Consider the following 72,089-nt stretch of genomic DNA (forward strand, 5'->3'; position numbering starts at 1 on the left):
GTTCTTTTATTAGCTCTTGCCTACCCTCTTCCTAGCTCCTTTCCACCAGCTTCCGTTCTTGGGAATCCTAATGAATAATATAGTACTTTTCTACACTATGGATGTTGTCCCTCAAGTCATTAAAGAACCTTTTTAATGACTGCATCCATTGCTTTTCTGTTGCTGTGATTAAACACCACAATCACGAAAACCTAAGGATGAAAGAGTTTATTTTGGCTTACAGTTCCAAAGGGCTAGAGTCCATAATGATGGGGACAAGTTAATGGCAGCCTACAGGCCTGCTGGGTGGAGCAGGAAGATGAAAGCTGAGAGCCCACATATTGAACTGCAAACAGGACTCAGAGAAAACGAGCTGGAAGTAGCTCAAAGCTTTAAACTATCAACACCCCAACCTACACCACACACACAAACCCATCCAGTGATGAACTTGTCCCAGCAAGGCTGTGTGACCTTAGCCCTCCCAGCTACCCCACCAACTGGGGACCAAGTGCTCAAATATCTGAGACTGTGGGGGGGGGTGCATTTCTCACTCTGAGCAAATGGGCACATTCAAGTTAGGGTAAATTCAGACAACCCCGCAGCCTCTGTCACAGACCGGGCTAAGCCCCAGTGAATTAGCCTAGGGTTGTCAACTTCCTCTCCTGACAATGGATACAGAAGTCAGTGCACACAGCTACCCAGTCTTCGTAATGAGACAACACCTTGTGCTATTTGCTTTATTCTACTTCCATTTATTTTCTCGTGCTTAAAAATTGCATATTTTACAGTATTAAAAACTTGACCTAAGAAAGTAAAACATTTTAAAATGCTGACAGCCCATTTCTGAGGAAGGAATGGACACCCGGGCAGAACACGTACAAGTCTGCTAACCTCACTCCAGCGAATAAACAATATAGTCATCACTGCGCCATTAACATCGTGTTTGCCGAACAACCCTTTCTGTGGCAATTCCATATTCTGATATCTTTAAAAGACATACTTATTGTTATTTGATGTGCATTGGTGTTTTGCTTGTGTGCAGGTCTGTGTATTACCTCCATGCCTGGTGCCTAACAGAGGCTAAAAACGGGCATCAGACCCCCCTGGGATTGGAGCTATAGTTTGTTGTGAGCTGCCATGTCGGGGCTGAGAACTGGGTCCTCTGCAGGAGCAGAGTGCTCTTCCCGCTGCTCCTACAGTAATACTTAAAGTTTTCTCATCTCTCTGCTTTGGGATATTCTACTTTTCACGTGAGGCAGTGCAGTGTGGGCTGCAGAACACTAAAATAATGAAGTTGCATGCGGTATGCCACAGGTCTATTGATTAAATGTCCTCTCTATCAGGAGGCTATTCTTGTCATTAAGACAATCGTAAGGGAGAATCGCGTCTAGCCCAGAGGCAGAAGATAGCCAAGGATGTGCACCGTGGCATTGGAATGCGGCCTCCTCACCTTCATCTCTAGGGCTGAAAGAAAAGCAGATGGAGTTTATGCCAGTTCATCGTTTCTCATCAATCTAGAAGCAGGACAAAGACAAATGTACTCACAGGCATGACAGTTTTCTAACCCTGGATGCCTACTATGTCCAGGATTAATTAATCATTAGAATGCAGGAATGTCCATCAAACATGGGCTGAGTATCCCATGGGTACTCCATGGAGAGGTAGCGTTCTAAAGATCACTCATACCAAGCACATATTTGTCACCTCAGCATCTCAGGAAACAGTGCTACCTAATCCAATAGTGCCATGAGAAAATATCCAGTGGAAAATACCACAGAGAAAAGAACACATTGTGGAACTCTACACCCCAAAGTCCTGTGACTGAAGGGGGTATGTTGATGGATACAAAGTATACCCTCCCCAAGTAAATTAGGCTGAGCATGCCACCTTAATCTCTTTGCTGTCATTAAACCCTAGTTGATCACATTGCTTAAAGCTACTTGTGACAGGGTCCAAGATTGCCTTTGGCAAACAGTCCCACCAATCAGAAGCCACTCTAGCCACTCTATTCTGCAGAATCTTTCATCAGTAGAAGATTCCCATCATGCACCCATCACCTGTCCCTAGAGCACATCCGCACGGATTCCCTCAGCCCCTTCTGGCAATGCTGACTCTGCTCTTTTGTAAAGCCTAATGCTGCTGTACCCTATTTCCTTAACTTTAGGGCCATTAATCCTTCCCACTTGACAGCCTAACTAATTAACTTTGAAGTGATTTTCTCAATGCAACCAATAAAGGGAGACTGGGGTGGAGCTCAGGAAAAAAAAAAATCCTGAGAAGCTTTTCAAATTGCTGGTGGGCAGCAGGAGGAAGGAATGCAGTTCTCTGAATGCAAAGGCAATGTTCTCTTGAGAGTTCCTGAGCGTTGCTGATAATTGCAGCCATGAGGAATAGGTGACCTCAAGGCATGCACACATGGCAAACCCTGCCTGGGCTCTGTCTTAAGGAGGTCATTTTGAATGACCTGCTAGAAGGAGGGCTTCCAGGGAGCCTCAGGTAAACACCCATGTTTCCTTCTGTCTAGTACTTTGCCACAGATGCTTTTTTGATACTCTATGCAAATCCTCATGGTAGTGATCCTTTTGTGTTTACCAGCCCAATTTTTCACCTATGAGCAGGTTGGGTCAGGTGATGGCCTGAGGGCTTTTCCCATATTCTTATTAGGTATGGGACCAGGAGGTTGTGCCTACCCCTGGGTAGGTGAGTTCATGTTCCTGCTTGCAACCCTAGGTAACAGACAGTGGGACCTGACAGCCAGATATGCTATCCTGAGCCCTAGGTAAGGTAGCTTTGGGGTCCCAGTGTCCACTGGTAACTTGACCAACAACATTCTTGCTGTTGGTTGTTCTCGAGTTATCTGTCTCGTGCAGTATGCACGAGAAAACCCTGGCAGGGTTCCCACCTCAAACACAAACCAGCGGCTGCCTCTGCCCCTATTACATCTTGGTGTTAGTCTCTCCATCTCTCTCCAAGTCTGCCATGGATGGTGAAAAGTATCCTCATGTTGGCACACTCCTGGGAGACACTGGACCTTGTGGATATCCAGCCATGGAATGGAGATTCTCTAAAGGGTGTTCTCAGATCTGCCAGACACCCAGGCTTCTCATCACGCTCCTTCACTGGGGTCCAGTTTATTCTATGTGAGACCACCTTCATTCCCTCACACAAGAATCCCCCTCCCAGATCAAGTCTGCTTATGTCAAATCCTGTGTCCTGTCTGTTTTCTAATGAGAGGAGAGTGATATGTTGCATTCCTGTTTGCCCAGGGGAATTCTGACCAAGCTCCGTGGTTATATGCAATGTTACTCTATTTCCATAAAGAACCCTGGAATAAGGCATGTAGGGTGGAGCAAGCTAACAATCACAGGCTTAATTTAATCTTGCAAGTCTGTAACAATTGGAAATAAATAGAAGGGGCCACAGATAACACACAGTGCAGCACACTTATATGTCATATGGAAAATGAGAAGAGTTGGCCTATCTCTCAGTAAGGGCACAGGCAGCAATGGGTTACTTCAAATAAACACTGTGACCTTAAATGCTGTAGATTTATGACCTCCATTTGAAAAGAAGCCATTGCAAACAGCACAAAATAATTTGATTTTTTAATTCAAAGTAGTATTTTTTTTTAAGCCAGTAAATTGAAATTCCCAGGGTAGTAGACCTGTGGATGCCTATGCTCTTGGCATTGTGAGCCCTGAGTTGGGAGTGTCCATGATCTATTACTCTCATGTACACAACTATTTTCAATGTCCATTTATAATCTTCTAAAAACACCACAGATGAAGGAATTCGTATTTTTATCAGCCCAAACACACACACATATATGTATTTATGTATGTATGTATGTATGTATATATATATACATGAATGTCCACATGTATACATGTTTTTACTTTCTATGTTTTATCTCCAAATAAACTGTTAGTTTTCTTTATATTTATTTATATATTTATATATTTATTTATATTCTTTTGTATTATTTTCTTGACACTAGCAGAGATATAATATGAGAGGAAGAAACATAGCTAGCTTTACAATGTCCCCCCAAGGTCTCATAAGGTGGTCTCCCATTGATACAGTTATTTGTGTATGCTGGAAAATTTTTAGTTAGTGAGACTTGGCTTGAGGCAGTATGTCAACAAAAGATGTATCCTTGGGGGCCATATGCCCTGAGTCCTTCTTATCTCTTTTCTCTGCTTCAAGTCTGACCCACCACGCCAATCCTCCATGCTGTTCTGCATAATTAAGGCTATACAAAATGGACCAGTGACTGTGAACTTAAGCCCTGTCACCTTACACTAAAATAAGTCTTTCTTGTCAATTGTTTCTCAGGCATTTTCATGGTGATAAAATGTCTGACTGACACAAAGAATTGATACCAGGAGTGAGGATGTTGTGTCTTCCTGGATGAGTGATTGGCAGGCCTCTGAAACTGGTTTCTAGAAAGAATTTTAAAAAGTATGGAGAAGTAGGATAGAAAAAGCTTGGGACACTTTAAGTGGTGGTTAATGGGGGGATTCCAGTGAAAGCTCATAAGAGTAGAGTACCCCAGAGCTGATTATGCAAGTCCAATACCCCATGTTATTGTTTTTAAACTCTATTAAGCTTCATATAGCACAGTTTAGACTCTATTCTCTGGCACCTTGAGTCCCTGAAACCATGTTGGTAGAATTCAGCAAAGAGTTGCCACTTGTTTCCTCCATGACTTTTCCTCATTTCTGCTTTTCTAAGTTTCCAATATGCCAGTCAATGTAGTCTGCCAACCCCGTCGCCTTTCCTGGCCCAGACTCTCTGTTTCAGGCATTTTGCTTCTCAGTTTAGAACAGAGGCCACCATTCATTCTAATGCTCATCCACTGTGCCTTCAGATGCAATCTCAGTTCCTTTGAGACCTATATGTTCCAGTATAGACAGAGAGGCCTGTGGACTACAAGATTCTCATTCCCTAGGAGAGGAAGTTATTGATGGTCAAGACATACACACATATGACTCTTCAAATTTATGGCTGGCTCCATTTACAATGGAAGATCTGAATTACCTTAAAGTAGCAATACAGAAAGTTCTCTCTCTTTCTCCCTCTCTTTCATTCATATATGAAAGAATATAAAATGATTTCTAATAACTTAAATGAATTGCTACATTTTATAAATAAAATAATTAGTTCATTAAGAGATTTTTAAGATTTTCTTGATGTTAATGGAATTGCATGGACTCCAAATGATTGATTTCTGATGTGTTAGTGTGATAAGCAGTGTTAACAGTCAACTTGATGGAATCTAGAAGCACCTGGAGGACGACGCTTTGAACACATTTATGGAAGTTATCTTAATCATTAACTTAGATAGCAGAATATACCACTGTGGGCTGCACCATTTCCTGGCTGGGATCCTGAACTGTGAGAGTGGAGAAGGGAGCTCGAGCTGCCGACATTGGTGGCTCTCTGCTTTCTGAGTGTAGATGTAATAATGTAAGAATCAAGCTCTTGCTGCCTTGACTTTGTCACCATGATGTAATTAGATCTGAGCCAGGCCCTAAGTAGCTTTTGCCAGAATATTTAACCACAACAGAAAATGCAGAAAGTAAGATATTTTGGTAGAACCTTTATTTATTTGGCAAAAATCTAGAACGGTTCACTCTTGCCTTCTCTATAAAGAAGGTTTTGAGTAAGTGAACCAATATCACAAATAATATTCAACTACATAAGAGAAAAGATTGTTTCTGAATAATACATCTTATCAATTTAGATTTAATTAACATTTAAATGAGAATTTAGCAGCATCAATATTCATTCTTCATGTTGTATAAGCATCCTAGCACCCAGCTCCAGAACTTTGCAAACTCTAGCTTTCTAATTATTTTGACCTTTACTTATTTCAGTGCTCCAGGAAATGTATTAAACCACTGTTTGCAATGTTGCAAGGTTAGAAATATATTCACATTCACTATTTTTATGTCTTATTAAATTTATTTGACAATTGTATACATATTTATAATGAATTATTTTTTATTTTAATTATTTTTATTTTTATTAATCACAGTTTATTCACTTTGTATCTCCCCTGTACCTCCCTCTCTCCTCCCCTCCCAATCCCACCTTTCCTCTTCCCCACTCCTGTCCCTCTCCCAGTCCACTGATAAGGGAGGTCCTCCTCCCTTTCCCTCTGACCCCAGTCTATCAGGTCTCATCAAGAGTGGCTGCACTGTCTTCTTCTGTGGCCTGGTAAGGTTGCTCCCCCATCAGGGGGAGGTGCTCAAAGAGCAGGCCAATCAGTTCATGTCAGAGACAGTCCCTGTCCCCATTACTATGGAGGCCACTTGGATATTAAACTGCCATAGGCTACCTCTATGCAGGGGTTCCAGGCCATCTCCATGAGTGGTCCTTGGCTAGACTATCAGTTTCAGAAAAGACCCCTGTGCCCAGACTTTTATAATCTGTCGCTGTCCTTGTGGAGCTCCTGTCCTTTCCAGGTCTTACTATTTCCCACTTCCTTTATAAGATACCCTGTACTATGCCCAAAGTTTGGCTATGAGTCTCAGCATCTGCCTCAATACCCTGCAGGGTAGAGCCCTTCAGAGGCCCTCTGTGGTAAACTCCTGTCCTGTTCCCTGTTTTCTCCCTCCTTCAATATCCATCCTCTTTGCCTTTCTGAATGGAGTTTGAGCATCTTAACCAGAGTCCTCCTTCCTGATTAGCTTCCTTAGGTATACAGATTTTAGTATGTTTATTCTATATTATATGTCTAGTATCCACTTATGAGTGAATATATACCCTATGTGTCTTTCTGCTTCTGAAATACCTCACTCAGGATGATCTTTTCTAATTCCCACCATTTACCTGCAAATTTCATGATTTCCTGTTTTTTATCCCTGAGTAATATTCCATTGCCTTGATGTACCACAATTTCTGTATCCATTCCTCAACTGAGGGGCACCTGGGTTGTTTCCAGTTTCTGATTATTACAAATAAAGCAGCTACAAACATGGTTGAGCAGATGTCCTTGTTGTATACTTGAGAGTCTTTTGGATATATGCCTAAGAGTGGTATAGCTGGATCTTTAGGAAGCACTATTCCTAATTGTCTGAGAAAAGGCCAGATTGATTTCCAAAGTGGTTGTATAAGTTTACATTCCCACCAGCAGTGGAGGAGGGTTCCCCTTTCTCCATATCCTCTCCAGTATGTTTTGTCACTTGAGTTATTCATCTTAGACATTCTGATGGGTGTAAGGTGAAATCTCAGGGTCGTTTTGATTTACATTTCCCTGATGACTAAGGACGTTGAACATTTTTTTAAGTGTTTCTCTGCCATTTGATATTCCTCTATTGAGAATTCTCTCTTTAGCTCTGTACCCCATTTTTCAATTGGATTACTTGATTTGTTGCTGTTTAACTTCTTGAGTTCTTTATATATACTGGATATTAGCTCTCTGTCAGATAAAAGGGTTGGTGAAGATTCTTTGCCAATCTGTAGGCAGTCGTTTTGTTTTGATGACAGTGTCCTTTGCTTTACAGGAGCTTTTCAGTTTCATAAGGTCCCATTTGTTGATTGTTGCTCTTAGAGCCTGTGCTGTTAGTGTTCTGTTCAGGAAGTTGTCTCTGTGCCAATGAGTTCCAGGCTCTTCCCCACTTTTTCTTCTAACTGATTTAATGTATCTGGTTTTATATTGAAGTCTTTGATCCACTTGGACTTTACTTTTGTGCAGGGTGATAAGTATGAATCTATTTGCATTTTTCTACCTGTAGACATCCAGTTAGACCAGAACCATTTGTTGAAGATGCTATCTTTTTTCCATTGTATGGTTTTGGCATCTTTGTCAAAAATCAGGTTGTCCATAAGTGTGTGGGTTTATTTCTGTGTCTTCTGTTTGGCTCCATTGATCCACCATTCTGTTTCTATGCCAGTACCATGCAGTTTTTATTACTGTTGCTCTATAGTACAGCTTGAGATCAGGGATGGAGATACCTCCAGAAGATCTTTTATTGTAGAGGATTGTTTTAGCAATTCTAGATTTCTTGTTATTCCACATGAAGTTGAGAATTTTTCTTTCAAGGTCTGTAAAGAATTGTGTTGGTAATTTGATGGGAATTGCATTGAATCTGTAGATTGCTTTTGGTGACATAGCCATTTTTACTATGGTAATCCTGCTAAGCCATGAGCATGGGGGATCTTTCCATCTTCTGATATCTTCTTCTAATTCTTTCTTCAGAGACTTGAAATTTTTTTCATACAAGTCTTTGTCTTGCTTGGTTAGAGTCACACCAAGGCACTTTATGTGTTTTGTGGCTATTGTGAAGGGTGTTGTTTCCCTAATTTCTTTCTCAGCCCTTTTGTCTTTTGTATACAGGAAGGCTACTGATTTTTTTTTTTGAGTTAATTTTGTATCCGGCCACTTTGCTGAAGATGTTTATCAGCTGTAGGAGTTCCCTGGTAGAATTTTTGGGGTCACTCAGGTATACTATCATATCATCTGCAAATAGTGATACTTTAACTTCTTCCTTTCCAATTTCTATCCCTTTGATTTTCTTCAATTGTCTTATTGCTCTAGCAAGGACTTCCAGAACTATGTTTAAGAGATATGGAGAGAGTGGGCAGCCTTGCCTTGCCCCTAATTTCAGTGGGATTGCTTTAAGTTTCTCTCCATTAAGTTTGGTGTTGGCTATAGGCTTGCTGTATATTGCCTTTACTATGTTTAGATATGTGTCTTGTATCCCTGATCTCTCTAATACTTTAAACATGAATGGATGTTGGATTTTGTCAAATGCTTTTTCAGCATCTAAGGAGATTATCATGTGGTTGTTTTCTTTCAGTTTGTTAATATGGTGGATCACATTGATGGATTTCCATATATTGAACCACCCCTGCATACCTGGAATGAAGCCTACTTGGTCATAGTGGATGATATCTTTGATGTGTTCTTGTATTAAGTTTGCAAGTATTTTGTTGAGTATTTTTGCATCAATGTTCATAAGGGAGATTGGCCTGAAATTCTCTTTCTTTGTTGGGTCTTTGTGAGGTTTAGGTACCAAGGTGACTGTAGCTTCATAGAATGAGTTTGGTAGTGTTCCTTCTGTTTCTATTTTGTGGAATAGTTTGAAGAGATCTGGAATTAGCTCTTCTTTGAATTCTGGTAGAATTCTACGCTGAAACCATCTGGTCCTGGGCTTTTTTTGGATGGGAGACTTTCGATGACTGCTTCTATTTCCTTAGAGGATATAGGACTATTTAATTGATTTACCTGGTCCTGATTCAGCTTTGGTAAGTGGAATTGATCAAGAAAATTGTCCATTTCATTTAGATTTTCAAATTTTGTGGTATATAGACTTTTGAAGTAAGTCCTAATAATTGTTTGGATTTCCTCAGTGTCTGTAGTTATGTCTCCCTTTTCATTTCTGATTTTGTTGATTTGTATGGTGTCTCTCTGCCTTTTAGTTAGCTTGGCTAAGGGTTTGTCGATCTTGTTGATTTTCTCAAAGAACCAGCTCTTGGTTTCATTGATTCGTTGAAATGTTTTATTTGTTTCTAATTGATTGATTTCAGCCCTGAGTTTGATTATTTCCAGCTGTCTACTCCTTTTTGGTGTGTCTGGTTCTTTTTTTTCTAGGGCTTTTAGGTGAGCCATTAAGTTGCTTGAATGAGATGTCTCCAGTTTCTTCTTGAAGGCACTTAGTGCTATGAACTTTCCTCTTAGCACTGCTTTCATTGTGTCCCATAAGTTTGGGTATGTTGTGTCTTCATTTTCTTTGAATTCTAGGAATACTTTAATTTCTTTCTTTATTTCTTCCCTGACCCAGCTGTCATTTAGTAGGAAGTTCTTCAGTTTCTATGTGTGTGTAGGCTTTTTGCTATTTCTGTAGGTCTCTTGTATTCTTATAGGCCTCTCCTTTAAGTTAGGGAAAATTTCTTCAATGATTTTGTTGAAAATATTTTCTGACCTTTGGAGGAGAGAATCTTCTTTTTCCTCTATTCCTATTATTCTAAGGTTTTGTCTTTTCATTTTGTCTTGGATTTCTTGGATGGTCTGTGTCAGGAATTTTTTAGATTTAACATTTTCTTTGATGGCTACATTGATTTCTTCAATTGTATTTTCCACACCTGAGATTCTTTCTTCCATCTCTTGTATTCTATTGGTTATGCTTACCTCTGTACTTCCTGTTTTCTTCACTAAGTTCTTTCTCTCCACAATTTCCTCCATTTGTTTTTTCTTTAATTTTTCCAATTTTGTCTTCAGATCTTTAGCTGTTTTGTTGATTTTCTTTACCTGTCTGACTGTATTTTCCTGTTTTTCCTTTAATTCCCCAGGTGTTTGTTTGAACAAGCCTCTGTTTCTTTTATTTCTTTCAGTGATTTATGTATTTCTTCTCTAAAGGCCACAAACTGTTTGGCTGCAACTTCCTGTATTTCTTTACGGATGGGCATAATCTGTTTGTCTTTATCTTCCTCTGTTTCTTTATGGATGGCTGTAATCTGTTTGACTTTATCTTCCTCTAGTTCTTTACACATTTTATTTGTTTCCTCTATTATCTTCTTCATAAGCATAGATGTTAGGTCATCTTCTTGAATTTCAATTATGCTGGAGTGTCCAGGGCTGCTTGCCCCTGGATAACTGGGCTCTGGAGATGCCATATTGCTCTGACTTTTGTTGGTTGAGTTTTTATGCTGGCTTCTACCCATTGGGCTATCCTAGGTGTTGGATGTTAGTTTCTGGTGGTTCCTGGGATCCTGTGGTGGAGAGAATCCCCTTAGCAGGAAGATGATTTTCCCTGAAGGAGGCCTCAGCTTTTTGGGTATGGTCACTGAATGGCCAGTGTTTTTCAGGAATTGTCACAGCTCACCTCAGGAATATAGACCTGAGTGGTAACTGTGGTCCTTGTTGGTCAAGAGGGCTCTCCTCTCACCCGGAGAAGTCCTGGAGACAACTGCCCTGCTTCTGGGTTTCTTGCTGTAAATTTAGTGAGCTGCTGTAATTTAGTAACCTGGGTGCCCCGTGGTTTGGTCAGTTTAGTTAGGAATAACGGGTTGCCCCTTGGGGCAGTATTTGGAGGTTGATCTCGGGGATCCCAGGCTTCTGTAGGTCTGAGGTTGGGGCTCTGTGACCCAGTACCCAAGTGGTAGTCAGTGGCAGGTGAGCTCCGCTCTCGTGCGTGCAGCTGGAGGCTAGAGTCAGGATCCTGTGCATAGCTAGAAACTTTTCCGGAGCTAGGTGTCCTGAGGTAGGGCCAGATGTTTTCCCCATTGTGGAGTTTTCTCCCAACAGGAAGACCCAGTCTGTAGTGTTTGGGGTGGTGTGTAGAGTGTGCAGGTGCTGGCGGGTGGTGCCTCCAAGCTGGTGACTGGGCAGGAACCTGAGACCTTTTCTTGAGAACTTTCCTGTGTGTGCTGGTGGGAGTTAGGGGAGGACGGCTAAGTGCTCTAAGTTGTTTCCCTCCCTGTGGGGTTTTCTCCCAACAGGGAAGCCCAGTCTCTGGTGTCCTGGGGTGCACAGTTTTGTCTGGGATGGAATGTCAGGCACACAGCAGGTCTCTGTGCTGGCAGCTGGAGCCCTGCTCAGGGCTGGCGAAGTACACCCACCAGTCTGCGGGACCTTTTCCAGGGATAGACTGGGTGACTTGAGGTCAGTACCATTTCCTTCCTTCCCTATGGGTTTTTCTCATGACTGGGACTCCCAGTCTCTGGTGTTTTTGTGCCCACCGTTCAGCCTGGGAAGGTGATCACACACACAGGTGTGTGGCTCTGGTCCAGCGACCTAGTGCCTGTGCAACCCGGGATCTCTTCCGGGTTCTGGCTGGGTGACCTGAGAGTGGACCCGACTGATTCCCACACTGTGGAGTTTCCTCTCACCTGGGAAACATGATCACTGTAGTTTTAGGGCCCAGAGTTCAGTCTCTTAGTCGCTGTACAGACACTGCTGTCCTGTTCCTCAGACGAAGTGTCCTCCTGGCACCACCATCTTGGATCCCCCCCCCGACACCTCTTTCTATAATGAATTCTTATTACTGTTATCTTCACTCTCTCTTATCTCCCTCCCAGCCTGATTGAGCTTCTTTCTTTCCTAACAACTCCCTCGTACTCATGCCCTTTCTTCCTGGTCAATGACCCAGTGACTTTAACCAGGGCTGTCTGTGACCACGGGGATGTAGCTATCTATTGGAGTCTGGTGAGTTAGGCAATGGGTACGTAACTCAAGAAGATGACTGGCCCTCCTCCAGGATCCATAGGTATCCCATAGCTCAGCCGGGAGGAGTAGGGCCATATGGGTCTCTCCCAGATCTGTGAAGGGCTGTTGAGAAGCTGTGAAGAGATGAACGTGGATGTTGCAGACCTTCAGCATTAACTTGCAGGAGATAGCAGGATGCATGTTCATTGGGGCTGGGTGGAAGCTCCTTAGGGCAACAGTGGCTTTATTTTGATTTGAGACCTAAGAGGAATTTTTCCAGTGTCCCAGTTTGTCAGCCCTGTGAAAGTAACAGTATGAAGGAAGAACTCACAACCCATTTTGGTACATCAAGCAGTTTGATCTGTAGCAAACAGGTATGGAGAGAAAAAGGAGACTGAGCGCTTGACTGTGATGCTTCAACTTTTTGTCTTATGGGCAAGAGGCAGGAATGGGACTAGTAGCTGGTATTCCTTAGAAGAAAGAGAATGTGTCTTTTGGATTCTCTAGAACCAAGTTACTCCCCATCTGTACCTGCAGCTTCAGCACCATTTTGGTTTTGTTCTGAGAATTGAGATGTGAGCACTCAGGAGATTGCTGACAACTTAGTTCTGCCCAAGGTTTTTCAATATTAACCACCCAGTGAATTCCACAGCATTGTTTTAAATGATGCCCCCAGCCATGACCAGCTGGGGAAAGCCAGGCACACAACTGTGAGAGATGAGGCATTATGAACAGAGAAGGGCATGGTTAACACCTACCACCAGAGTCAACATGTCTATTTTGGGGTATAACACGGTATAACATCTTCACTTTGATTTGCAAAGGTGGATCTTCACATCCAGTAACAACTTCCAGTGATGATCTATAAACTAAGCTTGAAAATCCACTGAGGAAATATTTGTCAATAACTTTATGTTTTAAAACAGTATGCAGGGCTGGGAAGGTGGCTCAGTTGATAAGAGTGCTCTCTCTCTGTAGATGTGCAGCTACATCTGAAAACCCACAAAAAGCTAGGTATGACTGCATGTGTTTATAACCTCAGCATCGGTGGGTGGGGACAGAGGATCTAGGCAGCCTCCCGGTCATCAAGCTAATCCAAAAAGCAAGTATTCAGTTCAGTGAGAAACCATTTCTCAATGCTATCATCTAGGGCCAGTGTCTTACTCAAGCATCTTCATGCATACTATAGAAAGATATGTACACCTGTATCATTCATGTGCATGAACCACACACATGTATAAAACACATGTTTGGAATGGTGCTTTTAAAGCCAATAATAATAAAGAACCAGAATGCTGAGATTCCATATTGATTTATATCTTAATTATTTGGGATGGAAGTAAAAGCAATGTCTCCTGAAGACCTGAACTGTAAAAGTGTAAAATCCAAGAAAGCATTAGACTAGTTTCTTTTAGTTCATTTAAAATTTCATGTACATAAATATGTACCATATGTATCTTGATCATATTTATCCCACACCTTCGCTGTGACACTGCCTACACATTTCCCTTCCAACTTCACACATGTCTTTTTTTTTTTTTTTAAGAATTCACTAAGTCCAATTAGCAAATTATCAGTTCTCATTTTCTCACTGATGTGGAGTCATGCCCTAGAGCATGGATAACCTACTAGTGGCCATGGCCCAAGGAAAAGTAACCTCCCCCCCAGCAGCCTCCAATAGCCATAACCAAAAAAAACTCATCATTTAAATTTTAAAAAATTAGCAATTTTGTACCATCATTACTCTTCTAACTCCCAAAGCAAACTTTAACATTCTCATTTTGGTGACTGTATGCCTGGAGTTTCCTGTTCAGCTTCTTCCTGTGTTTGCAGAGGCAGTGTGTAGGTGAGCACAGAAAGATCGGTGGAACGCCTTTGCATAGGCCTGCGTATCCATCCATCAAGATGCAGGTTTTAATATAGCCTGACCACTTCACATGCGCACAGCAGCTGGCTTCCTATTTTAAATTTTCAGATTTGGGGCATTGATTGGAATCATTTTCCCTTTCCTGTGCATATAAACAAAGTTTAAACTCAAATTATATGTGAAAAAATGTTTCAACCAGTATTACATGTAATCATGTTATTGTAACAGCTGCCTAGTCTGCCTGGGTAGTCCGTGTTCATTTAGCGTGCCCCCGCTGTGTACTGAGAACCCTGGGAGACTGCAGATGCAGTTTCTCTAGATGGCCATGACCTCGGTGATCCCAGAGCTCTTATGACGGTGGGTCAGCCACACACATAACAAGGAAGCAGGCATAAAACACAGTAATCACCAGGTTCTGTGGGGCATGAAGGCAAAAAAGGTGAGGTGCTGGCATCAGGGTTAACAGGAGTGGGGAGAACCATGTTAGATCCCATTTGAGAAGAGATCTTTGAATTAATACTTAACTGAACACTCCAAAGAGCCATGTGTGTCGACCCAACCTATGAAAAGTTGGTCACTGTCAAGGGGCTGGCTGGGCAGCGATGGAAAGCTGAAAGCTTCATGGGCGAAGGAGAGACTTGTGGTACAAGCTACATAGACTTCTGTTAGTGGGGCTCTGAAACTTCATGCTGTGAATTCCTTCTCCCCAAACTGCTTTCTGCTTCAAAGGCAAGGCTTTGAAGCATGTAACACACAACTAGAGGGAATCTGAGAGGCACAGCAAGAACCAAGTAAGATGAGGGTCTCTGTGGAGGGTAAGCAGGCAAACAAAAGTACATGCCAGGTTTTAATTAGGGTGAAAGCTCAATCGTCCTCATCTCTAGGGAGACAAGGACAGCAGGACAAAGCAGCTAAAATTCAGTGTCCCCACCAGATGGGGACCATGAAGGTGGTCAGCTCAGACCAGGGACTCTGCAACCCAAAAAAGATTGTTTGGGTTGCAGAGATGGCTCGGGGGGTTAAGAGCACAGGCTTCCCCCCCCCAGGACCAAAGTTCAGTCACTAGCACATACATGATGGCTCACAGCCATCTGTAACTGCAGTTCCAGTGAATCCAAGGCCCTCTTCTGGAAGCTTCTGCTGGACCAGGCACTCACATACATGTGTGACACCAGCAATAGAGGATTCTGGGGACAGACATGCGCAAAGGGCCTGTTTGGCCCACATGGGGTCTGTGCTACCTGTGGATGGATGGATGTGCATGGTTGGTAGCAACATGCAGGCATGACCCCAGAATCCGGCAGAGAGGTTTGAAGAGCCGCTGCATGTCATTGCCAAAGGTTTTATCTTTAGCCTTGAAATCACTGATAAGCTGCTCAGAAATTCTCATTACTCAGGAAAAGGCCAGAGTTTGGGACTCTGCTATCTCATTCCCAGCATCCCTACCTCCAACTGGCATCAATGAGATGGAAAAGGGAATGCAAGGCAGACTAGTCACTACTCCCACCTGAGCCCTGGTCCCAGCAGAAAGATAAATCTGACTCATAATATACTGCTTCTTGGTGGCAGGCCACCCACCTGATAAAGGAGATAGCTGAATAGGAGGTAGAGTCTCCTGACACATTCTGATGTTCACAGAACAGTTTTTAAAAAGTCATCTTTTATACCAGGAACCAGGAAAGTCACAATAGGAGAGAAACCACTGAGTGGGATCCAACCCAAAGAGATCTCAGCTGCTGGGACTACATAACAAGAATTTTAAGGCAACAACTAGAAAATGTTTCCATAGGTGCTGTGAGTTAACATGGTGGGTAAGTTGTTTGCCAAATAGGCATGAGGCTTCAGTCTCCAGAAGCCACGTAGCAAGCTGGGTGTGTAAAAGCCAGGCACAGGTCTTGTGGTTGCAATCCCAGGTCTGAGGAGGCAGAGACACAAGGAACTCTGAGGTGAGCTTGCCCCACCGGTGTAGCCTACCACATGAGCCCCAGATCCTAACCAGAGGCTCCATATAAATCAAATAAGGTGGATGGTCCCTGAGAAACAATACCAGAAGTTGGCCTCAGGATCCTCATGAATATGCATGTACGCAGATGAACCTGCATCCACACAAACAAACCCATACATAAAGTGGTTCCCTAAGGAATTACCTGTACTCCTGAAACAAATGAAAATATAGAAAACCTCAGGAAAAAAAAAGTGAGAATAAAAGCCAAATGGAAATAGTGGAACTGAAAAAAATAAATATTCCAAATAAACCCTGAATAGCTCTAGCAGGATGAATATGGCAGAAGACAGAATCAATGAACTTGAGGCCAGATCAACAAAACTCACTCTGTCCAAACTAGAGCAATCAAAGCAACAGAGCGGCACAAGGCAGTACAGAAAATGAAACAATATGAGTGATGGTTAACAATGACAGTCAGCTTGAGGGTTCTAGAAGCATGTAGGAGGTAAATCTCTGGGCAAATGTGGGAGGGAGTTTCTAAGTGGGTTAATGGGTTGAAAGAGCCATTATGAACATTGCACCATCTCCTGGGCTAGGGTCCTGGACTGAATGAAAAAGGGACCACGAGCCAGGTACCAGTGTTCATCTCTTCTTCCCGCCATGGGTGTGATGTGACTGGACGCCTCACATTCTTGCCGTAATGCCTCTCTACCATGATGGACTGTGCCCTCAAACAGGGGGCAAGGTAAACGCTTCCTTCTGCTTTTGTAACATTTTTGTCACAGCGGTGAGAAAGGTAATTATTAGACTGAATAAACACTGAAACCTGACTGTGTAGACCACGTTCCTCTACAGGAGTGTCAACATGAACCATCCCATAAGGACCCTGCAAGAATAGGAATCCATTCACCAGCCCGGGGATCTTGTATTTGCGGAAGGTGGAGCTGGGACAAGTGGGGAGTTTGAGGAGTTGAGACCCATAAAACAGAGAGAGAGAGAACCAAGCAAGTCTGTTTAACATAATGTTACTGAGTATAGAGCTTTCTGAGGACAGTCTCAAGCAAATGAGAGACTTGAACAACCTTATGCTAGGCTTGATGGATAAGTGCAGAGTGATGGAGAGGTAAGACTGCAAGGTGTAGCCAAGTGATACCCAACAGAGGAAGGGGGCTTTCACCTGCTCTGTGTATTTGCTGTGACCTTTCATTTTCAGTAATACACCTCACATATTAAATAGACATTGTCTTCATAGACAGTGGAACAGGAATATGGCTCACGTGACCTTCTTGTCACAGCTGTCATGTCCAGTACCTAGATGACATTGTGTTTTGAGGCAATTGCACAGGAAATACAAACTTAATTGCATTGTATTTACAATGATACATATTGTCAAATTTCTCTGAATCAGTACCACAGAGAGTTGTTCTTAAGTGAAGTCTGATATAATTGTCCGTATCTGTGGCTCCGCCAGTTGAATCTGCTTTTGCCTTATCTACCAATCTAGCTTCTACTCCAGATACAGTCATGAAAGGATCAGTCCTGTGGTGTGTCTTCTTTGCCTCCCTCTCCAGCTATCCCTTACTTCTCTCAACTATACACATGAAACTCTTCTCTGTCACTTTTTGTCCTTCATAGAAGCTTATTCTATGAAGTCACCTGAATTACATACTAATAAACTGTTTCTCCCAAGGAAGATACAGGGTTGGGTTACTAAGAACACTGCCCTAGCTATTTTTATCAACTTAACATATCCTACAGTTACCTAACAAGAGACCTGCAACTAAGGGATTACCTGGGTCATACCAGTCTGAGAGTAATTGTCTTGATGATTAAATGATGCTTATTAATAGTTCCCAGTCCACTGTGAGTGGCACTATTCCCTAGGCAGGAGGTCCTTGGCTAGGAAAGGTAATGAAGCGCAAGGCTACAAGCTAGCTAGCAGCATTGCTCCATGGTTCCTGTCTCCTCCAGCTTTCTGCCTTAAGTACCTGCCTTGTCTTCCCTCTCTAATGGACTGTGAGCTGGAAATGAGAGCCAAGTAATCCATTTCCTCCCTGTGTTGCTTCTGGACACAGTGTGTATCACAGCAACAGGAAGGCAAACAGCCCAAGCATGTGTTCACACTATTTTCATCAATGACAAATATAGCACCTACCTTTGTACACATTTTGAAGCAGATTATTCAATATATGCTGCTGATGGTGAACTAAACTCAAAGCACACACATGGCATGATCAAAAGAGCAAGGGAGCAGAGGTGGGTAGGAGGCCATGGAGGTAGGGAGAATGGCAAGATTCTTTCAGAAAGGGAACAGACTGGATTATGGAGGATTGTTGAGACCATTGCTCAGTTACTGGATTTCTGGTGACTGTTATCAGAATGATTCAGTTGGAAGAGGCAAAAGACAGTTTGCATTTCTAGTCAGCTTGTCCACTGTGTGGGGATTTCTGTGGGATTTAGAGCAGATGTACTATGACCAATTAGGAGATACCTTGGGAATCCAGCAATATCATTGGGAGAGAGGGAGGCAAGGAGAAAACAGTGGGGTTTAGGCATGGTATTCTTTTAGTTGTTGTTTTAGGTTTGTTTATTCATTATTTATACATATGTGTAAGAGTGTCTGCCTGCATGAATCTAAGGAAGGGCACTACCTTCTTGCCTGGTACCATAGGTGCTAAGGGAGAGTGTAAGATGCCTTGGACTGGCTTTACAGGTGGTTATGAGCCATGTGGGTGCTGCCAAAAGCACCTGGATCCTCTCACAAGCATTTGTAAACTTAACTACTGAACTGTCTCTCCAGCCCCAAGGTCATGGCATTCCTAACACAACCAAAACACTTTCTGACAAAATACCTTGGAATGGAAAAAGGAAATCCAAGATAGCTGGGAGAAGTGTCTGACTCCCAGGATTTGTACAGGAAGCAGATTGGGCTAGGTCATGCATCTGGCTAGTTTGAAATACCTAGTAAGCACCACATGACTGGATACCTAAGTCTGGATTTCAAGGGAGAGCTCTCCAGATCTGGAGAGAAACTTAAAAGCAGGTAATACACAGATAAAATAGTGATACTAGAGACCACTTCTAAGTAAGCCTCACTCCTAACTCCGTAAAAACGCAAGTCTGGAAGAAGTGAAGGGGACAGCAGCTCAAAGAGTGGGCATGATGATTATTCTTGGTTGTCAACTAGACTACACCTGGAATTAACTAAAATACAACTCTAGCTGGGCACACTTGTGAGGGATTTTTCGTAATGAAATCATTTGGGGAACAAAGAACCACTTTTATTCCAGATTTTTTGAAGTGGAATAACACCTTTTATCCAGATCTTTTGAGGTGGGAAGATCCACTTTTATTTTGGGCTACACCTTCTGCTGGCAGCCTATATAAAGGGCATGGAAAAAAGAAGGTTGGTCTCTTTACCTGCTCTCTCTCTCTCTCTCTCTCTCTCTCTCTCTCTCTCTCTCTTTCTCTGTCTCTCCAACAGCCTGTAAGCTGTTCTAATAAATCCCCTTTATACATATACCCGATACACACATGCATATACATTCATTCTATCAGACTGTTCCTCTAGAGAACTCTGAGTAATACACATTTTTTTTTGGTACCAGAAGTGGTTCTAGAGCAACAGAAGTATAAGGACAATATTAAATATCTGTAACAGGCTTTGCAATTTGCCAACATCTAGTTATTGAAGCCTCTCCAGTTACATTTAGTAGAAGCTTGAGGAGTACTGAATCCCATATTATGAAATAGCTTACAAATATTTAAGGAGACAAATGCATTTGATTATCCCAATTCACAAATTGTGAGAGGCAATGAATTTGGTGACTCTGTATATGAAAATTGACAATTTGTGGAGAATAAGAAGAATGACGATGCCAGTAGGTTGCACCTCAAATCTCTGGATAAATCGACAAAGGAAAGGAATGAACTCCATCATACATTGGAAAACTTCAAGCATCTCAGAATATGGTGAAGGACATATAATAATAATAATTGACTGGCTCAATAATAAATTGACTGGCTCCAGGTGTTCCTAAGCAGCCTAAAGGTTTCTAGTGTGTCCTAGAAGAGAACATTCTCTCCAGCAACCACAGAGCTCAAGTTGTGGAAATCAAACAAAAAACCTCATTATAAAGTTGGCCAAATTAAAGTGAAAATTCAAGTCCTAGACTCTAAGAATGTTAGCAGTTAAAGATTATATTAGGGATTTATTATATATGCCCTTTACAAGAACCTGACTGTCAAGGGGTTCTGGGTCTGCCAACTGGCTCTAGTCTCAAAATTGGTTCACAGGCCGAAATTCCCATTTACAACCTAATGTAACCTTTTTCTTGGGACCTGTCCTTAAGGACCACCAGAAGCAAATTACTTGCAGTTGGCAAGGCCAGCATTGTATCTTTATAGTTTTACATCAAAGATATATTAACTCTCCAGCCCTGTGCCATAACTTAGTTTGGAATAATCTTGATTGCATGTTTATTCCAGAAACAATTGCATTGTTACACTATATTGATGGTGTTATACTGATTGGACCGAGTGAGCAGGAGGTGGCAACCACATAGGAACTGTTGGTAACACATATGTGTACCAGAGGATGGAAAATAAAGTCAACAAAAACCCAAGGTCTTTCTACCTCAGTGAAAATCTTATAAGTCTAGAGGTGTGAAATATATGGATATATTACATCTAAGGTCAAGAATAAGTCATTATGTCATTGTACCTGGCCCCTCCCACCATCACAAAAGAAGCACAACGTTTAGTTGACCTCTAGAGGTTTGGAGACAGCATATCCCTCACTTGGGTATATTACTTGAGTCTGTATACCAGGTGACACAGGTGGGCCCTGGAACAGAAGGCTCTTCAACAGGTCTAGGCTTCTGTGCAGGCTTTTCTACCACTTGGAGCATATGACCCAGCAGACCCTATGGTACTTGAGGTGTCAGTAGCAGGTAGGGATGCTGTTTGCAGCTTTTGGCAGGCCCCAATAGGTGAATCACAGAAGAGACCTTTGAGATTTGGAAGCAAGACTGTAACCATCTTCTGCAGACAACTCTTCTCCTTTTGAAAGACAGTTCATGACCTGCTATTGGGCTGTAGTGGAAAGTGAGTGTTTCACAATGGGCCACCTGAGCTGCTCACTGTGAGCTAAATGTTATCTGACTCACCAATGAATAAAGTATGATGGTCACAGCAGCAATCCATTAGCAAATGCAAATGGTATATGTGTGATCAAGCCCAAGCAGGTCTTGAAGGCACAATCAAGTTACACGAAGAAGTTACCCAAATGCCTATGGTTTCCACTCCCATTACAATGCCATCTATGCACCTATCCCCTTATGGGGTTGTGCCCTGTGCCCTTATGGGGTTGACTGAGGGAGAGAAGACTAGGGCCTAGTTTGCTGAAGTTCTGCATCTTATATAGGCACAACCCCAAAGTGGAAAGCTGCAGCATTATAAACCCTTTCTGGCACAATCCTGAAAGACACCAGTGAAGGGAAATCTTCACAGCAGAATTTTGAACAACACACATGGTATTAGAGTTTGGAAGAAGTGGCCAGATGTGCAATTGTTCACTGATTCATGGTGTATACCCAGTGGATTGGCTGGGTCATTGGGGACCTGGGAAGAGCGTGACTGGAAAATTGGCGAGAAAGATATCTAGAGAAGAAATATGTGGATAGATTTCTACAAATAAGTGAATGTGAATGATGTGAATGGTAATTGTGTCCCATGTAAATGCTCATCAAAAGGTGATTTCAACAGAGCAGGAATTCAGTAGTCAAGAAGGTAAGATGACCCATTCTATAAACAGTCATCTTCTTTCTGTAGCCATTCACATCAAGTCCAATGAGTTCATGAGCAAAGTGGCCATGGTAGCATAGATGGGGCTTATGCATGGGCTTGAAAAGACAAACTCCCGCTTGCCATGATTAACCTGGTTACAGCTGCTGCTGAGTGCCAGATCTGCCAACAGCAGAGACCAGCCAATGACCTGGTGGCAGGTTGACTGCATTGGACCACTTCCTAAGTAGAAAGAATAGTGCTTTGTTCTGCTGGAGTAGATCCTTATTCTGGTTATAGATTTTCCTTTCCTGCGTGTAACAGATGGTGCCAAAACCACCATCTGTGTTGCCTTCTTCATCATCATGATATTACACAGAATATTGCTTCTGACCAAGGAACTCACTTCACACTGAGAAAACTGTAACAGTCATAGAAATCATCAAACACAATCATGGAATCCACTGGTTTTTCTATATTCCCGATCATACTGAATCAAAGGCCTGACAGAAAGACAGAATCGCCTTTTGAAAACACACTTACAGTGCCAAATATGTGGCAGTAGCCTGGAGGGTTTTACAGAAGGCAGTATGCGCTTTGAATATGCATCAAATATATGATATGGTTTCTTTTAAAGTCACTATCCATGGGTCTAGGAATCAAGGGGTAGAAAAGTGAATAGTACCAGTCATTATTGTTCCTAGTGACCCACTAGGAAAATTTTGCCTCCTGTTCCCATGATCTTTAGTTCTGTTGGCCTAGGAGTTTTGGTTCCAGAGTAGTGAGCTCTCCTGCCAGCAGACACAACAAACATTCCATTGAACTGGAGGCTCAGACTTTTCCCTGGACACTTTGGGCTTCTGAGGCCCTTAAACCAACAGGCTAAGAAAGGAAGAACAGTGTTAGGAGGGGTGATTGATCCAGATTACCAAGAGGAAATCGAATTGCTTCTCCACAATGGAGATAAGAAAGATTATGTCTGGAGTACAGGCAGTCCTTCAAGGCTTCTCTTGATCATGTCCCATGATTAAATTCGATGGGAAACCACAACAGCCTAATCCAGGCAGAATGACAAAGGGCACAGACCTTTTAGAAATGAAGGCATGTCTGGCAGGATATTTCATCCCATTGTGGACCCAGAGACTGTGAACTGCAAAAACCTGTTTCTTGTTTTGTGTGATTTATCTACAACCTTTAATTCAAGAACTTTCTGTTTATTGTAAACAGATTATCATGGTGTGGTTCATCCCTGGCACACACACACCTTTAATCCAAGAGTTTTCTGTACACAAGATTTAATAAAGTTAACCCTAGGTCAAGAGGCAGAGCAAGAAACCAGCCGACAGGGATTAAGTAAGAAAGGAATTGGAGAGAAGAGTTTAAGAGGCTGTGGAGAAGAAGAACTCTTTAGCTCTTTGGCTTTGGCCTTTTCCTCCTGGGCTGTCAGCTGGGCTGAGTAAAAAAGGCTTTTTCCTTCAGGATGTAAGCTGAAGAGGAAGGTCAATTGGTGCTTTCTTTATCTCTCCTAGCTAGCAGGTTTTCATCACAACATCTGGCTTCTGAGTCTTCATTGGTAAAAGGAGCATTTGGGATTTTCATGTGTTTTTTAAAGCAACATTTTGGCACCCCCACATTGAGCGCCATATGTAAATGGAATTTTTATTCACCTCCTTCAGTTGTTTTCACGGAGGCTTATTGCCTTTGTCTGCTCACCTAGGCCTAGTCCTCTGTACAATCTAACCTAGGCCTAGAATATTTTCAGAACTAGGCCTAGGTTAGCAGACAGAGGCAATTAGCCTCTGAGAAAACAAATGAAGCAGGCAAATAAAAGTTTCTTTTTCAGGTATGGGTCGCTCCTCCAGGGAAATAGCCAAGACCTGCTGAGGTGCCTGCAGAAAGGGGAGGGAACACAGAATGGGTAGAATAGGAAGGTGGTTATAAATACCAGCTAAGACCATGTGACCTGTTGCAAAAATGATGATTATACTTGACATAGTGTTTCTGTCTTATTTTGTTTAAAAAAAAATGTGTTTGTATAGATATTTGTGTTCTTTCCTTAATTTCTTAATCATAGCATCAATGAAGAGGATATCAGTGATTATCATATTTGAGAAAATAAATGAATGTTCTTCAAGGAATATATGGTATTATGTGTAATTATTACCTAACTATTACTTGGTTATTGTTTCATTTGGAAAATAATCATGGCATAAGAAGATTGTGCCTCCAGTTGACAAAGTGTAAATGGTGATGGCTATTTGTGGTATTCTTGAGATCAACTTGACTACATCAGGAATTAAATAAAACCTAAGTGGCTGGGTACATCTGTGAGGGACTTTTTTCTTAATGAAAGCATTAGAGGTGGGAAGACCCACTTTTACTCTGGGTCTTTTCAGGTGGGATGATCCATCTTTAATCCAGATCTTTTGAGGTGGGAAGTTCCACCTTTAATCTGGGCTACATCTTCTCCTGGCAGCCTATATGAAGGGTAATGAAAGAAGAAAGATGGCTCCCTTTGTCTGCTTGCTCTCACTGTCAAGTTCATTCCTTCACTGACGTTATAGCCTACTTCTTTGGGATTCTACTTAGATTGAAGACTAGCTGAGACATGCAGCCTTGTGGACCGAACAGCTACTGAATTCTTGGATCTTCTGTTATTAAGCAGTCATTGCTGGACTAGCTGGACCACAGTCTGTATATTTAATATATATAGAATGTTCTCACATATATTTAATATATGTATATATTAAATATATCACATCTAATTCCTAAGCCAGTGGCCTTTTGTCATCTCTAACTCTTCTGCTAAACTTTTCATTATCTTGCTCATGATAAATATCAAAAGTACTTTACATTCTATACCCAATTTTTCAATAATAAGAAGTCTGGTGATATTTCACAAGTTTTTCTTAAATTTATGGTACTTTTAAAGACAAACTAGAATTAAAGCACATTTTCTTCCTACCTTATAAGACATATAATAATAATTTGTTGATGAATGAAATTTTATTTTTTTTAATTTTTATTTTATTTTTTTATTAATTACACTTTATTCATTTTGTATCCCCCCACAAGCCCCTCCCTCCTCCCCTCCCGATCCCACCCTACCTCCCCTTTCTGCATGCATGCCCCTCCCCATGTCCACTGATAGGGGAGGTCCTCTTCTCCTTCCTTCTAATCTTAGTCTATCAGATCACATCAGGAATGGCTGCATTGTCTTCTGTGGCCTGGTAAGGCTGCTCCCCCCTCAGGGGGAGGTGATCAAAGAGCAGGCCAATCAGTTTATGTCAGAGGCAGTCCCTCTTCCCATCACTATGTAAGCCACTTGGACACTGAGCTGCCATGGGCTACATCTGTGCAGGGGTTCTAGGTTATCTCCATGAATAGTCCTTGGTTGGAGTATGAGTCTTTGGGAAGTTCCCTGTGTTCAAATTTTCTTGTTCTGTTGCTCTCCTTGTGGAGTTCCTGTCCTCTCCAGCTCTTGCTATTTCCCACTTCTTACATAAAATTCCATTCACTCTGCCCAAGACAGTTGGCCATCAGGCTCAGCATCTGCTTTGATAGCCTGCAGGGCAGAGGCTTTCAGAGGTCCTCTGTAGCAGGTTCCTAGGTTGTTTCCTGTTTTCTTCTTCTTCTGAAGTTTTCTTAATTTATCAGAAATGCCTTTTACCCATTCTGTTGAGATATAACAATAAACTCTTTCAAATCTGGTTATTTTAGCTCTTTCTCCACATCATGAGAGATTAAATGATGTATTCCATGTTAAATGTCTTTTGAAAAAGATGGAGATTTGTTTATGTTAGATTAATTTTATAAATGAAGAAAACAGATTTCTAGAATAGCCAATAATACACAATTTCCTTAATGTAGATTAAATTAGATTTAAAATTGGATAAATTCCAAATGAACCTTTGTATCAGTGCTATCTTACAGAAACACCTTTTCCCATATGGGGTTGGCCACCATGTTTATTCAGCATTACCAGAACATAAAAGCCACAAGGTTGTTGCTTCTTAGTAATACTCTGGTTTGTCTTTGTGCAGTGAGAAGGATGACTCTCATTGCAATTTTCCTTTTCTCCTGTCCTCTGGTACACTTCTCATTATTTTCCCACAAAGTTAAGTGCTTGTCCTAGTTATCTTTACTTGTCAATTTCATTCAGCCTTAGAGGCACCTGAGAGAAAAGCCTTGACTGAGGACTTGCTTAGATTAGGTTGGCCTGTGAGCATGTCTGTGTAGGGTTGTCTTGATTTCTAACTCATGTTAGAGAGTCCTGCACACTGTGGAAGGCATCATTTCCTAGGCAAGTGGTCCTAGGCTGTTTAAGAAAACTAGAGGAATGTAAACAAATCAGAAAGTGAGCCAGCAAGCAGCCAAGGTTCCTGCTATCAGATTCCTTTCTTGAGTTCCTGCTCTAACTTTCCTCTGTAACAGATTATGACCTGGAAGTATAAGATAAATTAACTATTTCCTCCCCAAATTTCTTTTGGTCAGTGCTTTATTATGTCTACAGAAAAGAAGAAGGAGTAGGAGGAGGAGAAGAAAAAGAAGGAGAAGGAGAAGGAGAAGGAAAAGAAGAAGGAGGAGGAGGAAAAGGAGGGGAAAGAGGAGAAGGAGAAAGAGAAGGAGAAGGAGGAGAACGAGAACAGAGACCTTCCTATAAAGAAACCCTACTATGGTACTTACATGTAGATGTGTAGCTTACTTTTCTTCTTATAGAAGATGTCAATGCCATTGAGTTGTGTCAACGATGTTTGACTGATGAGTTATGATAGTGCACATGTCATGGCAGACCCAGTGAGATTCTCCCTCTGGAGGTCAGATGTAGAGGCCAGGTGTTCAGTCTCAGCCTGTTCGACGTGACAACTTCTAGGCCTGTGTACAGATGTATGCACCCGAGTGCTGTGGATGGAGTTGTTTTCTGCAGTTCTTTCTCTGAAAGTTCATTGTTAGTTTACAGAAATGCCACTCGCTTTTATATGTAGATTTTTGCATACTGCAACCGCATTCACTTTCCAGACCTACTCATTTTCTAATGGAGACATCTATAAACGAGGACGCTTCCAGAAAATCAGACATGGTTACTATTGTCTGCTGAGTTTGATAATAAGCACAATGCCCTCAGGTTCTCCTAAAGTTCGTCAGAGAAACTGGCACCAGTAGCTGTGGTCACACTCAAGCATGATGAGCTTGAGGTTGCAAACTTTCTGATAGATGCTGTATAATTATTGCTGAGTCTCCACCAAAGGTCCCCTTCTCTTTTCCTACAGAATGCTCACAAATGTATACAGAATTCTAGTAGGCATCATCCTCCAGTGCTTTCAGCAGTTCATTATATTGTCTTTACATACATCGCTCCCTGTTAGAGATATATTTTTATTTTCCAGAATGATACAGTAGAAAGAGACACATCTAGATAGCAACGTCAAGATAGGTCCACTATAAAAGGCAAACAAAACATTTAGGGACTTCAAGTGATGAATTTTAAAATACTAAACGAATTGAATCAAATAACAATGCTACATGAATTATAGATTTTCTTTTCTAAACACCAATTTAAGACAAACAAATGTCTTTTTAAAAACTTATTATTCATACAAAATGGTTTGCCTTTCTATTTTAAATTTTGTTATTAATGCATTGAGGTAACCATATTTTTTTTCTCATTTTTAGTTGAGAATTTCATACAATTCAATTTAACCATGCTCACCCATTCCTTTATTCCTTGAAGACCCATCCCACTTCCCTGCACACCCTACTTAGTGTCTTTAAAAGAAAAAAAAAATCCAGCAAGCACAGCTTGCCCTGCCCATACACTCTTGGATATATGGCCTTTGCTGGAGGGAGGTCCATCCACCAGAAGCCACATGCTTAAAGAAAACAGCCGCTCTTCCAGCCATCCTGCAAATATGCCTTAGCTAGCAATGAAACTTTATGTCCATCCCTCCTCTCCATATGGAATTTGGTATTGCTTATGCTTGCACAGCTTTTGTGGATGCTATCACAAGCGCTGTGGGTTCACCTCTGTACCCGCACTGCTGTGAACAGAAGACACAATTCTCTTGTAGTTATCCTTCACCTCTGGCTCTTAAAACCTTTATGTATCCTCTTCCACCATGGTCCCTGAGCCGTGGGAGGACAGAGTGTGATATAGATGCCCCATTTATGTGTGAGCATTCAGTAGTCTAGGTATCCATATCTAGAAATTAGTTTCATGAATGAAGACGAGATTGGTTGATCAATGCACTTACCTAAACCCCAGCTTCACTGAGATAGGATGTTCTTATCATAAGCAATGTTAACAGTTCATTTTTAGCAATGAGAATACCAGTGTGGTTACTGAAAGGGAATTCAAGAATTTTTTTAATTTTTATTATTATTATTATTATTAATTACACTTTATTCATTTTGTATCGCCCCATAAGCCCCTCCCTCCTCCCCTCCCAATCCCACCCTTCCTCCCCTTTCTGCATGCATGCCCCTCATCAAGTCCACTGATAGGGGAGGTCCTCCTCTCCTTCTTTCTGATCTTAGACTATCAGCTCTCATCAGAAGTGGCTGCATTGTCATCTTCTGTGGCCTGGTAAGGCTGCTCCCCCCTCAGGGGGAGGTGATCAAAGAGCCTGCCAATCAGATTATGTCAGAGGCAGTCCCTCTTCTCCTTACTATGTAACCCACTTGGACACTGAGCTGCCATGGGCTACATCTGTGCAGGGGTTCTAGGTTATCTCCATGAATAGTCCTTGGTTGGAGTATGAGTCTTTGGGAAGTTCCCTGTGTTCAAATTTTCTTGTTCTGTTGCTCTCTTTGTGGAGTTCCTATCCTCTCCAGCTCTTGCTATTTCCCACTTCTTACATAAAATTCCATTCACTCTGCCCGCCAGTTGGCCATCAGGCTCAGCATCTGCTTTGATAGTCTGCAGGGTATATGCTTTCAGAGGCCCTCTGTGGCAGGTTCCTAGGTTGTTTCCTGTTTTCTTCTTCTGGCTTTCAGAGGCCCTCTGTAGCAGGTTCCTATTTGTTTCCTGTTTTCTTCCATCCTCTTTGCCTTTCAGGATGGGGATTGAGCTTTTTAGTTAGGGTCCTCTCTTTTGCTTAGTTTGTTTAGATGTACAGATTTTAGTGGGTTTATCCTATGTTGTGTGTTTATATGAGTGAGTATATACCGTGTGTGTCTTTTTGCTTCTGGGACAACTCAATCAGGATGATCCTTTCCAGGTCCCACCATTTACCTGCAAATTTCATGATTTCCTTATTTTTCATTGCTGAGTAATACTCCATTGTACAGATGTACCACAATTTCTTCATCCATTCTTCAGTTGAGGGGCATCTGGGCTGTTTCCAGTTTCTGGCTATTACAAATAAAGCTGCTACAAACATGGTTGAGCAAATGTCCTTTTTGTGTACTTGAGCCTCTTTTGGATATATGCCTAGGAGTGGTATGGCTGGATCTTGAGGAAGCGCTATTCCTAGTTGTCTGAGAAAATGCCAGATTGATTTCCAGAATGGTTGTACAAGTTTACATTCCCACCAGCAGTGGAGAAGGGTTCCCTTTCTCTACAACCTCTCCAGCATGTGTTGTCACTTGAGTTTTTGATCTTAGCCATTCTGATGGGTATAAGGTGAAATCTCAGGGTTGTTTTGATTTGTATTTCCCTAATTGCTAATGAGGTTGAACATTTCTTTAAATGCTTCTCTGCCATTCAATATTCCTCTACAGAGAATTCTCTCTTTAGCTCTGTTCCCCATTTTTTAGTTGGATTACTTGGTTTGCTGCTTTTCAGCTTCTTTAGTTCTTTATATGTATTGGATATGAGTCCTCTGTCCGATAAAGGGTTGATGAAGATTCTTTCCCAATCTGTAGGCAGTCGTTTTGTTTTGATGACAGTGTCCTTTGCTTTACAGAAGCTTTTCAGTTTCATGAGGTCCCATTGATTGATTGTTGCTCTTAGAGCCTGTGCTGTTAGTGTTCTGTTCAGAAAGTTCTCTCCTGTACCAATGAGTTCTAGGGTATTCCCCACTTTTTTTTCTAGCCGATTTAATGTGTCTGGTTTTATGTTGAGGTCTTTGATCCACTTGGACTTCAGTTTTGTGCAGGGTGATAAGTATGAATCTATTTGCATTTTTCTACCTGTAGACATCCAGTTAGACCAGAACCATTTGTTGAAGATGCTATCTTTTTTCCATTGTATGGTTTTGGCATCTTTGTCAAAAATCAGATGTCCCTAAGTGTGTGGGTTTATTTCTGGGTCTTCTGTTTGGCTCCATTGATCCACCATTCTCTTTCTATGCCAGTACCATGCAGTTTTTATAACTGTTGCCCTATAGTACAACTTAAGATTAGGGATGGAGATACCTCCAGAAGATCTTTTATTGTAGAGGATTGTTTTAGCAATTCTAGGTTTCTTGTTATTCCATATGAAGTTGAGAATTTTTCTTTCAAGGTCTGTAAAGAATTGTGTTGGTAATTTGATGGGAATTGCATTGAATCTGTAGATTGCTTTTGGTGACATAGCCATTTTTACTATGGTAATCCTGCTAAGCCATGAGCATGGGGGATCTTTCCATCTTCTGATATCTTCTTCTAATTCTTTCTTCAGAGACTTGAAATTTTTTTCATACAAGTCTTTGACTTGCTTGGTTAGGGTTACACCAAGGTACTTTATGTCATTTGTGGCTATTATGAAGGGTGTTGTTTCCCTAATTTCTTTCTCAGCCCTTTTGTCTTTTGTATACAGGAGTGCTACTGATTTTTTTGAGTTAATTTTGTATCCGGCCACTTTGCTGAATGTGTTTATCAGCTGTAGGAGTTCCCTGGCAGAGTTTTTGGGGTCACTCAGGTATACTATCATATCATCTGCAAATAGTGATAATTTGACTTCTTTCTTTCCCACCTGTATCCCCTTGATCTCCTTCAGCTGTCTTATTGCTCTAGCAAGGACTTCCAGCACTATGTTGAAGAGATATGGGGAGAGTGGGCAGCCTTGTCTTGTCCCTGATTTCAGTGGGATTGCTTTAAGTTTCTCTCCATTAAGTTTGATGTTGGCTATAGGCTTGCTGTATATTGCCTTTACTGTGTTTACATATGTGCCTTGTATCCCTGATCTCTCCAATACTTTAAACATGAATGGATGTTGAATTTTGTCAAATGCTTTTTCAGCATCTAGGGAGATTATCATGTGGTTGTTTTCTTTCAGTTTGTTAATATGGTGGATCACATTGATGGATTTCTGTATACTGAACCACCCCTGCATACCTGGGATGAAGCCTACTTGGTCATAGTGGATAATATCTTTGATGTGTTCTTGGATTCGGTTTGCAAGTATTTTGTTAACTATTTTTGCATCAATGTTCATGAGGGAGATTGGCCTGGAATTCTCTTTCTTCGTTGAATCATTGTGAGGTTTAGGTACCAAGGTGACTGTGGTTTCATAGAATGAGTTTGGTAATGTTCCTTCTGTTTCTATTTTGTGGAATAGTTTGAAGAGAATTGGTGTTAGCTCTTCTTTGAAGGTCTGGTAGAATTCTGCGCTGAAGCCATCTGGTCCTGGGCTTTTTTTGGATGGGAGACTTTTGATGACTGCTTCTATTTCTTTGGGGGATTTAGGACTATTTAATTGATTTACCTGGTCCTGATTCAGCTTTGGTAAGTCAAATCGATCAAGAAAATTGTCCATTTCATTTAGATTTTCAAATTTTGTGGCATATAGACTTTTGAAGTAAGTCCTAATAATTGTTTGTATTTCCTCAGTGTCTGTAGTTATGTCCCCCTTTTCATTTCTGATTTTGTTGATTTGTATGGTGTCTCTCTGCCTTTTAGTTAGCTTGGCTAAGTGTTTGTCGATCTTGTTGATTTTCTCAAAGAACCAGCTCTTGGTTTCATTGATTCTTTGAATTGTTTTATTTGTTTCTAATTGATTGATTTCAGCCCTGAGTTTGATTATTTCCAGCCGTCTACTCCTTCTTGATGTGTCTGCTTCTTCTTTTTCTAGGGTTTTTAAGTGAGCCATTAAGTTGCTTGTATGAGCTGTCTCGAATTTCTTCTTGAAGGCACTTAGTGCTATGAACTTTCCTCTTAGCACTGCTTTCATTGTGTCCCACAAGTTTGGGCATGTTGTGTCTTCATTTTCATTGAGTTCTAGGAAGACTTTAATTTCTTTCTTTATTTCTTCCCTGACCCAGTTGTCATTTAGTAACAAGTTGTTCAGTTTCCATGTGTGTGTAGGCTTTTTGCTATTTCTGTTATTGTTGAGGTCCAGCTTTATTCCATGGTGATCAGACAAGATACAAGGGATTATTTCAATCTTCTTGTATCTGTTGAGGCTTGCTTTGTGACCAACTATATGGTCTATTTTGGAGAAGGTTCCATGAGGTGCTGAGAAGAAGGTAAATTCTTTTGTGTTTGGGTGTAAAGTTTTGTAAATGTCTGTGAGGTCCATTTGATTCATGACCTCTGTCAGAGATATTGTTTCTTTGTTTAATTTCTGTTTTGTTGACCTGTCCTTTGTTGAGAGTGGGGTGTTGAAGTCTTCCACTATTAATGTGTGGGGATCTATATGTGGTTTAAATTTTATCAATGTTTCTTTTACAAATGTGGGTGCTCTTGTATTTGGGGCATAGATGTTCAGGATTGTGATGTCTTCCTGGTGGAATTTTCCTTTGATGAGTATGAAGTGTCCTTCCCCATCTCTTTTTATTAATTTTGGTTGAAAGTCTATTTTATCAGATATTAGAATGGCTACTCCTGCTTGCTTCTTGGGTCCATTTGCTTGGAAAGTCGTCTTCCAACCCTTTACCCTCAGGTAATGTCTATCTTTGTGTCTTAGGTATGTTTCTTGTATGCAACAGATTGCTGGGTTTTGTTTACGTATCCATTCTGTTAATCTGTGTCTTTTTATTGGAGAGTTGAGTCCATTGATGTTGAGAGAAATTAATAACCAGTGGCTGTTAGATCCCTTGATTTTGATGTTGGCTGTGGTCATAAGGTTATGTGCTTGGTTGTTTTTTGTTTTACTATAGTAAGGTTAATTATTTCCTGTGTTTTCTTGAAAGAAGCTAATTTTTTGGGGTTGTATTTTCCCTTCCAGTGTCTTCTGTAATGCTGGATTTGTGTGTAGGTATTGTTGAAATTTGTTTTTGTCATTGAATATCTTGTTTTCTCCGTCTATGAGGACTGAGAGCTTTGCAGGGTATAGTAGTGTTCTCTTAGTGTCTGCATGATATCCATCCAGGCCCTTCCAGCTTTCATAGTCTCTGTTGAAAAGTCAGGTGTGATTCTAATGGGTTTGCCATTATACGTTACTTGGCCTTTTTCCCTTGCAGCTTTTAGTATTTTTTCTTTGTTCTGTATACTTACTGTTTTTATTATTATGTGGCGGGAGGATTTTCTTTTCTGGTCAAATTTGTTGGATGTTCTGTAGGCCTCATGTATTCTTATTGGCCTCTCCTTTAACTTGGGGAAATTTTCTTCAATGATTTTGTTGAAAATATTTCCTGGGCCTTGGAGAAGGGAGTCTTTTTTTTCCTCTATACCTATTATTCTTAGGTTTTGTCTTTTCATATTATCTTGGATTTCTTGGACGGTCTGTGTCAGGAATTTTTTGGATTTAACATTTTCTTTGACAGATACATCGATTTCTTCCATTGTATCTTCTACACCTGAGATTCTTTCTTCCATCTCTTGCAGTCTGTTGGTTATGCTTACCTCTGTAGTTCCTGTTTTCTTCCCTAGATTCTTCCTCTCCATTATTTCCTCCATTTGTGTTTTCTTCAATTTTTCCAGTTCTATCTTCAGGTCTTGAGTTGTTTTGTTTACTTCCTTCACCTGTCTGATTGTACTTTCCTGTTTTTCTTTTAGTTCCTTCAACTCTGTTTCTTTTATTTCATTCAGTGCTTTAAGCATTTCCTTTCTAAAGGCCATAAACTGTTTGGCTGCAACTTCCTATATTTCTTTACGGATGGCAATATTCTGTTTGAGTTTATCTTCCTCTATGTCTTTACGTATCTTATTTGTTTCCTCTGTTATCATCTTCATCAGCATAGTTGTTAGGTCATCTTCTTGGATTTCAGTTATGCTGGGGTGTCCAGGGCTACTTGCCCCTGGGTAACTGGGTTCTGGAGATGCCATATTGCTCTGTCTTTTGTTGCTTGAGCTTTTACGCTGGCCTCTACCCATTGTGCTATCTTAGGTGTTTGGGGTTATTTTCTGGTGGTTCCTGGGGATCCTGTGGTAGAGTGAATCCCCTTTGCAGAAAGCTGATTTTTCCTGAAGGATGTCTTCTCAGCTTTATGGGTATAGTCCCTGGATGGCTGGCGTTTTTTCAGGAGTTACTGCTGCTCACCTCAGGGATAGAGACCTGAGTGGTAACTGTGGTCTTTGTTAGTTGAGAGAGTTCTCCTCTCACCCAGGGAAGTCCTGAGGACAGCTACCCTGTTTCTGGGTTTCTTGCTGTAAATTTAATGATCAGCTGCTGTGACCCAGTTGGATATCTGGCACGCAGCAGCTGTTTGTGCCTGTGTCTGGAGCACAGCTGAGTGATGGTGGCTCGGCCCCGCCAGTCTGTGAGACTTTTTCCAGGGAAGGATTGGGTGATTCAAGTCAGTACAGTTTCCTTCCTTCCTTGTGGATTCTCTGGAGACAGGGACTCCCATTCTCTTTTTTTGCCTTGGGGCGCACCACTCAGTCTCTGCCAGTTAGACACTGCCTGTGTCTGCCTTTCTGGCCTTTGGGAGCCTGGGCATCTGCCTAAACTGGGTAATTTTCCGGAGACCTTTTCAGGGTGGGGTGTCGGCTGAGTGCTCTGAGATCAGACCAGCCGTTTCCTTCCCTGTGTGTTTGCACCGGACAGTGAAACTCAGTCTCTGGTGCCCTGGTGCCCACAGTTCTATCTGAGGCAGCAAATTAGGTGCACAGGCAGGGCTCTGTGCAGGCGCCTGGGTCCCTGACTTTGGCTCCCCGGCTCTGGCTCCAGGCTGGCGCCTGGGGTGCCTGCGAAACCCGAGTCTTTTCCAGGAGATGTCTGGGTGACCTAGGGTCAGTCCCAATCATTTCCTGTACTGTTGGGTTAACTCTCGACTGAAAATTCCAGTCTCTGATAGTGTGGTGCGCATGGTTCAGTCTGCGACCATGACCAGAGACACTCACGTGTGGCTCTGGGCTGGGGCTGGTGGCCAAGCGTCTGGCAGAACTGGGATCTCTTCCAAGGTTTAGCCGGGTGAGTTAAAAGCTGATTGAATCCCTCACCATGGGGTATCCTCTCACCTGGGAAACACAATGACTGTGTTTTATGGCCAAGCGTTCTGATTGCTGGTCACTGTGCCGATCCTGCTGTGCTGCTGGTCAGAATGAGAGTCCTCCTGGCACCGCCATCTTGCCCCGCCCCTCGAATTCAAGAATTTTTAAGCCTCATTTATTTCCTATTACCTTACTAATCTACTCAGTAAGAAAAAAATGACTCGATGAGATTTTTCTACAGTATTTCACTATTGTGACACTAAAACCTGTCAATATTATTGAGAAAGATTTACATTATTTACCCTGCACTTAGCATGCCCCAATGCTAATTTAGGTCACCAACACTTTATTGCATGGAAGGTCATCATTTTTTTCTTTGAAAATTTCATATATGTATACACAATGCATCTTGATTACTTCCATCCCCTTCTCCTTCCCTCCAACTTTCAATGGTTGCCACCCAGCAAGTCTCCCTCCCAACTTCATGTCCTCTTTTACGTATCATGTATATACATAAACTCACTGAGTTTGTTGTTAATGCTTCGATAATGAAGCACAGGCATGGGTTCATCTACTGAGTCACGGGAGACCTATCAATGGCCACACTTGCAGAGAACGGAAACTTTCCCTCCTTCAGGAGCCATCAGCAACCAGTAGATTCTCAGTTAGGAGTGCAGCCTTGGAAGTTCCCTCAACCTCACTCCATGCTATAATTTGTAACTGGCCTGACCTTGTACAGGTGACCACAGCAGCTGTGAGTACATGTGTGTTATAGTATGTCGTGTCCAGAGACCCTTTCACAGCACTTTTCCCCATTCCCTGGCTCTTGCATTTTTCCTTCCCCCTCTTCCAAAATGTTCCCCGAGCCTTGTGGGTGGGGAGGGAAGGTGACATGGATGGGGTAGCTATGGCAGAGCACTCACAGTTGCTTACTCTCACTTACTCTCAGCACTATAGACAGTAATGAGTCGCTGCAGTAACTTCTACCCCTGTGATAAGAAGCTTCTCTGGCCAAGGTTAAGAAGAGCACTAATACATGAATGAAAACATAATTGTTTAGAGTGCACTTTGACAACAATGACAATGGCCTGTTTTGTCTTAGATTTCTCTGGAGCATCACTGACCGTGGAGAGGTAACTTTTGCTGGCACTAAGATTAGTATTTAAGAATCTATGTGTTCTGGTAGCAGCATTGTTCATCCATGTGAGGTACCTCTGTTCAGATTCCTTTTTAAAAGTATTATAGCTTACAAACTAGTGGTGTTTCACAAATTTTCTTCATATACTCTTAGTTTGAGTAACCCAACCCTTATTCTTCCTCTCCCCACCATCCTATCCCATTTGTACCTTTAGCTCTCAGCAACCCTCACTCCACGATGGTTCTTATCACATGTTCTCTTACTATGTTCTTTTACTTGTGTTGCAGGATCATTGGTTCACAGGTAACTTTTTCAAGCACACTTCATTCCATTAACCTTTCCTGATCCCTCCTTTTTGAACCCCTTCACTCCTTTACCGACTTGAACGTTTTTGCCCCCACTAGTAATCCCCATTTATACTTTCATTTTACCTACATTCTACCACCACTCTTCCTTTAGTGAATCCTTTTATGGCCTGTTTCTAGTTTTCATATGTACTCAAAGTTGAACACACAAAACGAGAGTTTGAAGCTAGAATCCACATATGAGAGTGAATACTTGGTGTTGCTTTTTCTGGGCCAGAGTTTCCTCACTGTGTAATTGTTGTTGTTTTTTCCCAGTTTCATCCACTTACCTTTGAATTTCATGATTTTACTTTTCTTTTCTGCTGAGTATCTATTCCATTATCAGTATCTATTTTCATTATCAGATGATGGGCATACAGGTTGTTTTAATTCCTCAGCTAGTGTGACCAAAGCATCAGTGAACATGAATATTTCTGTGGTGAGATGTAGAAGATCTCTGGGAATCCGCCAGTTGTAAAGCTGGATCATGCAGTAGATCTATTTCTGGCTTTTTGAGGAGCCTCCACATTGTTTTCCAAAGTGGTTGTACTAGTTTATAGTCCCACTCATACAGCATTTTATACATATTCTTTTAGAAATCATTTTTATTTTGAAGGTTGTTGAATTTTATTATTTATTTTGTAATTTTGTATTGACCATATTGAAATTCTGTTACTTTGGTGTATTATGTTAACCAATGTGCTTACGTTGAGCCATCCTTGCATACTTGTTCATAGTGTGTAATCATTCTGGTCTACAGCTGGATTTGGTTTGAAAGATTTTATAGAGAGCTTTTACATATGTTTTCATCAGGGATACCAGCCTACATTATCCTTTCTCTTTGTGTTTGTCTGGTTTTGATGTCAAGGTAATGCATGCCTTACAGAATTAATTTGCTTGGGTTCCCTTCCTTTTGATTTGTTGAGATTGTTTGAGAAGCATTGGTTCATCAGAACTTTGGTAAAATTCAACAATAGAAACAAATATATTTTCTTTGTCAGAAGATTTTTATTTGCAATTAAATCTTCTTAATAGTTATTGGTCTTTTGAGATGTTTTATGTCAGAAAGAAATCCAAATAAATTGGTGCATATATAAATAACTGTCCAAATGAAAAATGTGGGTACATACATACACAGGTCCAACTGTGTGTTTTCCCTTAGAGACAATCGACTGATACCTTCTAATCCCGAACACCTTTACAGAGCATAGGAACACTGGATAATGAAGGCCACAGCAAGCCTTTTCTGAGTGCTTTAAAATCAGCATTTCCATTCAGCTTAAAAATATAATCACTGTGTATCTTCAAGGATATGTGCATGTTTGTAATGAAAGAGATAAATATCCTCTTTCTCTCCAATTTCTGTGGATCACTACATAACACATACTTCCACAGACCCTGTACTGCATCAGCAGTTCTTCAGATCTTCGGTGAACACGGATGTAGCAAGCATTCATTATCTTAGCTCCCCAAGGTGCAATCTGATGTGATGTGCATGACAAACCAGAATCCAAGGAATAATATGATAGCACAAGAGCACTAACAGGGCAACAGGGTCTTATTAACCCAGCCGTGTCTAAAGACCAGTGTGGTCAAATAGAGACGCTTGATGGATGAAGGGACTGATGTCGCCCAAGATTGGACAGGCACGCAAGAAGGTCATTCATCTCAGGATCATACAATTACAGCACACAAGATACCTTACAGAAAGTGAGTAAGGAGAAAGAGAGGCCAGTGTATTAATAACATCTTAGCATAATACTATAGAATTAAGGTGGGGAGCCTGCTAAGTCACTTTTGTCTTCTAACTACCTTATGGTGATTTCGGAGCCTTGAATGAAACAATGTCTAATAATCTTCAAACTAATATCTAATTTTAAGTACCTGTATATTAAAGCGCCTATGAACATCTAATGTCATTTTAAAAAATAGGATACTAGGAGCAAGATGTGCCCTGGAATTAAATTGTTTTCAAACTGTGTTTAGATAAAAATGATGCCTGTGTGTTTACAGTCATAAGCGTATGACACTGTGTTGTGATATTAGCTCCTGAAGGTCTGAATACTATTTGCATAAAAGAGGAGGCTTTAAGAAAATAAAAACTCTGAAGGCGCTGGGGGCATTGACCCCTAGACTCTCATTTGCATGTCCTGGGTGGAAGATCTGCCCAGAGCTGTTTTTACAGTGCCATGCTACCTGAAGGGCACGGCTCAGCAGAACCACGTGCACCCCTCAAAGGGCAGAAGACAGTAAATGTGTAACTGCCTCTCCTATGTTAAGATATGATAGGGTCCAAGTGGAAAGACGAGGCTGTGCTTGGGCACTATCCAAGGAGTCCCCTGAAACAGCTATGCTGCCTTTTTGGCAGGATCAGAGCAAAATACCCTATATAGTTTGACCTGTAGGAGTCTAACTGGTCTAAATCGTCATATATTTTAGTCTTACTACTGACCTCCAAACCTTCTGATTCTCACTGTTGCAGGCTTTCACTTGCTTAGAATTTGTGGCTCATGAACATAATCCAGTTCTGTGCCTTCTTTACACTCATACCTCAAATCTGATTGAAGTCAGGTATTACTCTCAGTTGAAAATACCTCTCTGTGTAGGGATTGCAGTATTCATCTTTGGTCCTCTATGGACTGATTCAATAGTTTTCTTCTTCTTCCTCTTCCTCCTTCTCCTCCTCCTCTTTCTTTTCTTCTTCTCCTTCCTTTCCTCCTCACCTTCCTTCTCTTCCTCTTTTCTTTCTTTTTCTTGTGTGTGTTATGTGCATACTGGTATGTTTGCATGTATGTTTGTACAGTCTTTGTGTGTGTGTGTGTGCATATGCATGTATGTGCATAGTGTAAAAGCCAAAGTTAATGTTAGAATCTTTCTGGGTGGTTCTAGCTTATCCTTAAGTGTTCACCGAAGTGGCTGATCCCAGCCAATGCCCTGGGAATATCAGGTATGCTACCACGTCCATGCAGCATTTTGTGTGTTCTGGGGATCCAAAGTCTGGTTCCCTTTTTTACCACTGAGCCATCTTCCCAGCCCTGATTTAACAGTTTCCTTCTAATATTTTAATTCTCAGCACTTCTTATTTATTTATTTATTTATTTATCTATCTATCTATCTATCTATCTATCTATCTATTTATTTATTTATTTATTTGCTGAAGTCCTGGTAATTGAGTCAGGAGCTTGTCCCTGGAAGGCAAGTTTTCTACAACCAAGCTACAGTCTAATCTATGGTTCAACATCTCTTCTTATCTCCAAAATGTCTAGAAGCTACCAGAAAGGAGATGTAATATTCATGCATGGAAAATGGATTTGAAATAAACAGTAGAATTTTACTTTGGGCCTAGGTTCTGTTTCTAAATTACATGTTAATATCTTTTAGAGGCAAGATGCCAATGAGGATTCCTATTAATAATAATTGAGACAATATGCTGTGAAGTCTCCACTCCTCTGCAGGTGTAATGAAGCTTGTGTCTGCCAGATGGCAGTTACAACACAGGGCACCTTGAGGTGCTCGTGCTGGATTTCCATCTGCCCTAGTTTCAACTCTGTTGTTATGATAAAACACCTCAACCAAAATCAACTTTAAGTGGAAAGGATCTACTTTAGCTCACAATTCCAGGTTATGGTCTATCACTACAAGGAAGTCAAGGTGGCAGGAATTGAAACAGTTAACCACATCTCATCTGGAGTCAAGAACAATGAGAAATAAATGCATACATGCTTATTTGCTCTCAGCCCCGTCTCTCTATACTTATACAGTCCAAGACGTAAACCTAGGAAACAGTGCTGCCCACAATGGGCTAGTCTTTCTACCTCAACTAATGCAATCAAGAAAATCCCCCAAAGACATTCCATAGGCCAATATGATGCAAGTAATCCTTCATGAAGACTTTCTTCCTAGGATATTCTAGATTGTGTCAAGTTAACAGTTAAAGCTAAATATCAGACCTTCTAAGAATTTTCATTGACTTTTCTGTCTACACATTCATAACAGGAGAAATCTAAGTCTGAAAACTAAAGAATTCCAACAAATCCTCAAATATTTCTCTCTTAAAGTTCCCAGTGCCTATATTATTTTAAGAAATTTCATAGTTAAGGCTGAGTTAGACTATTGCTGAAGAGAAAAAGTCAGCTCTTCCTGTTCCACCAAGATGTGAGAAAACCTGCTAAGTGTTGAATACTATGGAAAAAAGTTTTTTTTTTTCTATTGTCTTAGTTTGAGTTTCTGTTGCTGTCAAGAAACACTATGACCAAAAAGCAAGTTGAGGAGCAAAGCATTTATTGGGCTTATACTTCCACATTGTAGTGTATCACTGAAGAAAGCCAGGGCAGACACTCAAACAAGATAGAAACCTGGAGGCAGGAGCTGATGCAGAGGCCATGGAGGGGTGCTGATTACTGGCTTGTTCCTCATGGCTTGCTCAACCTGCTTTCTTATAAAACCCAGGACCACCAGCTCAGGGATGTCAACATCCACAATGGACTGGACCCTCCCCCATCAATCACTAATTAAGAAAATGCCTCACAGCTGGATTTTATGCAGGTATTTTCCCAATTGAATTTCCCTCCTTTCAGATAAGTCTAGCTTATGCCAAGTTGATATAAGACCAGCCAGCCCAACCCTTCCGGGGGACACTCCATACCAAGCATGCCAGGACATGGCTTGCAAAACCAGGAGTGCTTTTAGCCTGTTTCAACACTAAAACCTTCATCTGTTGTTGTATTAGAAACACAAGACTTATGTCAGTGAATGGCAATACCATTGTAAAGCAAAGGTCCTGGAGTCTGAGAAAAAAGTACTCCCTAGCCCACCAAGCTTTATCTCATTGCATAGCTGTTTCCACAGAAGGTGATCTGAAATTTATTTGTATTCATTCATTACAAGGCACTTAAAAGTAAAACTATATATTTATCTATTATTGTGCATTCAAAGTTCAAATCCGGGACCTTACCCATGCTAAACAGTGCTCTACTCTGCCAAGCTTCAGCCCTAGCCTAACAAAGGAATGTTAAACAAATTCTCAAAGGACTCTCTAGGCAGGAAACAAAGTGAAGGGACATGTGGTGTCTAAGCTGCTGATTTTAACTGAGATAATGACATGCTAGGAAAAAGAAAGAAAGAAAGAAAGAAAGAAAGAAAGAAAGAAAGAAAGAAAGAAAGAAAGAAAGAAAGAAAGAAGAAAGAGTGCAAGAAGGAAAGAGAGAGAGAGAGAAAGAAAGCAATCTGACAAATCCCATAGCCCCATCCTCCAAACACACCCAAATCAAACAAATGGAATGCTAAGAAAAATGTGGACATGCTCTACAGGTATCAGGCAGGAACGAGAATTCTCCAGGAAACTGCTGGAGTCATTTTACACCATGTCTGGCACAATGATTTGTCTACATTCTGTGTCTGTCCTCAAATGCTGAGTGTATTTTAGAAGTAATAACCTAATTGACATGTTGAAGGAGATTTGAAAACAGCATAGCAGTTGTGTTTGGTATGGTTATTTATCCACATTTATAATAAGTATCAGAAATGGAAAACCGAGCAGAAGGGCGTGAAAAGTGCACAGTTTGGTTAGGAGAAGCAAATATAGACAAAGCAGTGAAGAGATTAATGTCATTAGAAAGAAACTTCTGGCCTGGAGAGATGGTTCATTGTTTAGGAGCACTGGCTGCTCTTGCAGAGGACATGGCAACTCAAAACCACCTGTAATGCCAGTTCTGGGAACTTCTAGTCACAAACCTGACCTCAGCAGGGCCCCTCATCACGTATCATCATATAAGTAAGTTTTATTGGAGCTGCCACTGTTACTCTCATAATGTATGGACGTAGGACAGAAAGCATCTCCTGGCTTCAAAATCTAAACTGTTTGCTATCTGGTCCTTTACATAAAATCTCCCAACCCTGGGTGCAGAAAAGTAGCCATGAAATAGTAAATGTTCAAAACAGAGGCATATTCGTTCATTAAAAACATCTCCAGCACAAAGGTAATGCTGGGATGCCATTCAATGTTATGTTTTGTTCAGCTTAAAGAGAATGTGGCCATACCAGAACATGGTCGCCCTGGCATGTCATACAGCAAAAAAGTCATCTGAACAGGTAGCAAATGATCTGGAGAGGCCACAAGAGAGAATCCCTTCCTCACCTTCATTCTTTTGTTCTGTAGAAGAAAAGGAATTGCTTAGAAAAGGGTTTCCTTACATGGTCCTCTTGTTATCTTCATGGGTTCTGTACTTGTTTGCAAACCTCTGTTCACAACACTCTAACTTCCTCCCCTCAACAGAAAACTGGGCTTTGAATTTTCATAGGACAAATACACACACACACACACACACACACACACACACACACACACACAAGATTTGGGATCTAGATGATGGTTGCCTGGGAACCTGAAAAGGAGTATGTTGGGAGCTGAGTTCACCAGCATTGCCCTGACATTGATTTTTAAATTGTCCATTAGTTTATTCATAAGGGAACATGGCTGCTTTGCCAAGGGCAGAACTGTGAAGCTGGAGGACTTTATTAACAGAACGCTGACTGATTCCTTCATTTACCTTTATGCACAGCACTTGCCCTCTTTTAACACGCTGACCTCCAGGAGACTGGCAAAATCTGCAGATGCTTCTCAGGAGAAGTTTTTAAGGCAAAGAGACAAAACTATGCAGTGGAGTGCCCAAGGAAATAAACACCAGTCAGACTGCAGATGCAAACTCAGAATAATGAGTGTGTGACTCGTTATTGTTTAGATGCAGTAAACAGTACTCAGGCTGCAAACCCAAACTCAGAATAATTAAGTGTGTGACTCTGGATTAAATGAGATAGATATAATAACTTCAGACTCTGCTGAGACCAAACAGTCAAAATATTTACAACAACAGTGATGTGATTAAAAAAGAGAGAGAATCAATTTCCTTAGAGGTAGGCAGATGGCTCAGCATAAGAGTACTGGCTGCTTTCGCAGAAATTCAGGTTCAGTTCCCAGCACCTACGTGTTGGCTCACAACTTTCTGTGATGCCAGTCCCAGGGAATCCCTCTTGTGGCTTCAGGGGTCACTAGGCATACATGTGAGCTCATACATGCAGGAAATCACACATACTAAATAAATAAAATCTATAAGTAGTACTCAATTTCTGGCTGTAACAGTCATGTATTTTACAAATACAACTGTGGTTGGAACCACGATTTCTAACTGAAGTCAAAGCTATATTTCAGTAAGTGGCTAGTTAATTTTCTGAAAGAGATGCATGAGACTTTCCTATATCCTTTCACAAATCTCTTTCCATTGTGGAGGTTCAAGCTAGCCCATGACTCCATCCTATGCCTCCTCCCAAAAGGGCCACCTCACTTTTCATCAGGAAAATTGTATGACAAACTTAACTTTATGCTGTTAATCCCAAAAATGGGAGGAGAAAGACCACTGACCCAAATCATCATGGGCAAATTAATTAAAGCAAGCTAGTAATTAAAGCAAGCGTCTTTATTCATGTATACGGGCGGCCTCCCTCTAAGGCAGGGTTTGAGAGGTCAGCATTGCATGTAAGAAAGACAAGGATTTTATAGCTTAGTGGTAGGGGGTTTCCAAATGGAAGAATTTGGCTAGCAAATAGGTGGGGTTAGAGGAGCAAAACATAAGCATAACAAGTTAGTCTTAACAGCTTCCTGACACAAAGACATAATTCCGAAGAGGCTGAAACATAATAAGGCATAATAAGGCAGTACACAGCATTTGTCGTTAAGGTTATAGGTGGGGAATAGCCCAATCCTTGAGAAACAAAGGTTTAATCATAAACAGGAATGAACCTAATGTCTTTACTATAAGATGGCTTTTAAACCCAAGAAAAATGGAGGCAGGCTGGCTCTTCACATACAATTTGCCATCCCCCAAAGGGAACAGTTTTACACTGTCCTTTTTAATGACAAAGGAGGTTGTGTTTCCTTTTTGAAGAAATTTTGATCAGTAGCCCCTCATGTCACACATAGAAGGTAGCCCTGAAATCTTAGCTAGGGTTCCAGGTCCACAAACAGTTAGGCTGAGTATCTGTCAGTAAGTTTAACTGTGGCTAATGCATCGTCAGAAGTCTGGGGAGACAGGTCTAAAATCGACTACTTTGACATTACTCTGTTTGGCAGTGATGGGCTACAGTTAGCCACATGCAAACTAATTCATGGAGCTTTAGGGAATCTATCTTTCTCATTGGCGGGTCCTCCTGTGTTAATGTGCCACTATTACCAGAAAGCTGTACTAATGGAGAATTGTACTACTATTGTGGATAAAATAATAATGACATTTCTATGGTCGCTGTGCATTTTTCTCTGTTCCCTGACTTTGTTTGCATGAGAAAATTAAAGGAACAAAACATCACTTAGTGCTTTTCCACCACTGCAATAAAACATCAGCAGGAAAGCCTGAGCTTGGGATTATTAATGAAAAGATGCTAGCAGGTTGTGAAACTGTGCAAATCTCAGTGCTCTTGAATAAATGAGGTAAATTTGTAGCTTTCTCAACATCGATGTGACTGATGGTACTCAGATGTGGGGTTGGGGAAAATGTTTAAAATGTAAAGAAATAAACATTTGTTATCCCTTTTTTCTCCAGACTGAACTATTTCTGGGAGTCAAGATTGCTTAACAATTTCCCCAGTTATGTATTTCACTTCCCAATGGCCATTTTCATTCTTTGTTGCTTGCTGGTAGATACCCAGTACTTCCCTCGGCTCTCTTGGATGGTGTATTATGCTCATAAGCTTGTACCAGCCCTTGGGCTTCAAGGCCAAGGCAGTATTCTGACATTGTACCTTAAGGAGGAAACAAGCAGAATGTACTCCAAACGCAAAAGTTCTATATAATCTGTCTGTCTCTCTCTCTCACACACACACATGCCTAAGCTTTTTAAATTCATGTCTTACATTTTCTTATCCATTATAAAATATAATTTTATAAAATGTTAATGAGACACACAAAAACTGGAGGGCTGGAGATGCAGGTCACTGGTTCTTGGTTCCATCCTCAGCCCCTTGAAAGCATGCAGAAAAATCTTTCTGGTTACCTATCCATCATTTACCTCTGTGCCTATCTACCATCTGTCTAGTCATTCATCTATTTCTATCATCATCTATATCTATCTTTATTATCTATCTATATCTATTATCTCTCTATATGTCAAGCTATCATCTATCTCTTTATCTGTATCGTGTCTATGTATCCATCTTTATTCTATCACCTATCTGTATCTGCCTGTCTATAATTTTCTATCAGCTATGGTTTGGATCTTGAGTGTCTCTCTCATGACTGTGCATTAGACATTTGGTTTCCAGTGTGGCATTACTGCTGGGGGTAGAACCTTTAGAGGTGGGGGTAGATGCTAGTTTTTCAAACGCTGCTTTATTTGGGGATTCCTTAAAGCTTATACCTCCCTTCCAACCCCCAAGCCCAAGTAGGGGAAAAAAAGAAATTTGTAATGGAAAAGGGACATAGCCCTCTTTATTTCTTCCTGCTGGGTAGGGTCATGGGATTCTTTGGGGACAACAGCAACCCAGCAAGTACTCCTCCTCTCTCTCCTCTAAGCCACCACACCTCTTCCTCTGGGCTATCATATTTATAGCCCTCAAAGTCCTCAGAAATCAGCTAATTCCAGCTGGCAAAGATCACGCTCCACACAAGACAATTAACAGGTGTGGACAAACTAAAATCCTCACTTGGGATTATAACAAAAACATGTTTACATATCGTAAACCAAAATGTCCACAACAGGTGGGAGGTATTTAGGTGACTGGGTGCTGGGACTCTGGAATCTCTTCTTCTCTTTGTCTTCCCAGACCTCACATGAGAGATTTTGGTGCAGGACACTGTTCCTTCATGATGGGACTTCACAGTCCCAGAGCAGTGGGCCAACCCATCTAGAATCCAAACTACTAAAACATGGGGCCAAACAACCCTTTTTTCTCTTGAAAAAACTGATTATCTCAGAATTCTGTTATAGTAATGGAAAGATGATTCTATCTATCTGGCTGTCATTATATCTATGAATTTAACAATAGGCATCTTGTTAGAAGCGGCTCAAGGACTACATAGATCGAGAAGAAAATACTGAATTGCTACATAGAGAGCTTAATAAAATTATAGGACAAATATGAGCACAGAATAGATTAGTTAAGAATATCTAAACCTTATTCTATCAAGGTATTACAAAGAGAGAACTAAGAGCATGAGACACAGGGAAGAGGGTTTTTGAGAAGCCCATCTTTAGATATGAGATCCCTACAGAACTGAGGAATGGAAAGGCATCCACACCTAGACACATGATAAAATATTGGCTGGAAGATTGCCTTTCTGAGAGAAAGGGACATTCTCTGTGAAGGAATAGCAATTGGACTTAGCCATGTTCAACAGCACATAGAAAGAGAAAATTCCTCCACAGGTAATTACCAATTAGATCAATTTTCTATGATAAAAGCAAAACAAAAGCATTTAGAGAAGATAAACACAGAAGGGGTTTCACAAGAACAGAAAGAATTATCTGGGTTTTCTTGGGGGAGGGGGGTTGGATCAGGACAAGGCGACACCTGCTGACAAAAGTGAATAGACTGTGGTGTCCTGGGGTAACTGGAGTTTTGAAGGATGCCTCTGAGCTGTGCCCTGGATCAAGACCATCAGCTGCAAAAAGTAAAGAAAAGTTTGCTGACAAAGATGTTCTGCAATCCACACTGGCCAGCAGAGTGCATGGTGCTTCAGGAGAATACAGCCAGATCTCAAGAAGAGCTCAAGATAGATGAATAATGATGAGCAAAGAAAATGACATATGAAAAAATAGATGAATGAATAGTAGCAACAACAATCTAGAGAGATGGCTCTTGCAAAGGATCCAAGTTCAGTTTCACCTATAACTTCAGCCCCAGGCGATCCAACTTTCTTTTCTGACTTCATAGACACCAATACACATATGCGCTTACATAGATGCAAACACGCACACACATACATAAAATATAAACAAATAAATCTTTAATAAAATAGCAACAAATGTTCTGCAAAACTCCTCACCTTTACAATCAGAAACCCAGGTGCAGTAGACAGGAAAGAGTGAGCAGAGCAAGGATTCTCACCTGCTAAAGATGCAAATGTACTGCTCGCCCTCTAAATCAACGAATGGTTCGTGGTCTTCCTAATGCTGCGACCCTTCAATACAGTTCCTCAAGTTGTGGTGACCTCCAAGCATAAAATTATTTTGTTGCTACTACATAACTATAATTGTGCTACAGTTATGAATCATAATGTAAATATCTGATTTGCAGGATATTTGGTGCTGCTCCAAAGGAGTCATGGCCCATAGGTTGAGAACCACTTCTTGAAGTGTTTTGAAGGGAATGAGATTGTTAATCCTTAGAGATTCATGACAATGGAGAGAGAATACCATCTGAGTTATGAAATGAAGAATACAAGAAACAAAAACAGGCAGGGCAGGAGCAGGATGGAGATATTCAAGGCCAGCAAGATAATGAAAAAAAGAAAAGGTTGTGAGAGAAATGAACGCCAGCGAATCAGTCATCACGGGATGAGTAGAATCTTCCAAGCAGAAGCATCAAACATAGGAACACGGGAAACTTGAAAGCCCAAGACTGGAGAGACCCACATACTATGAACAAAAAGGTGTGCACGTTGATTCTACTTCAATAAAACTGGAAAAATTACTCAAAACATTTAGAATAGATGTCAGGAAAATACTAATTTATTTCTATTTAGAAATATATATATATATATATATATATATGTGTGTGTGTGTGTGTGTGTGTTATATAATATATATTATATATTGTATATGCTAGTAAAAATGCTGTGTAGACCATCTGAGATTTTAAAAGGAGAGGATTTGTTAATAAAGAAATTAACTGCATGCTAATTGGTCACTTCATAAGACGCCACAACAATTCTGAACACATCAACCTAGTTCTGGAGTTTTGAATGCAGAGTACATAAACACACACATATTCCAGAATGAGCACAGATCTTACTGAGAGATGACGTGCAGGAAGATTACAGTAACTGCACAAACAGGAAGAACCCAGTCTTTCCTGTCTGAACCAGATCAACACAGAATAGCAGTGTGGGCAGGAAGCTCAAAGTATCCCTAGGTCTCCAAGTGCCCTGACCTGTGCCTCTGAACTGGCCTACGATCTGGACTTCTGAAGCACCCCCTGAATTTAATTTCAGCTCCTCCTGGGAGTGGCTCTGCCTCCAGAAGTTCTTAGATGTCACCAGTCAGGATGATGAATGAAGTTGCCGTGGCGGCTTGCCAAACTTTGGCATCTCCCCAGCAACAGAGAAGAAAGGAGCAAGAGAAAGTTGTTTGTCCCAGGCCACTGTCACCTACGGTGGTCTCCCCTTTGGACTCCGTCTTAAAGGCACTGAGTCTTCTGCCAGTCTTTAATAGCCCCACACTCTTTTGGCCACACACACTTCTTTATTTAAAATTTTCATATATCTATGGAATGTTTCTTGATCACAGCCATCCCTGCTCGCCTCTTTCAACTCCTCCTGGGTCCTTTCAAACACATATCACTGCCAATTTCATGCCTTCTGTTAAACTTTAATTAGCACCATTATTAGTAATATTATTTGTAAGTCACGAAGCTAATTAGAGCTGCCTACATGTATTGGGCATGAGAGAAAAAATATGTAAACTACCACTGCCCAGGCCCCACCAAAGCCCATGACACTCCCTCTCCCAGAAGTCATTAGCTGACAATAATATCCCAGTAAGGGGTAAGGCCTCATGAGCACCTCCCCATCCATGCTGGAATTCTTAACTGGCTTATCTCTGCAGATCTTAGGCAGATAACCGCAGTTCCTGTGAGTTTATGTGTGCAAGGGGCCTGCCATATCCAGGAGACAGCATTCTTCCCCATCCTCTGGCTCCTACAGTCACTTGCCCCACCTCTTCCTAGATGTTCTCCATGCTTTGGCATGGGAAAAAGGTCGATATCATAGTCCTGCCTATGGCCTAACACTTCAGCCACTTATTCTCAGTGCTTCAGTCTCTGAATTATCTACTACCTACTCTCTTGTACTGGGTCCCTGAAGACACATGTCAGCTCCATATCATACCTGACCATCCTATATGGTCAGTGGGAACACTGACCAATAGCTTTCTGCTTACTCAGGTAGACCCTGATGCCACAAACCCTCCCCATATTTTTGTTCTCTTTTCAAATATGCAATTCTCAAAGCCAGTGTCAAATCCTGCCTTCTTAATGAATCCCACCCACTAAGGTCACCCCTTCATAGGGTCTGGCAGCTCTAGGCACAGCTTTCGGCAATCTCCCTTTCTAAGCTTTGTCCCAGGTCATTGTTGCTTCCTTTATACAGACACAGGAGAAAATCTCGTTGATTGATTCACTGTTGGATTGATGGAGACACCAAAATGAATTAGATCTTATCTCTCAGAATCTTGCAGCTTGGAAATTCAATGCTCTTATGATAAAGGTTCTGGATTCCAAAACGGTGAGTTTTGAATTTGATTTGGAAATAATTTAATTCTATAGCTATTTCTTAAACTTTATTATACTCCTCAAGTTCTTTGTGAAAACAGATAGTCTGTCTGTGCACTTTTGACAGGTAAAAGCCGTTACTAACTTCATAAGAAAAAATTAGTTCCCAGTCCAATTCTTATGTAGTTTTGTAAATCATCCTAGCAATCAACTTTGAAGTCTCTCCTGTCAAACCATGTGGGCCCCTCCGATGAGCACTGATCCAGGAGCACCAGGAAGCGGCTCCTCTTATTAGAGAAACCGATCCTTGTCATCAGTACACAAGAGCCAACTTGGGGTGGCTGCATGAGAAATGTGGACATTTTGCTGCAAAATACGAAAGGATGATACAGGACAAAATATAATATGTCAATTATATGTGTGGGAAGAAGAAACAGTAAGAAAAATGTCACTTAGCTGCAGCCTAATAGGGCTTCATGGGTATCACTGCAGAGAAATAGAAACGAGCCATCAGGAGCTGTTGACATGTACAACAATAATAGCATCAATTGCTGGGAAATCTTGTTTGCAATGAAGACTCCTGGGGGGAACAAACCCAGAGCATCACTCAGCCTCTTGAACACAAGTCACGGCACATGGAAGAGTCAAGTAAACAAATACACTAAAGTCATTTCCATATCCACTGTCCCCAGAGAGTAATGTCCTCACAAATCCCTTGTTTTCCCACAGGGCCAGCCCCTCCCTGCTTGCAGGTGCAGGATGGAGAGTCTCACAACTATCTCTTTGATTATCATGAATCCACCTCTCTTTGGCAACAATACTATCTATTGGTATTCCCTGTGCACAGGAGCCCCCTGAGTTTATATCATTCAGCCTGTGGAAAAGTTTCAATCTTCTGCCTACACAAATCTAAGAAATAATAACTGTCCAATAAGCACATGCAGAGCAGACTTGGCCTTCCTTCCTTCTTCCCTCCCTCCCTTCCTTCCTTCTTTCCTTCCTTCCTTCCTCCTTTCCTTTTCTTTCTTTCTTTCTTTCTTTCTTTCTTTCTTTCTTTCTTTCTTTCTTTCTTTCTTTTTTCTGTGTGTGAGAGAGAGAATACTATCTCTCTAGCGTACTCATGAAGAGGCCAGATGTCAACATCCTCTACCACTATCCACCTTATTTTTTGAGCCAGGGTCTCTCCCTGAAGCTGGAGCTCATTGATGTAGTGAGGATGGCTGGCTAATGGGCTGTAGGGATCCACCTGTCTCCACCCACCTCCAGCTCTTCAACAATGTTAAAGGTGCTTGCCATTGTACCAAGTTTCTATGTGAGTGCTACAGATCCAAATTCAGGTCCTCACGCTTATGCCGTAGGCATTTTACCCGTTGAGCTATCTCCCCAGCCTTTTTATATGGTTTTCGCTGAAGGCTGTGTGTGAGGGCGTCCTTCCTTTGAAGCTGCACCAGAGATGCTGCCTGTGTCCAGTTAAGCTCTGTGTGCCTGTACAGAGGGGAGTGCTATCAGAGACACTGGGGGAGCCCTCAATATTTCCTCAGATACTGAAACCTGTAGAGGGTGAGACACATCCATTCCCAGGGAAATTCTTAACATGGATGTTACTCTCAGAGCCAATGAGACAGTTCACAAGGAAAAGAGGTGGCACTCCTGAAATGGACTCTCTCTCTCTCTCTCTCTCTCTCTCTCTCTCTCTCTCTCTCATCTCACTGTCTTCTTTTCACTGTCTTACACTCTGCATTTACTGCACTTATCTGTTAGGTGTCTCCTTCCTGGAACCTACTAGTTATCCTCAGTTGTAGTAGTCCATGAGCCTCATCTTCTTACCTCCAGAGACCACTGTCCTTCCAGTAGCTGTTCAATGGCTTGGGTTTCCTTGTAGCTCACATGTGGGTAAGGACTAACTTTCACTTAACTCACGAGAAAGAATCCTGATTCCTGTTGACCACACAGACACTGAACAAATGGCTACTCACCATGTTAGTATTTGTTTTAAAATGATGTCACACACAACACAGCTATTATATGAAAGAGATTTATTGGGTAGAGGTAGAGAGAGATAGGGAAGGAGAGAGACAGACATGACAGGGAAGGAAAGAAAGCGAGGCAGAGAGAGCAGAAGTAAGAGAGAGACAAAGTGGCCGGTTGGTCCTTGAATGCGTGCAGCTGAACTTCGTCTGCCAGGTAGGCAACACATGATAATATCATAGGTTACTAGGCAACCCAGAAGCAGGGTGCCTATAGGCGAACACACCCCAGACAGAGAATTGAAAACAGATCAAAGCAAGGACACCACCAAGGTCCAACGTAGTGAACCAATGAGTTTATTGGTGTTAGTGACAGAAATATTGGTGAGGGGTTCCTTACAGTAGCAGAAATGACCCAAAGTCAGTTGCATCTCCAAAAGCCCACTCCTGCATGGGTGACAGCTCAGGAAGCTGGGAACGTGGAGCCCACTGCACAGCCTGCAGCAGCTCAGCAGATTGGAGAGTGTTCTTTCCAGGCAGCTCGGCTGCTCTCTGCTGCTTCTCGGCAGCTCACCCGGTCTGAGAGTCCCTGAGCAGTCTTTAATGCTTAGATATACTTGGGAAGGAAAGGGCCCAGAGGATCTGGTCAGTTTCCTGAAGCCTTTGGGTCATTTGTTTCCCAAATTTAAGATCCTTCCAGCAGGATAGAATGTTTCATCTTCCCTTAGAATATCTGATGTCTTTTCTGTTTGTTTGTTTTGGGCTTTGTTTTTGTTTTTGTTTTGAGACAGGGTTTGTCTGTGTAGCCTTGGCTGTCCTGGACTCACTTTGTAGACCAGACTGGCCTAAAACCTACAAAGATACACCTGTCTCTGCCCTCCACAAGTGCTGGGATTACGGGCGTGCACCACCTTACCCGGCTCACATCTGGTGTCTTAATGAGCTTCCCTCCAACATGGAAAATTTCATCTCTGAGGAAACTACTATGCAACAGTTGCAGTGCTAATGAGTTTGCACTCATTACACCCAGACCTTGATCTCCTCTGACAGACACCCCGGCAGAGTGTATTCCATGGAAATGCTGGGCTGTCCTATGTAATTCAAACAAGAAGAGTATAGCAAGGAGAGCATATGGAGACTATTCTTCTGAATTAAAAATAAAATAAAACCCTACCACTAGCATAACACATGTCGGCAGCTGAAATGCCAATGAAACACCAGCCCTGGGTCACCAGGAGCTGTAGGCAGGAGATAAAAGCCAATCCCATGCTGTCATTACATGGGTCTTTGTGCATGAGGTTTTGAAGGCCTCAAGCACAAATGCATTTAAAGGTAATCCAGAAATAATGCGTTCAGCACTTAGAAACATTTTAAGATCACTCCCATGATCACAGCAAAGCTCTTTGATGCTTATTATACCTAACATATTTGTCCTTTTTCTTACTGCAGGGCATACAGTTTAGGATTATGTTGAATTTTAGAATAATCAGTAAAACAATCGGATTTACTAAATCATGGTTTATCTCAGGCTATCCTGTACTGAATGTCCTCCTCCTTCTTCCACCCTTCTGCTTTGTTCCATTAGTCAACTACTTATTATTGAACCCAGCTATGTACTACCCCACGTGGTGTTCATATGAACCATGCCAGGAGATCATGAATAAAGTGAATGAGGATGGACCGCAAAGAATGGGAAAGAGAGAAGGAGCTGGCCATGAGCAGGACACACACAGTGTGAGGCTAACTGCAGAAAAGATGTGCTTGGTAGGGTGGACCTTACCTCGAGCTAGGACCAGTTCAGGGTGAGCTCTGTGATCTATCTGGATTCTAAGCCATCAACAGGAAGAGAGTAACAGAAGGGACTGGGACCCCAGCTCAGGATCTCAAGAAAGAGCAAGGCATCAAAAGAATAAGCGAAATTTGAAGACAGGAACCAAAACATCTAGCATTTTACAAGCACAGCCAAAGAAGAAGACAGGGCATCGGTGGCTGGGCTTATGCTCAGACATGGATGCTACTCAGTCCCTGTGGAGCACAGGCTGTGGCAAGACACAGGCATGTTTAAACGTTAACAGGAAGTTTACCACAACTTCAAGGTTTTCTTCTTCTTTCTTTCTTTCTTTTTTTTTTTTTGAGACAGGCTTTCTATGTGTAGTCTTGGCTGTCCTGGACTCACTTTGTAGACCAGGATGGCCTCAAACTCACAAAGGTCTGCCTGCCTCTGACTCACTGAGTGCTGGGATTAAAAGTGTGAGCTACCACACTCTTATTATCTCAAGAGTCATTTTTTTATTTTTGTTGTTATATTTATTTACTACTGGTATATGTGTGTGTGTGTGTGTGCCCATGCATGCATTGGTGTTATGACACGTGCCTGTCATGGAGAATGTATGGAAGTCAGAGGACAGGTTAAGGGAGTTGGTTCCGTTCTTCAACTGTGGATCTACTGAGGCTTGAACTCAAGTCACTAGGCTTGACTTCAAGTGTTTTTACCATTTGATGGCCAGGTCAGTTTTATTTTTATTTTACCACCCCTGCTTAGGACTATTTTAAGAAAATCTCAGGCGTATATATATGTGTGTGTGTGTGTGTGTGTGTGTGTGTGTGTGTGTGTGTGTGTGTACACTACTAGTAAAAAAAAGTATCTTTGGAAAAGAGGGAGTCGGTATTAGCGATACATAAATATTCTTTTTAAATTCCAATAAAGAAATCACATTATCACCTTTAAACCCATCAAGTTTAATAATTCATCTGAAACTGTATCAAGCCCCCAATTAACTGCTTTATTTTATGTTTCCTTGGTCATTGTGCCTCAACAAAAGGAAAGTAACTAAGACAATAGGAAAATGGAGACATGGGGGATGAGATGGAAGTGTTGGTTTACTGTTTCTTCGAGAGGTCAGGATAAAAAGGTGTCCACAGGTTAGATCTGTGATGCAGAGCCTATGCTGGGAGCCTAAAGCTTGAAGCCCATGCAAAGAGTCAAGTAAGGAGCAGGAAGAGAGTAAGGTAAAGGTGACAGAATATAGCACTCCTGTTGAGCCTTTAATACAGAAAAGGGAAATCCACGCTTCAGGAAACAGATGGGGAGCTTAAGGGCCTGATGCAAGCAGCCATGACTGTCAGGAGTGTTCTGCCTCTGAACTGCTTGATCTGGGAAAGACTTTTAACAAGCAAGGAAAGCGCCTGGCTTGTGAGGCTGTGGGATAAGGAGATGGATGGGATCAGCCTGAGTGCTGTGGAGGCAAAGAAAACCAGCAATATAACTACTCACCCCTCAGATGGTGATAACCAAGCGTCCCTAAAGGCCAGTATAACCCAGTTCATCAGACCCCTCTCAAAGACCAGAAGACAGAAGAAGGGGTGTTACCATGGGATTTGGTGTTGAAATCAGGCTGTGACTTGATCTATGTAAACAGTGGTTTTCAAACTGTGCTTCAGCGTAAGGGACGCCATTTCACACTCAGCTTTTATTTCTGTTTTGAGGTTGACTATATGCCTGGATAGACCCTCAAAAATATTATCTGTCTGCTTCCACCCATGCAGTACAGACTAATAAATGACTTGTTCCTGGTAATAGAAAGGGTGCCTCATTATAAATTATGTGGGTGAATTAAGACAATAGGAACACGTGGTGTATTAAAATCAAATCACAGAAACCAAGCCTAAGAACTTATCAGACACACCAGAAGGATTGGGGGATGCAGCTTCCTTATCTGTACCCCATAAAGAGGTGGAGACCAGCACTGGGAAGGTAAATAATCCCACCAACCTGTTATCTGACAACCTGCATGTTATCAAGGACTGACAGGAAGAGAATTTCTACTATCCCCCGGACTTCCGCTCGGTTTGCTATTGACTTGGTCTACCCAGTGCTGTCTGCCATCTTCTCATTGACCTGTTTGAATCTCCAGTCATCTATTCACCGACTCCTGGGTGTCGAATATATCAATGTCCTTTCCTCTCTGCAGCTGGGCTCAATTCCACAGCTCATGGTTCAACCCTGTGGCCCACAGTGGCCCACAGTCATCTGACTATATGGCTGAGGTTTCTTCCTGGCAGCTGGTTTGGGGGTTTCATCTTACAAATTCAATCTATTTACATTTATAGAATCTTATTTCTGAAACATTGGTGCAGATTCCTTAGCCCTTTATATAATGGGTATTCTGTAACCTACATGTACATATATATATGTACATAATAGAGATTTATTATATGACATCTGATTTGAGAGCTAATATTGCTAATTGAGATAGAAATAAAGAACCTGTATTCCCAAGCACATGACCATAGAAAGTGGGATAGTCTGGCAAATTGTTGTCATTGAAATTGCCTAATGCTTAGCCATATGTGGACGTATACATCACCCCTTGCAAGACTCTGGAAATATTGCAAAAGAAAGGAGTAGAAAGGAAGTAAGATCCAGAGGAAGGGGTGTAGTGCTGTGAAGGAATTTCCTCTGCTTATTCTGCAAGGGAAGCTATTGAGACCCAAGGAGTAAATGAACCTCATGTGTCCTGGAAATCTGAAGTTTACAGGATTCACCAAGATTATGTAAGAAGTAAGCCACTGCTAGAGACAGTAGTTGAGTAACAAGACTGTCTGTCCTGGTGAGTGTAGTGCTTTCTGCAAGCAGTGCAGGGAGCTGTGGGGATGTAGCTCTCAAGTCATCACTCAGACTGGGCCGGACTTCTCAATGATGACAGCTGCCTTTCAGCCACCCAGGCTCCCGTCAGTGCCCCTTCATCCATGGTCCTATGAGAAACCCCAGTAAGCTCACTGCTTCTCCAAGTCGTACCTTGGTGAAATTGTCACTCTGATCTGCAGTCAGTGCCTAATCTTGGGTGAAGTCGGGAAATACAAAAGTAACAAAAGCAATTAAGATTCTAACAGTAAAAACAGGCATGTTCAGACTGGATTGACAACAGACCAGATTAATGGCTGACCAGATGAAGCAGAAGAAAAGACAGGAAGAATGGAAAACAGACCCCAAGAGCTATCCAAATAACAGAGAGAAAAAGACTCAAGAGCAGTGCCCCTTCTGTCAGCCCAGCACGGGAGTGACTCAGTCTCCTCAGTGCAAAGAGAAAGAAATTCTAGAATAAACACTTTATGGTATACATTACCCAAATTTGGCTTTAAAATCTACAGAACAAGGCGTGTGTGTCCCAGTGAGCTACCACACAAAGAGCAGGGGAAGAAGCAGAAGGCCATTCCAGCTTGCTTTACACCAGGGAATAAGGCTTGCAGACCTGAGAGGCATCTGAGGAGTGAGGTGAGGTCACAGTGATCATGGCCGCTCTTGCCATCTGAAATGTGTTTATGGTTTGATAATTTCACATGTGCGTACAATACATTTCGATCATATCCACCACCCTCCCCCCCACTTATTCCTCTGGACTTCCCAACAAAAGAACAAGATGGGCATAGCTGCCACTCTCTGCTTCTCCCTAGCCTGGGAGCCTGCAGTAGCTGGCCCTGGCCCTGGCACAGCCCTCCAGGTAAGGGACATCACTGTCTGGAAGAGGCTATGCCAGGGTTATGTCGAGCTCGATGACACTATGCAGGCTGTGGGAACCTGCTGTGCTGGGTCACAGTGACCTGTGTGACTGAGTTCTCATGCCTTCTGTTTGAAGATTGTGTGACCTCATTCCTGTAACATTTAAAATTGTTTCTCAGGGGAAGGTCCCAAAAGCATGAAGAGGAAATAGTCATGTTTTGTACAAAGTGAAAAAGGAAATGAAGGATTTTGTTAGGCTTTTTGTTTTGTTTTGGGGTTTTTCACAACTCAAACCAGTAGACAATGAAGCAATAGCTTCCTATACATACACAGGCATATATATACACATACATATATATAGGTACATATACACATATATTCTACACATATACATGTGTGTAGATATGTACATGTGTACATATGTATACAAGCATATACATATAGACACATTATATGTATACACGCAGAGATATACACACATGCATACATACAAGCATATAGATACATATGAACACATACACATGTATATATACATAGATGTATGTATATACACACATATACATATATCCATGAACACAGGACACAACATGCACATGCAAACAAACACATAAACACACTTGCATATATATATACACACACATATACATACACATATACACATAAACATATATATATATATATAGGCACACACTATCCATATAAATATACACACATACATACATACATATGCACACACAAAGTACAATAGTTTACATCTCTAATCCCAGCATTTGGGCGGCAGGAGGATGGTAAGTTTGACTGACTTTCCATTCAAGTGTCTGGCTTACAGCTATCTGGTACTCTCTTGATACTGGCTCTGGAAACTTCAGTCAGCACCAGACTTACTTAGGTTTGATAATTTCACTTTTAAAAGTTTGCGTTATTTAAAGCCTGTCATTTTAATTACCATAATACTCACTCCTTGTCTTTAAATGTTATCTGAATTGTCCCTAAAGCTTTTGAATACGCTTCCTGGCTGGAGACTGTTTCCATTCTATCACTATTGTTATTTTGTAAGTTATGAAATATGTGATGCATACAAACATAAAAATTAATCTATATCTCTGCTTCCAATAAATCCTACATATTTTCCTCAAAGAGTTTTCAACTACAAAATTCATATGATGTTACATAGAAGTATTTTTAGATTCACGAAAATACACCCAGGTTTACAAGATGATAAGAAATATCCCTGAGAAATTGAAGTAAGCTGAAGAGAAACTCCCAAAGTAGCAGAGGAGGCAGCCGCTTTATGTCTGGCTGTGATGCATTAGCTAATATCAGAATACATTTCTGAGCAACAATATCCACAGCATCTAAATAAATCATAAAAGAACAAGGGGCTACTGAAAGGCCTTAGCCATGAGCTACCACAGCGAAGCAGTGACGGCTGCACGTCAGAGCAGGAAGAAGACTGAGGTGATGGCAGCCGCCCTCACCTCCTGACAGAGGAGCATTCCTACACCTTGTATCATCATACATGGTGTCACTCAAGAACCTCCTGGGAAACAACACTGAAGCCAGGGTCCGAACAAGCACCAACAGCTTTCCAATATGCCTGTCTGCTCCTCCTGTGGTGGAGATCCGGGCCCAGGACTGCAGGAGCATCACTAGATGGAAGGGAACTGCCCTGAAGCCTGTCAAGGAAAGCTAAGTCCTTCACAAACAAACAAGAAGGGTCAGGAAAATTCTAGTATTCACGAATACTCATCAGGTGAAAGGGAAGAGAGAGACACTACACATTGACAGTAAAGTTAGCATGTTGTTGTACATGATACTTGTTAGATGGGTATTACACTCATTGTCCATCCCTTGAGGTCCATGACCCTTGGGAGAAGGGCAAAAGCATGCCACAGTCTTGAGTTCTTGGCCCTCTAACCAATTGTGAATCTTTGTATTAATCCTCATCAACTTCCAGTGTCACCTTGGCCTCATGGACCTCATGGGCTGTAGCCAGAGACTGACAGCTGGGGATGATTAACCAAGAGAACCATCCCCTTAACAAAGAACTGTCCTCTCTATCTACTGAACAGCGCATCAAGCCTGGAAAAGGTATGTGTGTGTGTGGGGTGTCTTAATCAAGCTCTTGTAAGGGAAGAAGTTGCTTTTCTTATCTTACTGACCTACAAAAGCAAGTGAAATCACAGGCAGGATGTTACACCCATGTCCATGTGTTGCCTTCAACATGCTTTGTGGGTCATTTGTTACCTTTAACATTGTTGTTTTTAGGAGTAGTCTTAAATCTAATCACCATAACACACACACACACACACACACACACACACACACACACATCAGGGACATGGTGGAGATAGAAGGAAAAACCATAGTTTAAGATTAAAGCTATGCTACTTAGTTTATAAAAATTGATGTGAGGAGTCCAAAGCATAGTGAGATCGATACCATTGGTTTATTAGAGGCAAGTTAAGTCAAACACGCTGAGTACACAGTACATCACTTTAAATGGTCTCAAAGCAAATGATTAACTTGATTACAAGGTTGTTTAAAATTTTATTTACTAGGACAAGCAACAGGAGGCATTGTAGAATAACCATCTCCACAGCGGGCCCCTCCATGATTTGGAGGGAATGTTGGCTGGCTTGATATTATGCAGACCTTGCACAGAAACTCTGCTGCCGGGAGCTCATGAGGCCTGTAGGAAAAGGGAGAAGTAGTAGGGGTGGGAAGAGTTGGAGAAGACAGGGTGTGGGGTGGATTTTATCAGTACACATGTGTATAAAATTATCAAACAATAAACAAAACTAAAACAAAACTACCAAGAATATTTCTAGAGCATCCCAGTCTATAAAACAAAATCAACTATTAGAATATACCTGTAAAGCTACTAAAATTTTTTGCATGATATTTCTCAAAGACTACCCATAGGAAGAAAACAAAAAGATTTTTGCAACTTGATAACTTGATTAATTTCTGGGGTAATAGAATTGCTGCAGAATACTTTTTTTTTTTTGGTCTAGCAATACATGAACTAATTTTCAAAAGCTCTATAGTTTGGTTGTAACATTAACCTTAACAAATTAAAATGATTGAATCCAAATACATTCATTTCCTCAAAAGGCAAAAGGAATTGTTAATAAAATTAAAATGCAAATAGTCCCTGACTTTTGATGGTTCTTATTTTCTTTTTTCTGGCATGAAAGTAATGCATACTGAGCTGTATTTGAATTCAGCATTGTGATCTTTCAGCAGGTTAGTGATGTGACTCTCTCTGCAGATGGTGGTAGCAAGCATGCAGGCTTGCTCCATGTTGGCCACACAACCACTAAAGTGTAGGCGAACTTTTTTATCTATTTTATTGAGATTCTTATACCTCTTCCTCCCTTCCAACTCTTTTTTTTTTCATTTTTTAATTAAATTTTTATTTTTTTCATTAATTACATTTGCTTTGCATCCCAGCTGTAGCCACTTCCCTCATTCCCTTCCTATCCCACCCTTCCTCCTTCATCTTCTCCCATGTCTCTCTCCAAGTCCACTGATAAGGGAGGTCCACCTCCCCTTCCATCTGACCTAGCTTATCAGGTCTCATCAGGATGTCCTCCTCTGTGGCCTAGCAAAGCTGCTTCTCCCTTAGGATGGGGGATCAAAGAGCCAGCCATTGAGTTCATGTCAGAAATAGTCCCTGTTCCCCTTACTAGGGTACCCACTTGGATGCTGAGTTGCCATGGGCTACGTCTGGGCAGGGGTTCTAGGTTATATCCATGCATGGTCCTTGGTTGGAGTATCAGTCTCAGAAAAGACCCCTGTGCCCAGATACATTTAGTCCTTGTGGCACTCCTGTCCTCTCCAGGTCTTACTAACTCCCCCTTCTTTCATATGATTCCCTGCACTCTGCCCAAGGTTTGATTGTGAGTCTCAGCATCTGCTTTGATACACTGGTAGGTAGAGTCTTTCAGAGGCCCTCTATAGTAGGCTCCTGTCCTGTTTCTTGTTTTCTCCTACTTCCAATGTCCATCCCATTTGTCTAAATGAGGATTAGAATGACAGAGAAACACTTAAAGAACTGCTCAAAGTCCTTAGCCATCAGGGAGATGCAAATCAAAATGACCCTGAGATTTCACCTTACACCCATCAGAATGGCTAAGATCAAAAACTCAAGTGACAACACATGCTGGAGAGGTTGTGGAGAAAGGGGAATCCTCCTCCATTGCTAGTGGGAATGTAAATTGGTATAACCACTTTGGAAGTCAATCTGGCACTTTCTCAGACAATTAGGAATAGTGCTTCCTCAAGATCCAGCTATAACACTCCTAGGCATATATCCAAAAGATGCTCAAGTACACAACAAAGACATTTGTTCAGCCACGTTTGTAGCAGCTTTATTTGTAATAGCCAGAATGTGGAAACAACCCAGATGTCCCTCAATGAAGGAATGGATACAAAAACTGTGGTACATTTACACAATGGAATACTACTCAGCAATTAAAAACAAGGAAATCATGAAACTTGCAGGCAAATGGTGGGAGCTGGAAAATATCATCCTGAGTGAGGTATCCCAGAAGCAGAAAGATGCACATGGTATACACTCACTTATAAGTAGATACTAGACCTATATATAAGATAGGATAAACATACTAAAATCTGTACACCTAAAGAAGCTAAACAAGAAGGAGATTCCAGGGTAAGATGATCAATCCCTTCCAACTCTTAACTACCCTAATACCTTCCAACCCCCAACACTAGGTAGGAGAAAAAGGTTAGAAGGGAAAAGGGCAGCGTTTGTCTCTTTACTGCTTTCTGCTGTTTAGGGAAGTAGTTCCTGGGGGGCAAGTTCAATCTTTGTAGCCAGGATATCTGGCAGTCTGGCAGTCCAGCAAACCAGCAATAGCAACCACAGCAGCAGGATGAACCAGCAGCAGCAGTGGGCAGCAGCAGCCTCTGCAGGCCCTGGTAGTTATTCCTTCTCAGAGTTCCCTGGATTAAACTGTCTGCAGCTGGCAAAGATCATGACCCTGCTAGAGAATGAGACAATCATAGATAACAAACTGTAGACAAACTAAAGCTGTCCCATACGCGTGGGATTAAGACAAAAACGTGTTCACATAACATAACTGAGTTTTTGAAGAAACCAAAAGTTCCACTGCAGTGAAGCAAGTGTCTCTTGTGCGCTGCACGGCTCAAGTGTGGGGTTCACAAGGGTTGGGCATCTTCAGTGCACTTTCAGGTTTAGGCACTTTTGATTTACAAGTTGTTTTGACCTTTTTTCAATATCATATTATGACAAGGGTCTCAGGATTTAGTCTTACCACACATCAAGGAGAACTTACATAGTTTTTTAATCTTTAAAACTAAGACACAATGTCTGGTATGACCATTGGTAATGTAAGAGTTCTCCGCGGCAACTAAAACGTTTTCAATGAAAACGGTACATCTTTAAACTCATGGGATATGTCTGAAGTGATGATCCGATTCAAGTGCATGGCATTGGTTGCCTGTACTAGAAGAAAAGAAAAATACCTGTTACCCAAGGAGGGGGTGGGGAAATGCAGACCTGTTACCCCGGCATTCAGGAGGAGGGTGGGGTGATGCGGACCGGTTACCTCAGCCTCTAGGGCTGGAAAAGAAGGGCTGCTGAGGCAAGAATGGGAAAGCTAGCCTGGGCTATAGGATAAGATTCTGTCTCAAACAAGCAAATGAAACAGAAAAGAAAGGGGAGGAAGGAAAGGAAAGAGGAGAATAGGGAAGGAGGGGGGGAGGGAGGGAAGGGAGAGAGAGAGAGAGAGAAGGGAGAGAATAAAAGAAAAAGAGAACCGTAAAGCAAACTAATTTTTATATTTTTTAAACAAAGTTTTGACTGTGCTTGCTCTATCTTCTACCTCAGGTAACTGTACCATGGTCTGCAGCTCTCAACCACATTTATTTACCCTATGCCCACCCTTGTGTTCACCCCCGCACGTTCACCCCCAATCCGGTGTTCACCCACGCACCTCTGTGTTCGCCCCTACCTCTGTCTTCACTCCGACCCGTGTCTTCGCCCCCACCTCTGTGTTCACCGCCTCACTCCTCCCCTGTGTTCTGTGGCTTGCAGTCACCTCTTCAGTCTTTTGCCAGGGCCAGGCTTTCCCCAGTCAGTGGCCCTGCAGGCATCTCTGGAGGCAGGTGTGACTGTTCCTTTGAGCTTCCTCTGAAGGGGCTGAGGCAATGCAGCTTAGACTAGCTGTCTCAGTTCCTCTTTCTGGGGTTGGCTCACAGCTTATGTGGCAGACTTTGCACTTGAGCTGAAGAGAGAGCCAGCCAGAGGGCTGGGCTGGGCTGGCTCCCAGGGCAGCCTTGCCTCCCAGAACGTGGATGTGGGGATGCAGAGTTAAGGCTCCTTCTCTGACGCGCCAGGGGCCTGGGTCCAGACCTGAGGGGAGGCAAGGAGCCTATTTATGTCCCCTCCTGTCCCACAAAGACTCACTTCTGTTCTTTACCCCAGAGGCCTCAGCTGTCCCTGTGGGCTGTGTAGAAACCGGGCTGAGCGATGCTAAGTTCTTGGTTTTCCCTGTGCCTTTCATGAGCAGCTCAACAGTTTAAAGGCACTTGCTTGCACTTGCCCAGCAAACAGAGAGAAAACCTTTCCTTGGAAGGGTTAAAATGCTAAGATTTCAAACGCTGTAAAGTGAACACACCCATCAGTCTGCTCACGCTCACACAGAAAAATTTAAAAAGCAGTAAAATTAAGAATTCCAGGAGTCCTTCTTAAACAAAACCTAGTCCTGTCATTCCCTAATCAAATCAACTTTTCAGGCTATTTCCGGTCCTCCCAGCTGCCTCTCCACAGCCTGTCTTCCACCCTCAGGTGCCCCTGTGCTGGCCAGACCCCACTGCAGCAACCTCTTCCAGACACACTCTAGTCATTTAAAATGCAAATGGTCTGGCTTTTATCCAAAACCATCCTCTCCCCTTCCCGTTCTTGAAACAGGACCCCTTCTGAGAGCCCTGCTCTTTGTGGCTGTGCTGCTCTGTCCCTCAAGGAAAGACCAAGGAGAAGGAGCTGTTCACTGCAGAAGTGAGTCTCTCAGAGGGAAACTCCACTGTGAGCAGGAGAAGCTCACCTCTGCTACCCAGAAGGCTAAGAGCCTTGCTCATTTATCTTTTTATCTTTTGTGGGGGTTTGATTTTATTATTTGTTTGTTTCAGACAGGGTCTCATTGTGTAACTCTGTCTGGCCTTGAACTCACAGAGATTCACCTGCCTCTGCCTCTGCCTCATGAGCTGGGGTTACAGATATGTAGCACAGCATCTTCCGGTGCTGTTTTTCTGGGACAATGAGACTCCAGAGACTGCTGTTGGCAGATGGCACACAAGCCACAGACACCAGCATGCTGAGTCTCTAGGGTCTCCATCCTCAAATGACTCTACTGCAGAAAGACCAGCAGTGAAGGTCATGTTAGTGAACCCCCCCAAGCAGGACAAATCGGATTCCATTGGTTAAAAAAAAAATCTTAATAAACATACTCATATTCATGCAAAAAGACAAAAAATAATAGTAAACACAAATAAAATTGATCAGTGTGAATATGCACTGCCAGGTGCAATTTTACACATGGCTTTCGGAGGAATCATTTCATAAAAAATTGTATCATGAAAGTACTTTAAAAATTCCATGACAAACTAAGCTCATAGGTGTACTTTTAGAGATGAACATATACTTAGTGAAACTACAGAAACATCTAAGAACCAAGGGGAATTCATCTTGGTTTTTGTGCCTAACTTCATAGGTGTAAGAGAAAAGCTCTGGCTAGCTCATTAACTTGGCTAATAATATTCTACTTTAGGATTCAATGGTTTGTGCAAAGATTTTTTTATATCCCTTATTGCCTTATTTTAATAATATTTTTGAAAGTAATTCATAAAACATGACTCTGCCTTATTCATAATTTGTTCAGTACAATCGAACAGCACAAGGAAATTCTGAATGGAATTTGGAGTCTGCAGAGGAAATGGGTTCTAAGTCTCATTCCATTGGCAAGCCAACACTTCCTGGCACAGTGGCATTCCTTAGACAGAGCTCAGTCCAAAAAGAGAGAACTAGGCAGAGCCTGTCCTGAGAGTGGCATCCTGTTCACAGTGTCAAGAACACGCTTGGTTTTGCTGGGCTGGGCTGACCTTAGCTATGATATGACTCAGTTTCTATAGGATCATCTACTGCCTTCCTTGTGAAACCAATGGTGCACGACTATGCTGTATAGGCCAGAAACAACTATCAGTGATGTCAAGGAGAGGTCCAGAGAGACAATTAGGAATGGAGACAGGCAGTGTTTTCAAGAGACATTCTGCTCTTCTTCTGCTGCTGGAGTAGGCTGTCTATCACCACCTATTATTGCTACCAGATCTTATCTCGGATCCTCTATGGTCTCTTTCCAATGGATACATCCTCTCTACATTCTGCAGAGATCACTCTTCTCTGCACAGATCACATGTTCAAGTCCTTCCTTGGCTTAAAACCAGTCGTTAATCAATCAAACCTCTTTATCAATGTACAGCACTCAAACTTACTGCTCTGTGAAATCATCTCAAACAGCCGCAGTTTACAAAGATTTCATCACTGTACATACATTTAAGGGTTAGCATTGACTATGACCACTCATATTGTTTTATTTGTGCATATATTTATGTATCAATTTGTACATGTTTGCATGTGGGGTGCATGTGAATATATAGAGCAGGTTATGTACAAGCATATTTGGAGGCCAGAGGTCAATCTGGAGTGTCATTCTTCAGATGTCATCCATCTTGTTTTTAGAGACAGGCTTTCTCGCTTGTCCTGGAACTTGGGTGTTAAGCCAGGATGAATGGCCAGTGAGCCCCAGGGATTCTCCTGTCCCTGCCTCCCTGGCACTGGGATTACAGGCATGCAGCAGTACCCTGGATTTTACATGGGAGTTGGGGATCAATCTCAAGTCCTCATGCTTGCCAGGCAAACATGTTATAAACTAAACAATCTTCCCAGGCCTTGATGTCTTACATTTTAATGCAATACCATCAAATGTTTTTACTCATGGCATTATGTGGTTAGAATGTGAAATATCCCCAGAGGCTTACATGCTGGAAAACATGGTCCCCAGCTGGAAGTGTGTTCTGAGATGGGGCCTACCTAGAGAAAGCAGATCAATGGAGGTGGGCCTTTCACTGCCCTAGCCTGTCTCCACTTGGTGTTTTCATTCTGCTTCCTGTTTTCTTTCTACTTCCTGGCTACAGCCCAGCATGACCAGAGGCTACCCTACTCTCCTGATGTCCTCACCATGATGGACTACATATTCTTGAACTGCTAACCAAAATAAACCTTTTCCCTCTGTCTTAGTCATTGTCTTTATTGCTGTAATAAAACACCATGGCCAAAGCAATCTACAGAAAAAAAAAAAAAAGTTTTGGGGGCTTATGATTCCAGAAGGGTAAGAAACTATCATTGTAGAGAGCATGGCAACAAGAAGCAGGATGGTGACAGGAGAAGGATGCTGAGAGCTCATATCTTGAACCAGGAGCACAAACCAGAGAGAGCAAACTGTAAATGATGTGGATTTTAAGCTCTCTCAGCCTGCCTGTAGTGACATGCTTTCTCCAACAAGGCCATTCCCCCTAAATCTGCCTAAACAGCTGCAACAACTACAGATCGAGTGTTAAAATGCTTGAAGTAATGGGGGACATTCTCATTCAAACCACCAGATTCTTGTAAGCTACATCTCTACAAATATTTATGAACAGCAACAGCAGCAGCAACAACAAAATAGCTAATGCACACTGAAGTTCAGAGGAACAGGAGGCCTTCATAGATGACTGACTAGTTCTGATCCACCTCCTGTGGGAAAACACAAAATCCTCTGCACCTGAGTATGTCAGTGTGCTGTTCATTATTGGCAGTATAGGGATAGTACTCACTGAACTACAATGTGGACATATAAATAAATATTAATTAGTAGGATGATAATCACAAGTACAGAGGATGAAGATATTCATTTTACTCACCTTAGGTTGATTTAGTATTACTTAAAAGACTGAGCTGAAAACTGTAATGTAAACTAACTGAGAATTTTTTAACTTCAAAAGCAATTAAGACAGGGCTGGAGAGGTGGATCAGTGTTTAAGTGTAAAACCAGAGTTCACAGGCTGGAGATGGTTCAGAGGTTAAGAGCACTGCTTGCTCTTCCAGAGGTCCTAAGTTCAATTCCCAGCAACCACATGGTGGCTCACAACTATCTATGATGAGATCTGGTGCCCTCTTCTGATGTTCAGGTGTACATGCAGGCAGAACATTGTATACATAATAAAATAAATCTTAAAAAAAAAAAGTTCACATACCAGCACCCACAACAGACAGTTCATAAATGCCTGGAACTCCAGCTCCAAGGGACGCAATGTCTCTTTAGTATTAGTGAAAAAACAAAGATGTGTGGAATCGCATATTTTATGAGTAACTCAAGATAACATTTGCATAGCTTTGAAAACAGGCACAACCTGTCATGGAAGCCATAGATCAGGTTGAAAAAGAAGAACCCTGATTTTCTGGGAACTTATTTTCTCTTCCTAATTAGGATGGAAATTCCTCAAGGACATATAACGACATCTGTCTCGCTTATTAGCTATCTCCCATGTGGGATTCATAGAGCTCCCTAGAACAGGCAGGTGCTTCTATGCTATGGTTGGCCACACTGCTTATGTCATGTTAACAGCTGTGGAATCTTTTAGACCTTTCGAGCAACCTGCAGTTAATTATAAGGACTAAGTTCACTCATAGCTTGAAATTTGCTTCTCATGTGGCTGCCTCCTAAGGCTCTGAGGACTGCATGGGTTAGTACATAAAGAATCAAACATGCCACCTGCTCAATAAATGGTCTTTTTGCTAATAATACCTAGAGAACTGACACACTGTTCAGTTGGTAACTTCATTCACAAAGGAATCATTCGCTAAATTCAAGAATTGCACCCCAAGACAGCCTCAAGGATGACAGTGGTGAAGGGGGATTGTGTCTGAACTGTGTTCCTAGGTGAGGATGCATCCCCAGCTACGCCATGAGTGAGAAGATGCCAAATCATCTTCAGCTGCCTGTGCTCTTTCCCATAGAACCAACTGGGTTTGCCACCACGGCACAGCACCTGCCAGAAGGCTCAGGGGGCCAGAAACCTAGAGCTTCTTGCCTGGTTCTAAACTAAGGAGTTTCCTTTGAATTTTCTACATTCATTTTTCTCTGAGTTCAGGGATCACATGCAGTTTCAAGATCTCTGGGTACATAATCAAACCCTGGGGAGCACACTGTCGTATGACCACCCCTCCGTGTTCCTGTGCTCTGCTCTGTGAAACTCTCTGCAAAACCAGCCATTGTTCACCAAGGCCACCCTGTGTTGCTAGCTGCCCCCATGGCATCGATTGGGCACTCCTCCTTCTACAGAGGCTGGGCTTCAGTTTGGGATTAACTGATTGCCAAGAGCTAATTTAACACGAAGCCTGAGGAAGCCTGGGCTTGTGAGGAGGGGCCCGAGCAGTCAGAGGTCTGGAAGGTGATTTATTTCCTCCCCCGCAACCCCAGAGGTTCAGGTCATCATCTATGTAAGGACTCAAAGGGTTTCTCTTCATGAAAGAGGTCCCCTCAAGGTAAATATGTCATGGGATAGAAAAGGAGACGGTGAGAACTCATTTTCAAACAATTGCCCGAAGGCAAATGCATAATGTTAGCTCATTCCAAATCCATGTAGTAAGTGACATGCGGAGGGCTGATGCAGCCCTGCAGCTCCACTTTGCGGTTTGCAGTTTTGCCCAAGGAGCAGCAGGAGAGAAAGAGCAAGTACTTGTTTTCTTTCATTTTTTTTTTCTTACTCAGGAAAGTTAATGAGATTAAACATCTTGGTGCCTGGGTCTCACAAAGACCGTGCTCAGGGTAAAAGCAAAAAAAAAAAAAAAAAAAAAAAAAAAGATAATCTTAGCTTAAAACTCCAGTGCTCTTACTGTTTCCCAGCCTCTAGGAGTCACTTCCAGACTTTGAGCATGTCTTTGTCCCTCTGTGCTGGCTTATTTAAGTCAGTATGGCATCTTTCTAGATCACTTATGTTGCCACAAGTGGCAGGACAGCCTTGCTGCTTCATGGCTGAATAATCCTCCACTATATACTGCATGTTTAGAGTCTTACACCCATCAGTGGACATGTCGTTTCTAAGCCTTGGCTACTGTGAGCAATATGGCAATGAGCATGAGAGTTTAGGTTTTCTATCAAGATATTTGTTCTGTGGGGTCTGGGAGATGATCTATGGTAGCCATGTTTTTATATATTAATGGAATAGATAGATAGATAGATAGATAGATAGATAGATAGATAGATAGATAGATAGATAGATGCTAGATAGATAATTTATAGATAGATAGCAACACATCATCAAATCTGGGTGCACAAGACATCTGGCAGAAACCAATGAAAAAGCCCCTTCAACTCAGCCAGCTGGAGTTCCCCACTGAGCGTCCAGAGCATAGCAGAGCATCCACTCTGGTAATGCTTCCATCATAAAGAACAAGCTTCAACCAATGTAAATGACATCATCAAATTAGGAGCCCACATACCCAGCAGAAACTGACTGAAGAAGCTGGGGCCTTCAGATGGAGTTCCCAATAAGCTCTCTGCATGGAGGAGCTTCACAAATCTCCGTTCGCCATGGCTGAATTTCCCACAGCAGGCACTTTTATGTCATGATAATTATAGCATCGGATGGAAATGGTTTACCTTCTGTCATCATGGACAGTGTTTTAGCCATGGTGCTGTCTCACGCTCCCTGTCACAGAGTCAGGAAAGCCGGCCCATCCTTGACAAAGGGCACAAGCACTCCTGGATCTAAAGTTGGGGGGCCAACCCCACTTTCTGAGCTAGCTTCTCAGTGAGTCCAAACAGCACACAACAAATTACTAATGTAATGCCCATTACAATCCTGAAGAAAGAAAATGTGCCAAGAGGGTAAATGTTGTGCTGTTTTTCTCAGCACAATAACAACAAAAAGGTCAGAGGAACCATCAGCAGATGAAATACGGGTGCTGGGGATCGGCTCCAGTGATGAACACAGCTGGTATGCTCATCCCCAAACCCATCAAGCTTTATGCCTTAGACATGTGCAGCTCTTCTCTGTCAATCATGAGGTCATAAAAAGACCATTAAATGATCACATGTAAATTTGTGAAAGATCTAGTGGCTGGAGAGATGGCTCAGGGCAGAGGACCCAGCAGATATATAAGAGGGCTGACAGCCACCTGTGATTCCCCCTGAAGGGGATCTAACGCCCTCCTTTCATCTCAGAGGACACCTGCACACAGGCATCCTTTACCTCCCCCACATTACACACACACACATACACATATATTTTAAACATTTAAAAAGACACAGTTTTTATCATCACTGGTACTTGTTAAAACTATTTATAAAAATTATGAGTTTTACTTTTCTGGGTTCTCTAATGGGGCTTTACTTCCTGGATCTCCTTCAAGTTAGGCCAGGCAACTTTGCATCCTAGCCCAAGTGACTCACTCACCATGTAGACTACAGGTGCCAAGGTTCATGCTACTGCACTCCCCACTTTGACATGGAAGCACATGTCAAAATGCTACCGTCAGTGGGAAGATCCCTCCTTCTGAGCCTCAGCAGACATGTCACACAAACCACAGGCAGGTCAGTGTGTAGTCACTAAGCTGCTGGCATTTTCACATTGCTTTTTGCACAGCCTAACATAACCTGTTCTCACCCAGACAAATGGCTGGGGCTCGGGGTCCAGTCTTGCTGGATGTTGACAGATTCATGCAGTAGCCAAGTCATGAGAAGATAATTCCCTGACCCACAGGGAACGCTGATTTCTTTATCACATTAAAAAAAAAAAAACTGTGCTCAGGTTAGATTGATCTGAGTAGAAGTGGATTATGTTGGAGACATCATATGGTCAGTAGGTGTAAGATTATTGTGTAATTCAAATGCTGATTTCTGTATCCCCCCATGTCTGGTTGAAATACTTGTTCTTACAATCTCTCTCAATATTGTATAAATACTGCTCCCCAGTTGCCCCCTGATACGCCAATAAAGCAACTTATAGCCAATCACTCAGCAAGGGGCAGAATAAGGCTGGACTTCCTGCCAGCCAGGGGGGAAGAAACAGAGAAGGAAGGAGAGGATTAAGCCATGGGAGGATGTTTAGGAGAGACCATGAAAGAGAGCTCAGCAGGAAAAGCTATAAAGTGCAAATATCTCTAGGATGTACACTGGGAGGAAGCCAAATTAGCTTAAGGGTTAAGAATGGAGTAATAACTGCTCAGTTCTTGTGCTGTGAAGCTTTTTTAAATAATATAAAAAAGTATCAATTCTTTGTATGCTTGTCAGATTCAGAGAGAAACGGAGAAACACTATTTTATAGTGTTAAACTTTATATAGTGTATAACCTTAACAATGACCCCATGTTTAGCTGAATACAGAACACAAGTAACAAAGAAATAGGAACTTAGTGGCTGGTGAGAAGGCTCAGTTTGCCGTGAAAACCTGTGACCTAAATATAATCCCTGAGACACAGGTGAAGGTGAAAGGAGTTAACTAATTCTACTCAGTTGCCCTTTGACCGCCATGTGTGCACTATAGTCTACGCACTCACACATATGCATGCACACATAGAATAATAAGAAACATGTGTTTGTATATGTATGTACACTA

This window comes from Psammomys obesus, unplaced genomic scaffold (genome assembly GCF_907164565.1).
Source record: "Psammomys obesus unplaced genomic scaffold, mPsaObe1.curated_primary_1811, whole genome shotgun sequence".
In the NCBI taxonomy this organism is placed as follows: domain Eukaryota; kingdom Metazoa; phylum Chordata; class Mammalia; order Rodentia; family Muridae; genus Psammomys; species Psammomys obesus.